Raw genomic sequence first — 71,740 nt, 5'->3', positions numbered from 1 at the left:
TGAAGGGAGCCTGGGTAAAGGCTCCGCCCCGCCTCGAACTCTACCTCTCTCCCACTTCTTCCTGCCAGAGCGCTCTGCGCGCGCGCAGGCGCACTTCCTGAGTCTGAAGGTCAAACTAAAGAGGGCAGCCCTTATATCCGCGCAGGCGCAAATGTTCGCCGGGAGCCAAGATGTCTTCCAAGTATAAGCCTGCACCCCTGGCCGCTCTCCCCAGTACCCTCGACCCTGCCGAGTATGACGTGTCTCCGGAGACCCGAAAGGCGCAGGTCGAGCGCATGAGCATAAGGGCCCGGCTTAAACGGGAGTATCTGCTTCAGTACAACGACCCCAAACGCCAAACGCACATCGTGAGTGGGGCCGGGCGGGACTGTGGGCCGGGGCAGCCGCATCTCGCGCGGGCACACGCGGGGTCACCCAGCTCCAATCCGTGTGCTGGACACCGGCCCCTAGCTGCACAGCCCTTGGTCCTTCAACTTTAGCCTTATGCTCAGTGGTCAAAGGGATTGGGCTCCGGCTGCAGACCCAGCTGGCCTTGCGTCCTGGCTAGACCGTTCCCCCCATTTGGAGAAAGTTGTTAAACTCTGCGTAGTCTCGGCTTTCTTGTCTGAAACATGGCCATGATATTGTCCTTCATATCTTCTGAGGCAGATTACACGTGACTAACCTAGCCCAGTATCTTCCTTGAAAGGGCGTGTTCAGGCCCGGTACTCCCAAGTGTACCGCATAAAAAGCGGTTTTGTGCCTTTCAGCTCTTAACTCTGAAGGACACTTCTTTCTCTTGAGAATAGGGGTTGTTCAAATTAAGTGTATTACAGAACCAGAAGCTTGATGCATCCGGCTTTGCAATCAGACCTCCTGGCCTCATATACTAACAAACTATGATCCCTGGGCAATTTACATAATCTCTCTCAAACCATACCTTTTTTTTTTAATGTTCTCCTGGAAAATGGTGTGCATTCGTCATAGAGTTGTGAAATCAAACAATCAAACGAGAAAGTATGCAGCACCACTAACATATGTCCGTATATGATGTGTTAACAAGTAGTATGCTTTAAGACAGTTTCCTCTGTAAAAGCTGTCTAAATATCAAAAATGGGATTTTTTCAAACATTGCTTACACTTTCTCAATAATTTTTGAAAGTTATTGAGAACAGCCAAGGGAAAGTTACACTAAGTGGCCAGATACAGTACGAGAGCCTCCAAGTGGCTCAGATCTCCAAGTCCCCCAGCCGCAGCCTCACATCCTGGGGTTACTGCCACTTGGAACCCATGCCTGGCCTGAAAAACGTTTGAAAAATTATATGTCATAACCGTTCACAGAAGTGAACTGTGTTACTCTCTTGGCTTTCTGGATGAGACTGTATGGACAGTTACACCCAGAAACAAGTCACACCCGTCAGTCTGTGTGACACATATTGCCCTCTTCCGCTCAGATATACTATCCTCGACCAGGCCTTTGTTTACAGGGTGAAAGAGATAACCTGTTCTGTACTATACACATAGTTGCTCTTGATGTGCTAGACAGTATGGTATTATTATTAATAATTTATTATTTTTCAGACAGGGTCTCTATATACAGCCCTGGCTGGCTTGGAAATCAGTATGTAGAACAGGCTGGCCTTGAACTCACATTAAAGGCATGGACCATAACACCGGGCCCATTTGTTTATTTAATTTTTTTTTTTAAGTAACTAGAATAAGGATCCAGTCAGGTGTGAAGTTCAAACCCCAATCGTCTCCTTTTTTAATCTCTGTAACCCAGGGCAGTTTCTATCTCTTGTCTCTTAGTAGAGATAAAGATACTTGCCCTTTTAGCTGTTCCAGTAACTATTTACCAGCCAGAAGATGTGACTCCCTTTGTCTAGTCCTTAGGGATAACTAACTGCTCAGGACCTGTTATGACTGAGATACTGGGGTAAGGGTACGACGCCAGCTGGAAGTCCCTGTCCTTGTAGAGCTACCTGTCCTTGTAATGGGGATGACAAATACCAAGTGCGTTAGAAATCTAAGTCATGTGGTGAATGGGACAGAAAGTAAGGATGGGGTCAGCCATGTTGCAAACAGGGAAGGAAGCACCTGTTTGCAACACGGCCATGGGTGTCTTGTTTTCACTTGTTTGTTTTGTAGTGTTAGGGATCAAACCCATGGTCTCCCACAGCAGGGAAGTGCTCTACCACTGAGCCACAATCCCATGCTTGGAGTAAGATCTGAAAGAAGTGAACCAGAGCTGAGGTGCCAAGAAGAGACCGAGTACGAGGGCAGCAGGATGTTTGACCGCTCTAGTATTTAGTATTTTTCAAAATATACCAGAGAGCTCATTCAAAATACGTTAGCAGTCCTGCTCCTGTGGAGACTCAGCCAAGTTTATTTTATGTCCTTTTAACACCATGCCTTTTAGAAATAACATCTTTATTAATTATTTTATTGTATATTAGATGCATTGGTGAGAATTGCAGACAATGTATTTCAATGCTGAACTTCGTTGTTGATGAGACCGTTATGGATAAAATAGTGAGGGAGGTGGTGGCACAGGGAAAAACCAAAGTTAAAGAGGTCCCTGGGACTTGGTCACAACAGACCTTGTATGACATTGTAAAGATCTCTGCTGAGAAGGGAGTCACATAATGGAGACTTATATCTTAACAAAATCTCTCTGTTTCCTTAAGAATTGTCTGTGTGGGAGTGAGGGCAGAGGGACATGAGCTAGGAGGCTTTACAGCAGTTAAAAGATCCCGCTGGGTGCTTTGTTAGGTGGATGAGACAAATGGAGGATGGCTCCAAGGTCAACAAAGGTCCTTTTACTAGAAGTATGTGACAGGAACATATTTGGTGGTGGGTTCACAGGAATATTGATAGATCCGTTTACGGTACTTTGGGGATGCCCGGGTAGATGCAGAGTTTAACACGGAGGTCTAGGGCTAGAGATAGGCTGTTGGTAACCATGCCTACAAGGGCTTAAAGTCATGTGACCAGATGACCTCTTTCGTGGAGTGAATGTCAGGAAGAGACCCAGCAAAAGGTAAGACTCGATGTTAAAAGGCTGAAGAGCAACGGAAGGAGAAGAACAAAAGAGAGGAAGGGAGGATGGGCAGAGAGGAAGGAAACCAAGCAGAGGCGGACTCAGGAAGTAGACCGGAGGCTGGGCACTTCACCGAGTGGTGTCCAGGAAAGCTGTCTGCCCCATTTACTCAGTTCATTTGTATGAGTGTTTTGCCTGCATTTCTGTGTGTGCCACATATGTGCCTGATGGCAGAAGAGGCTAGAGTAGACACTGGGTCGTCTGGAACTGGATTTAGGGCTGGCTGTGAGCCACCGTGCGGGCTTTTCCAGAGCAACAGCCAACCACTCTTAACCACCGAGCCATCTCCTCAGCTGCTTTCCCCTGGTTTTGATCGTGAAGTTACGGGTATTGTGTGAAATGAAATGTCTATTTCCAGAAGACAGCTCTGGAAGCTATGAACGTGCGGAGCAGTGAGTGCCCAGCGAGCTGAGAAGTCTCGTTGTGTGGCGTTCAGACGCATTCTTTAGCAGAAAAGCAGGCGCCGCTCATCTTCTGGCCTTGCGCTGCTGGCTCCATTACTGTCATGGAGCCCTGCCCCTTAGTGTGAGGCGCTGATACTGTCCCCTTCCAGAGTGGCAGGAGGTTAGTTAGACCCTCCGACTGGCAGTGAGCTGACCACCCACACAGTTGAGGAGTTTCGACCTGATTGAAAGGCTGGAAGCCTCTTCACTCAAGGCTTCCTTACCTGGAGCTGGAGCTGGTCACCGCGGGGTCAAATGGCTGCATTCAGTTTAGTTTGAAATGTAAATGTTGAAGTTATTTCAGTCTCGCCTCTCATGGCTGCCTGGTGTTGGTAAGACCTTAGATGTTCATGCCGCATACTGAAGACTGAAGCTGATTTTATTTGCTTATTTTAATCTGCCAGTTAATTGGAGAGAATAATTTTGTAAAATCACTTGGGGATTTAGCTAATTAAGTTTAATTATGTGTTTGGGGTAGATTTGCTATTCTTAGGAGATTATTTTAGTATAAATATATTAAATTATTTTTTCTTAGCCAAGATAAACTGATTATTTTTTGACAATTTTGACCTTTTGAGATCTCTCTCTCTCTCTTTCTCTCTCTCTCTCTCCCCCTCTCTCTCTCTCTCTCTCTCTCTCTCTCTCTCTCTCTCTCTCTCTCTCTCTCTCTCTCTTTCTCTCGCAAGACTTAGTAGTGTGGAAGGTAATAGTTTGTTTTTCAAACATCAGCCATCATGTTCATGGTGAGGTATAGCTCAGTGTTAGAGCTCTTACCTTGTTTACACAATGCCCTTGGTATGATCTTCTGGACCAAAGAAAGCAAAAAACCTATAATTCAGAGTTGGAGTAAGCCTGCTTTCATCATCCTGCAATTGATTAGCAGGGAAGACTGATTGTGACGACATTAGAAAGGGTGCTAGAAGCAAAATAGGAAGCTTGATAGAGCAGCTCAGGTCTCTCCTCATCAGGGCTGTGGGTGGTTCTGATGGCCACTTCCAACAAGATAAGGATTTGGTTAAGCCTGAGGGACACGTGAAAGTGATGAAGGAGAGAGGCGGCGTCCCTGCGTTTAAAGTTAGGAATCTTAAATCGTCAATAGAAAGCTAGAGGGGGTTAGAGGAATCTTTCAGTCGTGCAGGATTTGAACAGTTTCATCAGAAAGTTGTCTTGACCATAGGAGGTGCACACCTATGATCCCAGCACTTGGGAAGCTGAGACACAGGAGGATTGTCATGAGTTTGAGGCCAGCTTGGGCTACAGATCAGCCAGAGCTGCAGAGCAAGACTGAGTTTAATCAAAACCAAAACCAAAAAAGAAAAGGAGAAAATAGGGGGTGGGGGTCAAAGTAAAGTTTCTGAATACGAGAAAGCAGTCGGGAGAGTCATGGCACAGTCCCATGGCAAGTTCAGACTTGGGAGGGAGAGGTCAGGCAGCCAGAGTTCAAGGTCGGTGTGCTCCCTCGTAACAGCCCCGTGAGTTTCCTCCTCAGCATGTCCTCCTCAAGGCTGATGTAAGTCTTTGTTTTATTCGTTTCAGGAGGATCCTGCCTTGATTCGTTGGACCTATGCAAGATCAGCAAATGTTTATCCTAATTTCAGACCCACTCCCAAGAACTCACTTTTAGGAGCGGTGGCAGGTTTAGGGCCTCTCATCTTCTGGTATTACGTTATCAAAACAGACAGGGTAAGTAATAGGGCTGATGTTTAGCTGGTTTGAGAGGTCCTTCCTGGGTGCCCCAGCAGTTCCTTGTGGTGATCTCTCCCTGTGCCTCCCCCAGAACAGTCCTTTCCCTCTCTGTCTTGTCTCTATTCCTTTCTGGAAAGAGCTGGAGTTTTCATCTGATTTGATACTTTGTTTAAAAACACAAAACAACAACAACAACAAAACATGGCAGCCTATGGGTTTTTGAGGTTTGATTTAATGGCTACTTTGCAGTATTAAAAAGGTAATATTAGGGTTAGTTTAAATTTATGAGAGCAGAATTCAATTCATGAAACTTTTCCTGTTTCCCAAATAATATAAGAAAATTTTAATGTGATTATTAAGCAAGTAAATACCGTAACAACTTTTTAAAAATTAATCTTCTCATTAGAGGGTGTATAGAAACTTGATTTTACTAAGACAGAATTGAGAAGATCTCCTTATGTCGCCCAGGCCAGTCTCCAATTTTAAGCCTCCTGAGCACTGGGATTCCAGGACTGAGTGACCCTGTCTGTTTTAAAACCTTGTTTGAGACTGACTTTCAGATGCGGGAGAAGTCCTTCACCTTTGCTGGTGCGTTTGTTAGAGATGGTGTATTGGTTGAGTGTTAGCAGAACATAGGGCTCACTTAGCCTGCGCTCTGTGGCTGAGCTCTGCATGTGAGTTGCTCTGCAAACACACTAAACCCCAACAACGGAAGCAGAGGTAGCATGCCAGTTGCTGTCTTCAGAGGCCTGGCTGCGTGGTCACAGAGAAGACTGTTCCATGCCAGTTCTCGGTTCCTGACACAGTCCAGGGCTTGAGCAGCCTTGTAGACGAGGCCAGCCACCTCCTCTGAGAGTTCTTTTCTTTTGATTGGTAGATCAGCACACGTTTCCAGAAGTTGTCTACAGATATGGTAGCTCATACTTGTAATCCTAGTCCTCAGGAGGCTGAGGCTGGAGGATCACCATGAGTTTGAGGCCAGCTGAGTTCCAGGCTAGCCTAGGCTGTAGGGTGGGATTCTGCCTCAACACAGAACAAATGACAGCTGCTTATGAGTGGGGACGTTCCTTCTGCTCACTAAGGATTAGCTAAGGGACTTGTGAATGAAGTGATTTCTTACTGTCCTAACTTTAGCTTCCTGTTACTTCCTCAGAGTCCTTGACTGACATTTTATTCCTGATTTGCCGTTATCCCATGTCCTTGTAAGAATGACTCGCTCTTTAATATTTTGTCTGTTTTTGTTTTAATCTGTACAGGACAAAAAGGAAAGACTTATCCAGGAAGGAAAACTGGACAGAAAATTTAGCATCTCCTACTAAGTTCGGCAAGGATGCCTCTGTTCTTGCATCAATAAATCTCCTATTAATCAGTCACTGAACAGTTTCTTTATTCTTGTATTGATTGTTGAAGCATGTTGATAACATGCTTAAAACACAGAAGCAAAGGTGGCTTGTGCTGGGAACCCGTGTGTGCGAATAACTGCTAAAGTTTGATGACCGTCGTAGAATCTCCATTTTGAAAGCGCAGTGAGAGCCCATTACCAGCTCGATGAAGACACATTGTCCATCCATTTAATCTGTTAGTCAGCAACTGAGTATTAACCGAGGCCAGTTGGGGTGCACACTGAGGGTGCAGTGCTCAGAGGCAGAAAGCAGAGCTCAGAGAACACCGAGCGGCCGAGTGCGACTTTAATACCTGCGACCTCGCGGGGCCCCAGACTTCCGTGTAAGCACAGCAGAAGGTGACAGCACTGTGAAGCACATTACAGATCCTTGGGAAAGTGAAGTTCTGATAAGGAGGTAGCTCTCTTTGAGAAGTTCAGGGAGCTGACATTCAGTTTGGTCTCTGAAGTCCCCGAGGCTGACAGGCCAAACTGGAACAGGAAAGAGCACGGCCTGCTGTGTTTGTCTGACCCTGCCGCCTCTGGAGTAGGAAAGTGAGGATGGAGATCATGCTGGGGAACAGAAGGATAACAGCTAAGGGCACAGGCTGGAAATCCGGCCTGCAATAAAAGCTAGCTGGGATTTAGCGGCTAGAATTCTGGTCTCCGTTTTCTTTTTATAGCATGGAGATAGCAATGCCTTTCACCTCATAAAGCCATGAGGATAAAAATGAAATAGTATCAACCAATAAAAACAACCACTGCTCTTGTCCTTCAGTTTGGAACTGGTGACAGTTTCCTCCACAACAGTGAAATTGAGCTCCGGTTGAGCGGGATGCTCTCTGGACTGATTTACACACAGCTTAGCTCTGAAAGTATATGCAACGCTCATCTGGTCCCAGCATCAGCCTTCATCACCACAGACAGCAAAGTCCGACAGGCGCGTCCGGGGAGAAGGAGAGGGGCCCCATAGCATTCCGAAGACCTCTGTATACAGAATTTCCCCTTCAAACATGGGGAAAAGCAAATGTCCTATCTCCAGTGGGCAGGAGTTAACCAGGCAATACCTGCGCACATCCCCGGGGCCTCAGAATGCCTGGCTGGTCCATCATACACGGCATAGGAAGGCATTAGGGCATAAAGCAAGGGGAGAAATCACACTAGTGATGCTAAGCCAAGTATTAGCAGCAAGGGGACTAAGGATGTGGGGGTGGCACAGGAAGTATGCCATTTCTTCATCAGCACTGTGCAGATCTTTAACCCGCACACATTAAATAGCATAAATCTACAGAGCAGTACAGGAGGGGTAGCAGAACAAGCATGGTCCCCACTACTCCAACTGGCTGTGGCGCTATAGCTGTGGTCCTCTTAGTCATGCTTTCTAGATGTCCCTTCATCAGCCATCACTTTAAATGGAGATGACTGATGGAGTCACCGGCACCTTCTTTTCTAAAGACAGTTCTTAGTTACTTAGTCATAGGGATCAAATAGTTACAGTTTGGGATGGAAGTACCAAGATATTCTAGTGAGTGCCCTGGGCTCCAACAGCCCGTCGTGCCCTCAGTGGTGTAGCAACGATGCTGCTGTCGTTTGTGGTCAGATATCAGCGTTGCCAGTTACGCATCGGTGCTGCCAGAGTGCAGCTTTTTGGTTGACTGACTCCCAGGTACAAAAACCCTAATGACCTGAATATAGTTGAAGTATCTATCAGATTCCAATTTCCCTGGCGGAATGCTTCTCCCTGTCCCCCACAGTGAATCAGGGTATCTTGTTCATCAAAACCTACATTGGGCCAGTGGGATGGCTCAGGGGATAAAAGCACTTGCTATCAAGACTGGAATGCACACGGTGGAAGAAGAGAACTGAGTGTTACAAATTTCACCACACGTGAGATGCAGCACACTAGCCTATAAGCACACAGATGAGTGTAAAAGAAAAACCTAAATTTGGGGATCAGGGGTGTAGCTCAGCGGTGGACAGTTTGCCCAGCATGTGTAAGGCTCAGGGTTCGATGCCAAAGGAGAAAAGTAAGCCCACAATTTATAGGGGGGAAAAAGCACATGTTCCATCCCATCGCTAGGAGGGCAGAAAGGACCAGTCCTACGGCTGGTACCTCCACCCAGGAAGGCTCGCTGTGGCAGTATTTATGACCTCTGCTTCACTGCGTTTACAACAGAATTGATCCTGTGCTTCGACCCTTTGGGATGCTGTCAGCAAGCTGACACGGTGGCTAACCTTTAAGAGGCCTTGCTGCTGTTCGCCTGCATCCTAGAGCTGCGAATGCTCGCCTCACCACGCACCTCAGTCCTCCTAACTCGGCAGATCACAACGGGCAACTCTGTTTGAATAGAGTTGGTTTTACAGTGACACCAGGCTGCTTTTGGAGCAGCGCTGTTCTCTGTCGTAGAAGTTACTGCCATGCTTGCGAGCCTGGGGAGTTCATTGCAGATATTGCTGGGGGCCTGCAGAAGAACCCACGCTTCACTCGTCCGTACCGTATATATACATACTGGCATATTGATACTGGCTCATGTGCATTAGAGATATAACTGACAGCTGTTTGCCCTGTAGCCTGAATCTGTTGTAGAGCTCTCTCTAGGCTCCGTTACAAAGCATTCCATCATGGTGGGTGAGAATAGCTTGCCCAAGTACAGTCCTGAATCCAAAACAGGAAAGGGTGTTCAATGAAACAACTTGATCTTTTTGGGGGTGGGGGTGGCTACCCTGGCATGCTGTGTCTCACTGGGGCCCACAATCATTGACAACGAAAGGCGCCTCTCAGATGGAGATGATCTTTGCCTTCAGCTGTCTCATTTCTCACAGCATAGAATACCTGACAGCGTAAGGAAGATTTATTTTAGCTCATGTTTCACTCCACCGGGGAGGGGTGCGCAGAAGAGCCTAGAGCAGTTTATGCTGCGGCTGCCAGGACACAGACCAAGATGACCCACCTAGTAGGGCTTTGCTTCTGTTCCTCTTTTACTCCATCTGGACCCCAGCCTGAGAGACGGCTGTCATTCATGCTCAGGTCTTCCCACCTTATTAGTCCGGAAACATCCTCACAGGTACACCCAGCGGTATGCGTTACCAATGTGCTAGGCGCTTCTCAGTGCAATCAAGATGACACGATCAAAATTAATCATTACAAGGCTGGGGAGTGAGTTTGGTCAATAAAAAGCCTACCCTGTAGGCATGAGGACCTGGGTTCAATCCCCGAACCCACTTAGAAAGCCAGATGTGGTGGAATGTTTGTAATCCCAGCTCTGGGGAGGCAGAGACAGCTCCTTGGAGTTCACCACCCAGCCACCCTGACCTACTAATCAGAACCTCCAGGCTGGTGAGAGACCGTGACTCAAAAGCCAAGGTGGTTAGCACCTGAAGAACAACATCCAAGGTTTTCTGTACACTCTTTTGTGTGTGCATCTGTGCACAAACATGTGTGCATGTGGACGCATACCTACACACAGGGATATTAGGGGAACTGGAATAAAAAAGAGCCCAACCAATAAGCCAACAGTTTGGGGTCAGAAGACACAGAAGATGTGAGAAAGGATTCAGAGGACCAAGTCTGGCAGACATAAGAAGTAGCCGTGTGTAAGGGCAGAAAACTCGCATGAAGAATGCATTTCTGCAAACTTGGGCTCACAAGCTGCTTTAGACCTACAGGCGCAAGTAGGGATTACTCATGTGATACTCATCTTCAATTTCCATGTCATTCCTAATTTGTCCCTGCCCCCCAACCCCTGAAACAACTCTCTGTCCATACCCCCTTTAGTGTTCCTCCATTTTCCTTCAGTGCTGGGAACTGAACCCTAGGGTCTTGGTACTTGCTAAGCAAGGGATCTAACATTATCTTCTATCTACAGCCCCACTGCCTTTTTACTTCTTATTATGAGACAGGGGCTCTCATTAGATTGCTCAGGTTAGCCTTGAATTTGCAATCATCCAGCTCAGCCTCCTCAGTAGTCTGGATTACAGGCCTGAGCTATAGCAGATCAGTCTACTACTCTTGATTTTTGTTTCGGTTGTTCTGAACTTGAACCCAGAGCCCAAGCATGCTAGGAAAACAGAGCTACATTACCAGCCTGAAAGTATTCCCTTCTTTATGCCCTCCTTCCTCTTCGACAGAGTCTAGACTCAAACTTGAAATCTTCCTGCCTATGACTTCCACGTGACGGGCTTAACACCACGCCCACAGCCACTAAAGGCTATTGTAATTTTTCTCCAGATTATAATGGACTATGAGGTCTTGTTCTCGTCTTATTAGAAATTCTACTACTGAGTTGATTGGACTGAGAAGTGCCAGCACTTTAGTAAAGCATACCTCTGGGTGTACCTGTGAGGATGTTTCCAGATTAATAAGGTGGGAAGACCTGCCCTTTACTTCTTAGTTCCATTGCTGTGAAGAGACACCATGACTAAGGCAACTCTTATAAAGAGAAGCATTTAACTGGGGCTGGTTTACAACTTCAGAGGTTCGGTCCATTATTATCATGGTAGGAAGTATGGCTGAGTGTAGGCAGACACAGTGCTGGAGGAGCTGAGAGTTCTACATCTTGATCCAAAGGCAGCCAGAAAGAGTCTCTCTTCCCCAGATAGCCAGGAAGAGGGTCTTCTCCACACTGGGCAGAGCTTGAGCATAGGACCTCAAAGCCCACCCCCACAGTGACATACTTCCTCCAGCAAAGCCACACCTACTTCAACAAGGACACACCTCTCAATAGTGCCACTGCCCATGGGTCAAGCATATTCAAACCACCACGTCTACTTTGACCCTTGGTATTCTTTCATAGATAACTTCAGTGTGTTATTTAAGGATGCAAATGTACAAGCCTATCATAAGATAATTAGAAATTACTTAAGTAAAAGAATAGAATGAAAATGACCCATGCATTCCATGTGATGATTTTGGGTGTGTATCTTACAGTAGTGTTTCCCCCCTCTCTCTGCTTATGCAACTTTTATTTTCAAGGAAACTAGATCCACTGTGCATATAATGATTTGAAAACATGGGCCCAGTGATTTGTCATGGACATCTTTCCATGTTAAAAAATGTAGTAGTTATTTTCCTGTTGCTGTAATAAAAGACCATGACCAATGCACTTGTGGAAGAAAGGTTTTTGTCTTGGTTTCAAGTTCCAGCGGGTAAAAGTCTATTATGGCTGGGAGACATGGCAGCAAGCAGACATTGTAGCAAGAGCAGGAAGCTGAGAGATAACACCTTTAGCTGCAAGCTTGAAGCAGAGAGAGAGAACTGGAAGTGGGTGGTGCTATGCACTCTCAGCGCTCCACCCCATCACCCATTGACGTGCTTCCCTCAACAATATACCCCACCTCCCCAGGCAGTGGTACCAACTGGGCGATAAATGTTCAGACACAGAGCCAATGGGAAAAGTTTCTCACCACGGACTTCCTGCCACATTGCTTGAGTGACTGCTGATAGCATTCTGAAATGTGTGTCTATCACAACCCATGTAATCCTTCTTATAAATGAACGTTCCATTTGTCTTTCCGTTTTCTCCTTTTCCGATCAATGTGATGGACACTTGTTGGAGAATTTTTCTGTTGGTCCTTAACTCTTTTCATGGGACCCATATCTAAGAGTGCTGTGCATGGTGCTACACACCTTTAAATTCATAGACATAAGATAATAATTAAGGAAAACCAGCATCTAAATGAATGTTTGATACAATTATTTTTAAATTCAACAAATATAAACTATCTTAAATCTACATTTCATTTATTACTGAGATTCAACATTTTCATATATTTTTGTCCATTTGTCTGTCATTTACCTGCTCAAATTCACTTACTGCCCCTTCATGTAGAGGCTTTTTCTTAATGATCTTAATGCTTAAACGAAATAAATTAAAGACTGATCTTGATCAAACCAATCAGGATTTATTCTAGCAACCCTTCACACTGGAAAAACACCACGTACTCTTGGTGTCTAAATGTTAAAAGAAGACAGTACCCAGAGGAATTTTTGCATCATTTCTTAGCATTGAGAATTATTGAGCAATGTGTTCTTGAGACTTTAATCATTCCACAGATTTTTTTTTTTAAAACCAGTCAGGAACAATGTCCTAAATCAAACCAAGAAGCAGTCTGATGAGGACACCAATTGCCACTTCCTCTGAGTTCCAAATGTGCCATCTGTCTGATGATGCCAGCTCTGGGCATCGGAGCCCACACTGTGCTACTGCTGAGCATTACAGAAGAAAGAGAAAGAAAGAAGGAAAGAAAGAAAGAAAGAAAGAAAGAAAGAAAGAAAGAAAGAAAGAAAGAGAACACGTGTGTGACTAGGATTTGGATCTTAAGGCTTTGTCACATGAGGTGTTAAGCAAGACCAGCCTGATTATGTTTGCATTCCGGAAGTCCATGTCGGTTCCTAGGTGGAGCGTGATCTTAGGGCAAGAGAGGCTGCGGAAGGACGAGTAGTCAGCCTGCTGATTTTCAGGTGTGGTTTTCAGTTCTTGGGGCAGCTCTCAGTGCAGAATAAAGCATCCCCCGCCAATCGCAGGATGACTCGTATGGATAGGGCCCTGTCAAAGCTGCCATTAGTTCCCTTCTACACGCACAGGCAGTGCCGTCTCAACAATGCCTTAGTACTGTATGGCATCCGTTCCCCTTCTCTGGAACTTGCCCCCACAGGTTGTTACTGTTTTACTGCATGGTATATCCTCTTACCTTTTTGGTTTGGCTCTTGCTGCAAGAAAAGGACCATACCTATGCTCTCTGATTGAGATCCCATTGGGTCTAATCTTTGACCATGTTTTCTGGTTCCTGGTGTTCCCCAACGATCTTCTCCTATCTTGGGGTCAGGTAGAGTGTTCGTTACCCATCTCTATGTTCTGCTCGTCAGGGTAGTTCATAGATTATTTGAAGAAATTCGAATTGTGTATGAGAAACTGTTTTGGTTAAATTTGCATGGTGGCAGAATATGAACAGGACTTTTAAAAAGTCTAGAAACACACGCCCCCCACCCCTACCCGGAGACAGGGTTTCTCTGTGTAACCCTGGCTGCCCTGTGTATGAAAAGATGGTGTTTTTTCAAGCTCCCGTCTGTACATTCTGCTTCTGTGGGAAGTTGATGATGTTCTCGCTTCTCTTTCAGAGCATCTATTTGTTTCTCTAAGCATGATAGTGATACTTCCACTCCCTTCCCTCTTGGTTTTCTGGCCGAGTCAGATGTCTCACGTTGGTGGTACCATAGCCAAGAGAAACACCCACCAAGCCACATCATCTACTTGGAGACCATGAGCAGACAACACAGAAGTGCTCTGTGAACCTTGAGCTCATAATCAAGCTTCAGACCCAGAGCGTTCAAAAGGGCTCATCTGACTTTTGACTTCTGGGGTTTTTGGGGCTTGGATGAGTCATACAGCGGCAGAGATCATCTCGAGCAAACCTCACACTGGATGTCAAGTTCAAGTTTCCACATTGAGACAAGGAGTATCTATCAATTTAGCTCTGAATCGTTCCTTCTCATCCTCCTTGCTGTGTGTGGGCTCTTGTGAGTGTGTGGGTGGATGTGGGTGAGAGTATGTATGTATGTGTGGATGCATGTGAGACCAGGGCAACCTTGGTGTTCCTCCTTAGGGAACGTCTGCCTTGCATTTTGAGACAGAGTCTCTCCCTGAGACCTAGTGCTTGCTCACTGATTAGGCTAGGCTGGCTGGCCAGCGAGTCCCAGGCTCCTTCCTACTTGTCTGTGCTGGGTGATCATTTCAGGCTTTATTTATGTTGAGGCTGGGCATTAACCCCAACATCTCATGCTTGCACAGTATGTACATTACCAACAGAGCCATCTCCCCAGCCTTCAGCAACCCCTTCTTTTCTTCTTTCTTTCTTTTCTTTTTTTTTTTTCTTTTCTTTTTTTTTTTTTTTTTTTTTTTTTTTTTGAGACAGGATTTTGTTATGCATTCTAGCTTGGCTCTGAATTCATGGGCCTCCTACTTCTGTCATTCCCAAGGACTAGGATCAGAGGTATGCTGTCTCACTTGGCTAATTTTGAGTACCTTTTTGCTTTTTCTCTTATTAGGTTCTAGAAGGCTCTTGGACCTTGGAGAAGCTGGAAACAGTCAAGGCCATTTGAGGAGTCAGTCAAGGCAGGTCTTGAGGGCTGCCATCTGGTATGGAATTATTGAGGTGAGGCTGAGAAAGAGAGAAGGCAATAAGCAACTCTTGAAAATTTGCACAAAGTCTTAAAAATCATATATAGATCTTTTCAAAAATTAAAAAACACAGAGTTTTCTAAGGAGGGTCTTATCGACATTTCCCATAAAGTGTTGAAAGCAGCAAGGAGTGTGGTATTGCATATAGAGTGATTTGAGTGTTTGCTTTTACATCATCATTCTACAGGAAATGTTTGGGCTGTGGAAATTACTTCTCCAATTCTTCAGCACACCCTGCTAATCTGTAGATGAGGATTCTAGATTCTTATTAGGAATGGTGGCTGCTCCATTTCCTTTGTCATCTACTTGTGATCACAGGGGACACTGTCAGGGCTATGAGAATGAAGGTATTCAAACCCTACTTCTTATTGTCTTGCTGCCTTATCAAATGAAGGTACCCATGGTAGGTTCTAACTGTTGCCTGCCAGTATTCCCACCCACTTTCTTCTCTTCGAATAGAAGCCTCATTTCTCGGGAAGCTGTTGGATAACTCTTCACATCAGGGAAGAGGAGATAACCCTTGTCTCACTCAGATCAAGATTGACAGACATGTGTCTGTCTTCCAGAAAACCAAAGGAGACATCTGCAGAAGAAGGCTCCCATTCCTGAATAGAAAGACAATACTTCCTGAGGTAAGAGACTTATGTCCACACGCCCTTCTGCCTTCTCTTTGCAGATGCAGAGCTCAAAAGCAAAAATGTCTTAGTTAGGGTTTTATCGATGTGGATAGATGCTATGATCACAGCAACTCTTATAAAGGGAAACTTTTAATTGAAGCTGGTTCACATTTCAGAAGTTTAATCCATCATTGTCATGTCAGGAAGCATGGTGGCACACAGGCAGACATGGTGCTGGAGAGGTAGCTCATCCAAGGGCAGCAGGCAGAAGACTGAGCCGCTAGGCCTGGCTTGAGCTTCTGAAACCTCAAAGCACCCAACTCTGGTGACACACTTCCTCCAGAAAGGCCACACCTACTCCAACAAGGCCACACCTCCTAATAGTGCCACTCCCTACAGGCCTATGGGGACCATTTTCATTCAAACCACCATAGAAAATAACAATACAACAAGCCAAGAGCAGGGAGCAGAAAATCAGGAAGGATGTAAGTCCAGGACTCCTCTGTGCTGCCATTTTCCCCATCCTGAACTGCTAACTTGAGACATCTTAATAAGAGAAGACAGTAGCTGCTAAACTAATGTTCGATTTTCTGATACTTAGAGTTGAATGAACTCTTAATCGGATCGTGATCTTTTATTAAGAGAAATAGAGCACCCTTCAGACCTTAATTTTATTCACAGACTCTAAAATAAATGTTAATGAATGAACAAGATGCCCCCACTTGTCAAATTTCCATTGCTGGGTGCTATGGAATTACACAAGGTGGCCCTCGCTCGATAAGGCATTACTGTTAATCATGCTGTCTCGGTTTGTACGGAAACGGTGATGTGGCTTTAGATTTTATAAATCTGGATTAGCCTAATGAAACTCCCAAGGGCCTCATGATTAGGCAAGAGTCCTCTGGGAAAAGCTCTCAGACACTCACGTGGAAACTGCTTCTTTCAAAATCACTTTAAGTCCTGTCTTCCCTTTGCTTGCTCTATTAATATACCCATTGGGTTCCTAAATTAAACCATAGGATTTCTTTGCTCTTAGACCTAAAGACAGCAAGGCTTCAACACTCCCATACTCTGTACATCTGTTTCTCACGGCATCAGAAGCACACACCTTCCTCTTCAGCCAGATGCTAGTTTATTTAGTCACAAGGACCTCCGCTTAGTCATTCCGGCAGCTCCTACAGCAGGGGGCACCAGAGCCTCCTGGAGGCAGGAGCTGAGTACTGGCTGAGTCATCGGGGTAACACTAAACTGTGCATCATGTGGGCGTCCTCACAGCACCACCTCATTTAACCCTCACAAAACCCTGGGGGAAATAAATCACCCCTTCCTTTTAAATAAGAGCACAAGGCTTAGAGAGGTTTGACATGCTCCGGCTCTTTTGGCTGTCAAAGCACAAACCGGACTGCAGAACTGGACTGCTGTATTCTTCGTGGCCTTTCTGAAACCGAAATTCACATATAATGGTTACTCATAACTACCTAGTAATTATATCAAAAGCTAATATATTAAAATCAACAATGCCCACACACCCCACCAGAAAGAATTGCTACTCGTTATAGCATGCTTGTAATGTGATAGGTTGGTTCAGTCTGCTGTTACAGGCTGTTATGCGTCTCCCACATGGATGCTGGGAACTGAACTTGGGTCCTCTGGTAGAGCAGTCAGTTCTCTTACCGCTGAGTCTTTTCTCCAGTTCTTAAGTAATTTCCTGATCCTGACTTATTTACCTGCTCTGGCTAGTGCCAAGAGGTAGATGCTGTCTAAACATTAAAGTGTCTCTTACTTGCCAAGTACTCCTTCACCTCGTGCGTGCCACTGCCTTTGCACCCATTATATTTACTGGAAAATGGAGTGTTTTGTTTTGTTTTCTAAACCTTTTCTTCAGTTGACCCTGGAAACCTGGTACCAGGATCTCCAGAAACAGAGCTATCTTTTTTTTTTTTTTTTTTTTCGAGCTGGGGACTGAACTCAGGGCCTTGCGCTTTGTAGGCAAGCGCCTACCGCTGAGCTAAATCCCCAACCCCGAAACAGAGCTATCTTCATTGCTGATTTTAACTTTCTAAATCAGTGGTCTTCAGCCTGAGGCTAAAGTTCACGCAGTCTTATTTTATCCCTGGTGTTTCTAATTGGTTGGTCTGAAGCATATCCTGGGTATTGGGAGTTAAAAAGATCACCTACACACTTGATGCTGACAACCTGAGTTTGTTAACGTTCAGCGCAGGAGAGCTCTTTGTTGCGTGGAACCGTCTTGTGCGCTACAGGGCGCTTATCAGTGAACCGGAAGTCTCTTAATTTTCATTGAGTTGTACTGGGGGTAAAGGAACAAGGTGGCCTCTGTTGAAAATCACAGGTCTAGGAACACTTCTGGTAACCTAGACTGTAAGACGTCTTTTAGGAAGAAAAATGTCAAGGGTGACTGGTATCACACACACTTTTAAATGGCAAAATATACAGAGATGCCAAGAAGGTCTTGCTGGGAATCCTCCTGTCACCGGAAGGAATTTAATCGGGGTTCTTTCTGTTCTTTGGAGTTTTTCATTTAAAGCCAAAAAAAAAAAAAAAAAAAAAAAAGGAAAAAAGACTTCTTTTTTTGAGAATTAAGGAAATGACACAGATTTTCCTAATCGATCTGAGGCACCCCAGAAGGAAACTAAATCTTTTTTTGCTTTTTAAATTAGTGTGAACAGTCTGGCCTGGGTGAGGTCTTGTCTCAGGATGGGGAGTTGCTGCTGTACACGGGGAGATAAAGTACAGAGTCCTGGGCGCTAAGTGTATGGAAACGGACGCCATGTGTCTGACCTCAGGAGGAGCTCGGTGCCCAAGCGATACCAGAGCAACCAGAGTGAGTCAGAGCTGAGGAGCCGGGGTACAGCGTGGGGTTAACCACGTGGGGTTCATAACTCCGTGGAGGAAAGGCTGAGGCTTGTCAGTAGACGACTTTAGTGGTGGACTTTGTTTGGGATTGGAAGCACCATGAAAATTGGAGAGTGAAGAGGAAAGGGGGATGGGTGCGGTAGTCCTACCTTTGTGCCTCTGAGCGGACCTTAATCCTTTCAAGAGTTGCTGGGAACCGAACGCAAACTTCAGCGGAACGCAAACCTCAGCGGTACGGAGCAAGAGAGCCTCCATCTTTAATCACAAGTTCCCATTCGTCCTTGCTTGAGGGCTACGCCCACACAGCCATTCTTTTGCTGTGTTCTGATTTGACACCAGCGGTGGGTAGTTGAGAGCAGCTGGAGAGTGATTGGCGATGGGACACAGCTTCAGTCACAATGGTTGTTTTCTATCATATTTAAATGTGGCTCTGCTAGGTAACGGTGCTTAAGTTTTAATAAGGGTTCTACTGTATTAAGGAACATTGTGTTACCCTCAAAGATACCTGCACCTTGTTTATTCATTTGCTTATTTATTGGAGACTGCAAAATACAACTGCCACGAACTGAGCAGCCCTCCCAACCCTGCTCTCAACTCCACTCTCCACAAGACCTCTCTGGTCCACTCAAAAACAAATGTTCTCCTTTTTTGGCTACTACCTCATTAGTTCAGGACGGTGTCAGGATTTTCGGTATCGGATGCTGGTTTTTGCTTCTCTTCTTCTATGGACAGCTCATTCCAATTCCGCTTTCAGCTCTTTGAACCCAGAAGGCCTTTTTGTTGGCAAGTTTTCCTTCTCATGCCACCCCAGCCTGCCCCTACCCACAATGGCTTCCTTCTTCCTCTTTAGGTCTGGCTAACTGCCACTTCCCCACTGAAGACCTCACATTCTAGAGAAAGTCTTCCTCCAACAGGGGAAAGGATCTCGAGCCAGGAAGGAGATAGGAACTCCAACAGAGATAGGAAGACCAACAGAGTCAACGAACCTGGATCCTTGGGGCCCTCAGAGACTGAACCACCAATCAAAGCACATACCTGGGCTAGACCTAGGCTCCCTGCACATGGGTTCTTGGTCCTTAACTACTGTAGCAGGGGCTATCTCAAAAGTTGTTGTCTATATGTGGGATATGTTCTTCTAGCTGGGCTGCCCTATCTGGCCTCAGTGGGAGAGGAAGCGCCTAGCCTCACAGAGACTGTAAGAGCCAAGGTGGGAGGAATACCCAGGGGGGCACATCTGCTCAGAGGAGAAGGGGGGAGGGGATGGAGGGAAGGATTGTAGAAGGGGGTGACTGGGAGGGGGGCAGTGAGTAGGATGTAAAGTGAATAAGTGAAAAGGGGGGGAAGAGAGAAGAGAGAGAGAGAGAGAGAGAGAGAGAGAGAGAGAGAGGTTTCTGCAATCCAACTTCGCTGTTGCTATATTTCAATCCCTTGGTTTTTGTCTGGCATGCTTATGATTACTGCCTTTAGATGTTGCACGTCTACATTGTTTCCTTCACTAGAATACAATCTTTCTACAGGCCAGAATTATGTCCATGTCCTTGACATCTCTAGTAAGGTCGCCATATTTAAGTAAAGGGAGCTATTAGTTTCCTAGTTAATTTTAAAGACAAGATGAACCCTGAGTAACGTTTTAGTATAAGGCTGTTAGAGAGTTGGCTACAAGGTGGTTACCACTAAAATTATTTATGGTTTCTCAGAAATTCAAATTTGACTGGGCATCTTGTAATTCATCTGGTGGCAGTCTAACCCCCTGGGACCTAACATATGACTCTCACCAAGTATTACTAGAAGAAAACTTGGTGGCAGCAAATTTAAGCTATCATCATGGCAAGAAACCAGCGAGGGTAGGCTAATCCGAGAAAAGTCATGACAGCTATCACTTTCCATATTTCTGTTCTGGTTTGTGTATCTTTTCACCCCAGGAGAACACAGTCATCGACTTCCAAAGTCTTGGGCATCCCCATACCTGGAATGACATAGGCCTTATAAAGGAAGTTGTTGGGTTCAGCCTTCCATACAATTGCCCATCGTGTTTTTAGGTGACCTCCTCCTCGGGTATCAATTTCTACTGCCTCTGTCTTTCAAGCCCAAGAGCTCCCTGAGGAGGAGTCTGAGTCTTCCATTTCAAGCATTCATTCACGGCCCTCTGCTCTCAGGCTGGTAGTAGGGATTTCACACAGGATTACCAAGTGGATGGATAAATGGATGACTAGAAGCGTGAGCAACTGTCCCAGCTCAAGGAGGCTGACGGGTTTCCTAGGATACAGGACCTTTTCTGTAAGGACCAGAGCAACCCAGATCTGGGCACCGGGAACCCAGACAGCTGCTCCCTTGAGGTAGGTGGATTTCTGCTTGTCCTTGGTTGCTGGAGTTCTTGTCTCATATCATTGGGCACGTCTACCAGAATTAGATGCCTGGCGTTCTGGGTAGCCACAGTTTACACTAATGGTTGGTTGTTTGGAACTCTGCTGACCTCCTCAACTTCCCCCTGTCCCTTGAGTGACGCTAAGGCCTGGCTGCAGATTCCACTTCAGCTCCTAGTTCTAACAGACCCTTCCTTGTCCATAGTCTCTGGCAGATACCTGGACTTGCACTCTTTGAGTTAAGCCCCCAGGCCAAGCTCATGGGACATAAGCTCCCAGCCATGGGCCTATCTGACCCACCAGTTCTGGACACCAAGACCTGGAAATGACCACTTACAACTTCCACAGAAACACAAATTTATTGATGGATTAGAGAGCCATAGGCATTTCTGAATTCATGTCCACAGTCATTGTGAGTTTCTTGAATATGACGAGTAAGTCTCGTTCTAATCGCTGTCCCCGATAGCGCCAGAGGTGTGAGGCTCTCGAGGAAGCCATGCGAGCCTGTTCTCAATTACAGTAGAGGGCTCTGGTCTCACTTAGGCTCTGTCGGGCTCCTGGAAGTGGGGGTGAAGTGGGCCTGGAGAGGCTCCCAGCATTTGTAGTAGTCCTCATCCAAACAACTACAGGTCTTGAGTCCCCATTTGGTGACTGCCAAACTCAAGGAAGATTCAAACATAAATGCCTATAGGAAATAAGATGGAGACGAGAAGAAAGAGGTAAGGGGACCAAAACAGCATGTTTAATGAGATGCCGAGAGAAGGAGTGGGTAGACAAAACATGGGACTTATGCTTATCCATACTGCCATGATGAAGAAAGGGAACCCAAGCCCTGGAGTCTGGATCTGGCCTCACCGTGCATAAGCAGATGAAGCTGTATGCAAGGCTTCTATCGACTTAGGGCCTTGAGTTTCATTCTGTGGGGTGAATTAGGCAGGTCAGGCTAGCATTGCTCAGAGCATTCTGGGAGAATCCTGGGATCTTAAGGACCATCACTTATGTTCTTATATGAGTTGAGAGGACGGGACTTAGCACGAGACACCCCAGGACCAAATTCTCAGCACAAAGGAGATTTACAGAGGGTGAGGGTCAGGGGAGGGAACAAAGGAGAAGAGAAGGGAGGGATATTTGTCCTAGAGGGACAAAGGACTGCCTCTGGATAGATGAGACAGATGTCGGCCGTAGGCAAATGGCAGTTTATAGTGGGAAAAGGGGAAACTCCGAGTTAGGAAGAGTTGGTTAATTTTTATTGGGCATGTTAATTATGGGAGCCAAAATGGGGGGAGGGGCTTTTGACTGTTAGACTTTAATAATTTGATAGCTGGACCTCAGCTTGAGGAGGAGGAAGTGGCCAGATAAGGAAACAGAGCTTGGCTGGTTTTAGGAAGGTAATCTAATGGCTTTTAGAAAGGAGGAGAAGAGTAAAGGGCCAAATCTGTCAATGCCACGTTTGCCACCCTCGGGCCTGTTAGAGCTCTTTATGTGTGACACATGGTGGTCAGTGGTGGCAGATCTGAGTTCTTAGCTTCTTCAGGAGCCCGACCAAGAGTTCAGCTCAGAAAAGGGTAAGGAAGAGAGAAGAGGAGACAGTCTCACTGTGATCTGAATGTTTCTGGTACAGTTGAAAGAAGCCGAAAAATACTCTGTATATCTTAGCCATTTCAATGTCCTGTCAGTTGTTGATGGTTTCTATCTATAGTGTCTCTTATGAAATAATAGCAAACAACCCAGACCGTACGGTTCTTTTTGCTCTCATTAGGAAATCAAAACCACAACAGACAGACAGACAGACAGACAGACCAAAGGAAAATTATGTAATTCTCCCGTGATACCACATGGAACACCTGAATTAATGTTGGGGGTGGGTCTCACATGCACTAATTTCTCTTTGTATCAGGGAGTCAAGTGTCTCTGCCTGACTTCTCTGACAGGCTTTAAGGTAGGGCTTTGGATGAGATGTGCAGTATAAAACACTCTTCACACACACAAGGGCAAGTGTCACAGCCATTATCGTCGCTGTCTTCTGCTGACAGCTTAAGACTTCTTCGCTGTGAGGCTGAGCTGTGAAGGGTCACATGACATTAACCACTTCCCACTGGGATAAGGATAGGACAGACTGATCTGTGTCTAAATTACATGATGGGTAAAGGAGACGCAAACTTAGGTCTAGGCAGTTTCTCTTTATGTATATGTGTGTGTCTGTTTGTGACCATGCATACAGGTGTGCAAGTGCCTGTGGAAGGTGCCCCCTAGATACTCTGGGCCTCCAGAAACCCAGTCTCCTACCATCCCAATCCTCTTCCCAGGACAGCTCCATCTTGGACATTAGTCAAATTCTTACTGTGTGTAAAAACACCCTACGCCTCACTTTTGTGGAATACGGCTTCACGGTAGCACAGCTTTCAAAACCCTGTTTGGAGGCCCAAGGGTAATTCAGGAACAACTCAATGGCCGTTTGAAGACTTTCAAGGGCTGTCAGAGGCAGTAGCTGAGATTGGCAAACTGTGCGTGACAGAGATATAGGTTTCTATAGATACCCTGGGCATATCACTGAAGGGAGTAATGGAGCCAGGGCTAAGGATATAGGAAGGACTCCATGTCCCTTTCTCCACACAAGCAGTTCTGGCTCTGGGCTTGTACTGAAAGCAAACCCCAGTGGACAGATGGGGCCACTAATGCTAGGGGGTGGACAAGCTAGGCTTTGAGTTAAGCAGGTCTGCGTTATGAGCTTTAAATTATGTAGCAGTGAAGGCATTTGTTTTTAAAATGTGAAGTAGGTTTGCTTGATGGCTTAGCATAAAATTTTTTCTTGTGGTCCATTGAGTCTATTTCCAAGAATGCAAAAGTAAATAAATAAATAAATACAATAAAATCAAGTACCACAGCCAGCCAACTGCAATTGTGTTCCACCTCAGTGTTTACAGCCTGGCACAAGAGGAATACAAACCAGGGCCTAAATCAGCTTCCCCCATGCCAAAGGAGAACAAAGAAAATGAAAAACAGTGAGAATAGCTGTTTCCTACTCCCAACCATGGTGAAGCAAAGGCTGCTTGGCCCTCCTTGGCTTTAGAAACATTCTGCCTTCTTTTGGTCATCAGGATTACTTCCCACACAGAATACTCTGAGATAGAACATGAACACACACACACACACACACACACACACACACACACACACCACACACATACACACACACACAGACACACATACACATACTCATACACCACACCACACACACACACACATACACACACCATACACCACACACACACACACACACACAGACACACATACACACACAGATACACCACACACACACACCACACACACATCACACAGACACACATACACACACATCCACCACACACACACACACACACACACACACACACATACATACACAGATACACACACACACAGATACACACACAAACACAGATACACCACACACACACACACCACAAACACAGATACACCACACACACACACAAACACACACACACACACATAAACACACAGATACACCACACACACACCACACAGACACAAACATACACACACAGAGAGACATAGACACACACACAGACACACACACAGACACACAGACAGACACACAGACAGACAGACACACACACAGACACACACACACATACCACACAGACACACACCACACAGACACACACACACACACAGACACACACACACAGACACACAGACACACACACACACCACACAGACACACACACACACAGACACACACACACACACACACACACACACACACACAGACACACCACACACACACACACACACACACACATATACACACACACACACACACACACATAGACACACAGACACACATACATACCACACACACACCACACAGACACACACACACACACACCACACACAGACACACACACCACACAGACACACACACACACACACACACACACACACAGACACACACACAACACACACACAGACACACATACACACAGGCACACACCACACCCACAGACACACACAGACACACACACACACACCACACCACACAGACACACACACACACCACACAGACACACAAACACACACAAACACAACACACACACACACACACACACACACACACACACACACGGCTGCATTTACATACAGCAAGACCCTTCAAAGTGTATCAATAATGTCTCCTTGTCTCCTTGCATTTGAAGTTATCGAACACTCCATAAGGAGCTATAACTCACAGATGTCCTCTGCACTCTGATAGTGCACCCATTCTACAGATGGGAAAACAAAACATGGAGATACTGCAAAGGAGCCAAGCTAGGATTTGTACTGGTCTTACTCTCAGTTCAAACTCTTTCTACACTGTCGTGGCACAAGTGTAGCATATACATAATGCTGTATGTATTCACACTTGTAACATGCACACGCAGACACAAAATTCTCCTCATTCCACCTCTGTGACTTTGGAGAATAAAAAAAATAACTGCTTTTCTCTACAGACGTCTGGGGCACCCGGGGGCAGCCCCTGAAGTATTATTGCTTACCATGGTGCCGTCTGCTATCCTCTCAGGTTCCAGTTTGGCCTTGCTGGCCTTCTCAAAGCAGTCTGCGTCGGGGCCATGAGGGGTCATGGCACTGTGCAGGCTGCCTCCCCCTGGCAGGAATCCACCTTGCTTTGCCTCATAGTGACCTTTGATGAGTCCCATGAACTCACTCATGCAGTTCCCTGGGGAGGTAGAATCAGCATTGTTTTCATTATCCAAGGCAAGACCTGTGAAAACATCAGTACCTCCCAAACAGTACCTCTTCTAGGCTTTCACATTCCAAATCCATCAAATATTCCACACTGGCACATGATTCATCACAGTTCTGGTTCCCAGTCTAGAAAGTGAAGCAGTATGTGCGTGTGCGTGCGTGTGCGTGCGTGCGTGTGTGTCTGTACATAATGATACAGGATAAAACTCTAGACTTACAGTGCATTATCATGTGATAATCAACAGATAGTTGGTCTCTATGAAACACAGTTCATAAATACTCTCTATTATAGAAGATAACTGAGTCTGAACATGTTAGAATCTTATTCTTCTGTTCTCCCAGAACCCTAAATCTGAACACTGGAAGCGATCTTACCTCTGCTTCATACGTAAGGCTTTTCTACCTCGTGTCCTATTCCTACTCCCCGGGGCCTGCTTGTCATACCTTCAGTGGATGAACGTGCTCTACAGAGCAAGCTAGCATGCTACTGAATATCTCTCAGTGTTAGTTATTTTTTTTTTTTTATATTAAACGGACATGTTCACATAGCTTTCAAGAGTCATACCAAGGGCTGGAGAGATGGCTCAGTGGCTAAGAGCACCGACTGCTCTTCCAGAGTTCCTGAGTTCAACTTCCAGAAACCATATGGTGGCTCATAATAATCTGTAATGGGGTCTGATGCCCTCTTATGGTGTGCATGAAAGCAGTGACAGCGTACACATGTATGTAAAATAAATACATCTTTAAAAAAAAAAAGTCACATCAAATCTGACAAAGTCCACCATGCTTCCATTCTTTTGGTATTTTGTTTCTATTGAAATAAAGCTCTTTATCAACACAGTAACACCTGGAGAGCAAGGAATAAAGAAATCTGACACATGGGTGATTCAGGGTACCTTTCCAGCTCTGTCTACCCATTCATCTGTCTGTTTTCCGTTCCTCACTTTCCCCTCCATCCATCTATCTACCCATATTCAAAAAATATAATTAGATGCTATTCTAACTCCTATGGTATAGACAGGAATAAGAAGTAGCCTATTAAAGCTGCTTGTTGCTTCTCCTGTGGGAAGACGGAGCGGGTAGAACACAGGACAGTACAGTGACAGCCCTGGCAAAGTCAGACTCTTGACAGGCAAGGGCTATGCCCTGCTTCCCTCCATGTAGACTGTAAGCAGGACCGTACCCTAATGTCTATAACCAACCGGACAGCCACCCCTCCCTTCCCCCAGCACAACACACTGCTCCAGGCCTGGGGGTGAAGGTGCAGAAGCCCTGAGAAGTAAGTGAGGTACGGATCGTAGTCCCATGTGCATCTCATGAAGCAGATAAAGGAAAAGTCAGCCAACGGGAGCCCTGGGAATCTGTATTTTAAGAACAGTTCCGCATGTAGCTTCAATCGACAGTCACATTTCTCGCTGCAGTGCATGTCACCAGGGTCACCTTCACAGCTTAATTTTAAGAGGAGAGCAAGGTGGAATTTGGTTTTGATCTGAATGTGAATTTAGTTAGCAACGGGTTTGGTGAAGATACTCTATATCACTTTCGATATTTCAAAGGACAGTGGGAAGGTAGACTTTGCCTTTCTGATTAAACCTGGATCTTGTTGACTAGGGGGCATTAAAATGACTAGAGGCAATATTTCTACAGAAATAATTCTCCAATTCCCCTTAAAGTCACATCAAAGTAGCAAAGATTTTGAGTATCACTGAAGCAATATTTTTATATCTCCAATAAAACTAATTTCTAACTTAGGTTTCTGTGTTTTTTCCAAATCAACTCAGGGTACCATTTCTTTCTAGGAGGTTATAAACGCGTCAGCGGAGGCATTTCACAAGGCCCACTGTACAGGCAGTCTGCAATACAAACAGAGATGAAGGACTGGGTTGAGAGCTGGGAGCACAGTGGTGCTCTTATTGTCTGTCTTCCCAGGAGGGGAGAGAAACCCTCCACCGCTGCTCTCAACATAGATCTGCAGACCTTCTAGGTCAGAAGCCTTTGGCTCCCTAGTTCAAAGTGCAGGCGCTCTGAGTTTCTACTTTAAAGCCAATGAATTAAACTCTGGGAGAGGGAAGCTCGAGAACAAACTTAAAAGAGAAAGGGTACTCTTGATGGTGACCTCAAAGGGGCAGGCTGGCTGTCACCTGACTGTGAAGTGGCCTTCTTTCATCCTGACAGCCTGAAGTTCCCACCCTCACAGATGCTTACAGTGCCTGTTCAGTGCGGCCATACAGCATCGAGCTCTGGTACCTGGGAACTGTTACAGAGAGGAATCTCACAGAAACAGAAGGTTCTGTAGTTAACTATGGGAAATGATTTGTTTGCTAATGCGTTCCAGCTGAAAATGCATGATAGAATCATCCCAGAATTCTTTGCTCCAAATTGTAAAATTCTCCTGGAAGCAGTGTTGTAGCTTGACCTTTAATTTGCACAATTAAAAAATGTCAAACTCATTAAATACAGCTGCCGTATACCTTATTCATTCCTGGCAATGGATTCTCCGACTGAATCAATATTTCCAGATGTGTATCATGCTCAGGCCCTGGCACTAGCCATGTCAATTAGCAGTCAGTGTCTGCTTTGGCATCAGACAATCCACAATTAAACCCTGACCCTGCACTGAACTGACTGTGAGGCCTGGAGACTGGCTTACTCCCAGGGCCAGTCTGGTCTTCTGGAAAACAGAAAGGGAGACGACTGATATGTGCTTGCTCTTGCTGCCATTCTAAGACCTGAGAAAGGTAATACTTAAAAAAAGAAGAGAGAGAGAAACTTATAATAGGGCCTTAGAAACTAGCCAACAATCACTAGCCATATTAACACAAGTAAAATAAAACTTGATTTATTCCAACTACCTTCTGTGCTATGCTGGTGGTTAGGAGAGAAAAGCCATCGAATGGTCTTACCCATAAGTGAATTCCACCAATTCTACCAACTCTGCCATATCAACCTGTCAGCATGAGATGTGTACGTGTGCAGTAGTGGCGTGACTATCATAGGGTAACCAACTTCTCTTTAGACTTGAGGCCTCTGACAGGTAAGAGATCTATCTTATGCTTGGTTTTTGAAAATCTAATCCTTGGGAGGTCATAGGCCCAATGGGGTAAATCACTACTGATAATCAGCTACATATACATGATGTCAAATTTTCTTCTAAACACCCATCATCCTCATTTCTTAGACAGAAGCTACTCTCAACCTCACTCAAAGAAGCTTCCATTTGCAGTGGACACTGGTGAATTCAGAGTCTCATGGCTGCCCAAAATGAATTATGTATAACATCCCCTCTAAGGGGATGTTGTGGAAAGACAGAATGAAATAACAAAGAAGCTGGAAGACAGGAAGAAGGGCAGCAAACACCATCCTTTGGGTATATCGCAGCCAATGTAGTTATGAACTCACAGAAGCTTTGATTACTGGTGCAGGGACTGCACATGACAGACCCTCCCCATGGCCAGTTATGGCTGGGGGAGGGACTAAGAAGAACTTTCCCTTTGCTGTTGAATTATAGGCCACGTATAGGGGATGCAAGGAAAGGGAGCCATCTATGATGGGCAGCTGTGACCTTCAGTGTGTACGAACTGGTATACCTTCTAGACTCCAGTGGATGGTTTCGATCACAAGGACATAGAGAAGGTCTTGGTCAAACTCAGAGGGACACAAACTAAACAAAAGGAAAGGGATGTGGGAAGGGGCTCCAAAGAGACAAAGAAGGATGATGTACAGGGGACAGGTGAATATGAGAAAGGGTAGGGGCGAGAACAATCAGAATGCATTATATATCTTTGTGTATGCATTTGTAAAACATTGTCAAAGAACAAATTTAATTAATAACGCCTCCATCTTCCAGAATAGTCTGTCTCCCAAATTGTAATTTGCTTTGCCAAAATAATCAAAGAAAGGACATTTTACTTGTACCTGAAACAGATTTTTGTTTCTCCAAACAAACCAAAATGCCTCTACTCCCACTACTCCCCACCCTTAAGAAAAAAAAAAAGATCTGAAATGTACTCTTCCTTCGCAGTCTACCAACCTGTCTGTCTCTCTTTAGGCCCAGAGGAACAGGAGCAGGGTTCACTCACTGCACCGCCCCCTCCAGACTCTCAAAGCCCAGGAGCAGCCTGAGAGGCAGGACTTCGAACTCAAGGCAAGGCAGGAGGTCCAAGAACAGCCTGGCCTTTGTCCTCAGTGCCTAGCTGCTTTGCTGTTTCTCAGGCGTGTTCTGGTGAAAGAGAGACTTACTGTGGTAATAAGGAGGTCTGAAGGTTTTATCTGCAACCCCCCACCGAGGTGGGAAGATCACAAAGTCAGCAATGGCCACTCCAGGTCGGAGAGACTTGGCAGTCAGCACTGTGAAAATGGAAGGATCCTGTGAATACACAAGGGGAGACTGAATGTAGGACGACATGGGAGGTGTCTGAAGAATGACAGTGCATCACCTGAGCAGGAGGGCGTTTTCAAGTGACAGTTTCTGATTAAGTGACCCAGGTCAGGCTTAGATATTTGGGCTCTGGTAGAGAGGTGTGGTAATCACTCCTGTGACTGTCCTCTTGCTGTGATTGAAGCACAATGCATTCACAGCAGATAAGAGGACTGACAGCTGCATCTTTGGCCTGCCTGAAGCTACATCATGGCGTCCTTATTACCCTATGGCCCTGAGAGCCTGAGTCCTACTTGTACTCCCAGGCTGAATGTCAGGGAGCTTGGTGATGCTCAGAGGATGCTGGAAAACAAACAGCATCTGCAGCCTAGTGTAGAGGAAGGCCTGCTTCAAGCAGGAAACATCCGAGAGCTGGTTAACTAATTCTGACTCTTGATTGACTCCTAGATTCTGAGTATTGCACTTACATAGTAGTGGTGCAGAGAGGGATATTCTGCGGGACGAGATTACACATTTTCAAAAACTTTAATTGATTTAATTGATATCCGTGTTCCCTTTCAGACCTGGTGCTAACATCTGGAGAGTCAAAGATTGGGAATCTATTCTCCACGCCTTTAACTTTAATGGGAGAGGGGAGGAGTGGCTATTTCTTTTTCAAAATAACTCTGTTGAATTTGTTCTTTGACAGTCTCCTACGTTTATACAGTGCATTCGGCCCTGAGTAACCCTTCTCTCTGCCTCCACCAGCTCTCATCTCCTCTGACAGGATCTGGGAAAGCGAACAAAAGAAAGGGAGAGGGGGAGGGTAGAAGAGAAAAGAGGAAGACGGGGCGGGGATTTTTATCAGAGCAAATAGAAGAGATTTGGGGGCACACAGAGACTTTGTAAAGCCAGGAGAGGGTTAAAGGCAGTGCGATGAAGGACGAAGGAGGGGCAAGGAGTACTGGAGAAAGGAACCCGGGGCCAGATGGAGAAGAGTATCAAATGCCACGCTTCAGAGCTCAGACCTAATCCTAAACCATGGGGAGCCTGCAAAGGTTTTCTAAAGCAATGGTGGGATAATCAGATCTGAATTTGGAGGGGAAACAGCTACTGCTGGCAGTAAGGAGGAGATCTGATGTCTGTACAATCAAATAAAACAACAAAGTAAAACAAAACAAAAAAAATCAGCCCAACCCTTCTTGCTGGGAGAGCTTCCTTCCTTTTCATCCGTCATGGGAAACAATCTGAGACCATTAAAAGAAAGGAAAGGTGGGGAGGCTCAAATAGAGCTTTACCAAGGTCTCAGGGTGCTTCTTCGTGATGCTTTGGGCTTGGCATCTTGATTTTCTTTTTTCCCCTCTGGTTTTATTAAGATTTGAGGTTGTTCAGAAAGGTAGTTTTGTCCCCCTAGAGATAAGCTGAATTGGCTCAGAGTAATCCTTCTATCTCTGATTCTCTGGCTTCTGCCCCAATTATCCCTCAGCTTGTGGGTTAAGTTAATCTATTATGAAGTATACTGCAAAATGAACTTACCCTCGAGGTCTCAGAGCTAGCACTCTATCAAGCATGTGGGCTCGTGGGAGCCTGTACCAGAGACCAGGGACCTATTTGTGGCACCCTAATTGACTGAAAAATATGACCAAGTTCAAACATTAGGCTTTAAAAAAAAACCTCAAGCAGTCAACCTTTGAGTAACTTTAGAAGAGGGCTTCCCTGCCTTTCACTGCCAACCATGGCCACAAGCTGAGGCTGGTAAACAGGTAGGCAGCCAGGGCAAGCAGAGTCATGCCGGGGCTGCAAGGTGCCCAGACCTCCTCCGGACCTGTAAATGACTTTTCCTCCAGTCTTCATTATTACCATTAGTGGCTTTCCCTTTGCCCATGCATGAGAGTTGTGATTACTCTGAAGGAAAGTAAATTGGGTTGAGTATTTCTAGGCTTCCTCATTTGCCAAGGGAATGTGTTCCTTCATCAAAGGACACATGATCTGGTGGAGGCTTTGCATGGATGACCTTGAAAACTTTAGATGTGTGAACGCCACAGGTAAATGCTAGATCCCTTCCATCCACGGGTTATCCCGTCCCCAGGGTCCCTGCATGGCCCAGACTTACTGCATGGTCAAAGGCCACCGCATTGATGACCATGAAGTTCTCGAGGTTGTACTTGTAGGGTGTATAGTTTCCATGCCAGGCCACGACATTGAAGGGGGAGACATCCTAATCACAGAATCCAGGAAAGCACAGTCTTAGATTGCAATGCTCTTGTAGCTGTAAAGTTACAACACTTACTGACATGACCCCCTTTTATATGGTATTGTTCTAAATTTAAACAGAGCATCCTTTGGGAGAATCATAGCTAACTTGATCTGGGGTTGCTTCACACACCCTCTCCCAGGTTGCTTTGCCACTAAACCCTCTTTTCCAGTTCATAAGCTGCAGCTGCCTGTCTCATCCCACATAGAGAAGAAGCCTAGCACACCCACCAACCAGTCCTTTTTCAATGTTTAACATAACCGTGGGAATCTGTAGAGGCCAGCAATCCTCAAACAATCTGTTTCCTGGTGTAGCAGGCACTTGCTGTGATATTTCTCCAGGGCTTTGCAGCCTAGAGGAACTTCTCGTAGAAGTGTCTGCTCTGAAGCTTAGAAAAGAAGACACCTCGAAGAGATCCAGCCTAAATGTCTGAGATTTGAGAATGACATCAACATCTTCCCTGGTTTTGTCTTGGGGAGGAGATCACTTTTATGGCTTTACAGGGTTATTATCTTCCTCACTGGTACCGTGCATCTAGTCAAGATAAAGGATCCAGCGCGGAATGTTCTAAAGTTCGAGGTGCATAGTTGGTCCAAGTGCTAAGAACAAGAGAGTCGAGTGCTCAGCTCTAAATGGGGTATCTATGTCAGTCCCCAGCCAGCTAGTCTAAGGCTCAAAGACCATCCTGAAAGAAGAGGCAGAAAGAATATGGGAAGGAATTCAGAGAAATGTTGGGAGCTGAAATATGGGAAGGAATTCAGAGAAATGTTGTCTTCTGCATATGACATGGCTATCAAACTAACAGACTCATAGAAGCTGAGGTTCCTAGCATGCAATGTGGACAAGATCAAGCAAGCCAAAATTCTGGTATAAAGAGCACAGACGTTCTCTAGGCCTCCAGGAACTGAAGGTGCACAACTGGTAGGAGTTCCATGTCCCTGAGGATGGTCCTACACCTCTGCACATGTAGGTAGCATTAACTATCGAAGAGGATATGAGAAGAGGGACATGGGGAAATGGGGATGGATATTATCCTAGGTCAGTGTATTTATGATATTCTCAAGAGTAAACGGAAAAGACTTGAGGGGAACCATTACCCACCATGGCGCTGTTTGTCAGAGCCAAGAGGAATGCCTAGAAGGGTTGAGGTATCTGAGCCCTGTGATGATGGGAAAGCATTGGCATTCCTGGGCCTGAGAATTTAGAAGGAAAATGGTTCTATAGGACCCCAGCAAGATCTAGAACCATGAGAAAGGGTGCATTTGTAAATATTTATAGCCAGTTCTTTGGAGAAACAAAGTTCTGATTTACAGTGGTTGCTGATATCTGGGGTATGAATACTCTCAACTATATTATATCTTTCTCTCCAACAATAATTTTTTTTTCTGGTAAAAGGTAGGTTGAGTGCTTTCTCTTAGGTGATCTGGTTTTGAGGCTATTCAGCAGGAGCTAGATCAGGTCAGAAGCACTGAATAGAGAGGGAGAGAAATGTCCCACTCTCCTCCCTCCTCCCATCAATTTCCTTCAGGTTGAACCCAACCAAAGATAATAGACTGGGGAGCCAAGCCACTTTGTGGATAAATGCTCGCCTCCCAGGGCACAGACTAAGGCCGAGGAAATGGACCAGTGCAACCGTCACAGGGCCCCGTGGGAAGTCGAAAGCTGCTGCCTACAGCCAAAATGGAGGTTCAATGTCAATTGTATGCAGAATAATAATAATCTGGAACATACTTAAAATTCATGTAAATATCTACTTCTAATACCCCAGAGCTTATCTTTTTTTTTTTTTTTTTTTTGCCAAGTGAGAGTATTAATGCTGGTATGAGCATTTTTTAAAAAATTTATTTAATATATATTGAGTACACTGAAGCTATCTTTGGACACACCAGAAGAGGGCATCGGATCCCATTAGAGATGGTGTGAGCCACCACATGATTACTAGGGGTTGAACTCAGGACTTCTGGAAGAACGCTTAGTGCTCTTAACCACTAAGCTATCTCTCCAGAGCAGGTGTGAGCACTTTAAACAAGGCTGTCCAAAGGTTTCTAATACTAATGGTCCCTGAACAACTGTTGAGAAATACCGACCCAGTGAATATGAGGACGGCACACTGATGTTTGTTCCAGGGCTTAAGCAGAAGTTTCAGACTGGTTTGCCTTTGCAGGCTGGCATGGCCTTTTGATGCTATGCAAGGAAAATAATGAGTGCTAGGCTAATACAGACAGTAAATCAAACAAATAAAAAAAATTAAACACATAATAGTAACAGAAGGGCCATCAGATACCATTTATTACATGATTAATCTGTCCTGACGTTATACTCTCAATATGTTAAGTAATGATACATAGTAGTAACCTGGCGTGAGGGTATACACCTATAATCCTTTCTCTTGGGAGATAGAAGTAGAAAGATCAGGAATTCAAGGCCACTCTATCTACAACACAAGTTCAAGGTCAGCCTGTGCTACATGACACCTTGTCTCAAAAATGAACAAAATAAACATATAGTATTATAGCTTAGATCGTATGTCATATTATTATTTTTCATGTGACAGCCTTACCGAAGGGACAGAATGTTGTCACGTCTAAAAAGTAATTTTATATTATTGCCCGTGATTCCACGTCCTCAGTTTACTAGGCCTCTGGGTATAATTGAAGCTAATCTACTAAGTTCTTTTTGTTTAGTGTCAACAATCAACCATTTGTATTTGAAATTAGATGGCCGTTGAGGAATATTAATCTTGGCTTCTCCTTGTGGTCATCTTCTTTTTCAGATCATATTAGGAGGTCTCTATGTTACATTTCCCACGTCATTCTTAGAGACCCGTACGATGTTGAATTTCCACTGCTAGATGAGGAGGTGCACAGTCTCTAGAGTCAAGCAGTTGGGGTTTTAACCCTGGTTCCGCCCCCTTAGCACCATGAAGTAATTATCGCCCTGTGACCTGTTCCCATGACAACGTAATTTGCAGTGCCTTGGTGTGTAATAAAGACAAAAGGATGTATATAATGTATATAATGTACCTACGGGGCTGGCCTTGGCTATCAACTGGTGCTTCTTAACTCCACACTCACTCCCTGGCTACCAACCATTTTACAGTACCTGTTTGGAAGCGAACAGCTTTCCCTGGTATTTATTAATCACGGTGTAACCACCCGGCACTTGACGATCTTCATACCAAGCAACAGGGATCAAGAAATCTCGAGGATTGGCCAAGCCATTTGCTCCTAGAAAACACAGAAACCCAAACCCCATTTAGACATTTCCAAGTCAAAGGAAAGATGCCCACGGAAGAAATCTTCTTCTGTATCATGAGCCATTCCACAGATTACTTTCTTCACCAAAACCCTTGCTTGGATCCCAGTCAGGGCTATGGCTCAGTGCCTGTGCAGCCTATGTGAGGCCCTAGGTTGACCTGTCCAGTGGATCCAGTTATTCAGGGTCCCGAAGAGGCGTTCTACCTGTAGGTCAAGGGGGTGGAGAGAAGAAGGAGACCAAGCAAAGTACTGTTGTCAAGGTCTCATTATTGAGAGGAATGTACAGCATTTAAAGCTCTGAGGCAGGAATTGAAGCTTAGGGTGGGGGAGTATTGGGAAGTGCCCAAGGATATAAGGTGAATCACTAAACTGCAATATATCCTCCTTAAACAAAGAGGCAGCAGTCTTCCGGGGACATGTTCTTTGAAAAGGTCAAACCCTTCTCAGGAATCTGCTCAGGGACATTTGGTGTTTGCTCAGGCTGAAGCATCCTGTGATTGCTCCCAGGGTCTTCCTGGGAGAGGCTTTTGTCCAACAATCTCATAATCTTACAGCAGCCACCTAGGGGTGAGCATCTGTGGCCATACAACCCAGAGTCACGTAGCCACCTTGAGCTGTACCGTCACAAAGCGGCCAGGCCCAAATCCAATATGGCCCCCTACACTAGGTTGAACTCCAAGCACTCCAGAATCTGTTGGATCTTAGTTTGGTAGATGTGTAGGAAGATCCAAGAGATCTGGTTGAAAAAAGAAACTTTCAAAAGTCCTCCGAGGTGGTGTCATCTCCTGGAGTTGTAGGGTGATTATGGTTCATATGGTTTTTGTGTACATTACCTCATCACTGATCATGTGCTCCAGGTGAGGAAGAAGAAGAGGAAGAGAGGGGAGGATCTGAGGAAAACAGCAGATGTCTGTCCAAGGAAGTGCTGGGGACTTTCCTACATCTCCTCAGACCTTGATCTCACATAAAAAGGTTATTAGCTACTGTCCCAGGCTAGCCAGAACTCAAAAGCCAGAGCTATAAAGCTGCTGCTTTCCAGCCTAAAAAAATATGTCTGCCTGCCAATCAGAAGAACTGAGGACCTGCCTGCTTAGCTTTGTTCAGGAGTGAGTGTTCCCTCTGGAGAAAGGAAATAAATCAAAAGACAAAAATATGAAAAAGCGTAAGTGCAAAAACATAGTTTAACTCAGAGAGGAGAGGCCTGGGGAGTGTTTTATCATTTCCAGCTCCTGGGGTTAAAAAAAAAACATAAACCCCCAGCTGGTTAGTAAATTATATATATTTTCCAGAGGGTACATGCTCTGTGGAACCTGGAGGCCCTGCTGCCTGCAGAGCAGCAGGAAACTCGACCAAAGTGGGAAGAGTGGGTGGCAAGCAGGCTGACAGACGGCCCACCGCGGTTCCAGCTGCCTCTCTGCTGCCTCCCACTTCCCTCTGAATATTTGGATCCCCAGGGGAGTGACCAGAAGGCACATGTTGGCCTGTCCTTGTTGCTCTGAAAAGCTGTTGACAGGGAAAGAACGAATTGGAAGGTACAGCCCGGGCTGTAACCAGGGGCCGATTTCTCCAGCTCTCTCCTAGAGAGGCTTTGAGAAAAAGTGCTCCTAAGATCTTCCTTTCCCTCCTGCATTCCTGCCTTCAGCTGTTGGAAGACTAGGGGCTGGGAGAGCTTGTCTGGAAGTTTGAATCTATCTCACGGGGTGAGGGGGTTGTCCTTTCCAGCTCCTTCACAGAATGGAGCAATACGCTTGTTACTTACTGTTAAGGGTATGGGTTTTGTGATGTGTGCTCAGAAGGAATGTGATGTACAAAGGTCATGTGTCTAGTTCATATTTGCACGGCAGGCAAGGGACTCCAGGCCATTTTTATGGCTGGAAACACAGAGCTCATTGACTTAAGAAAATATCATTCACAAATGTATTCTGCATACATTTGCTTAAGCTGTTCCCTTTCTTCTTTACTTCTCTTTAATACGCCATCAACAATTAACAGAATCTCAGGGCCCTGGAATATAGCTCAGTTGGTAAAGTGCTTGGCTAGCAGGAAGCCCTGGGCTCAGTACGCTACACTGCATGGGGCTGGGCATGGTAGTGAACACCTATAACCCCAGCGCCCAGGAAAGAGTTCAAGGCTGTTCTTATCTATGTAGAGAGTTAGAGGCCAGCCTGGGCTATAAGAGACTCTGACTTGAAAAAAAGATGAATTTAATCAAATCTCAAATCTCATCATTGGTAAAGCTATTTTTTTGTGACCCCCCTTTTGTATCCCTGGTAATATAAACATCTAACCAGAAACCCATGAAGTGCCTTGATTGCCATTGTTCTGTGGTTTTGTTTTAGAGAAAGTTATAATAGCTTGGTTTGGGTCATTTTCTGTCGTTCATATATTTTGTAGGCGGGGACTTGGTCTAAGGAAGTCGTCTGGAGAGGGGAGTTGAGGGTTGAGCGTGAGAGCCAGGAAGGGATGGAAGGAAGCCTTGGTATCTCGAGCAAGCCTTAGGGTGAACATTTACCGATGGGTCCTAGGTCAGGTAGCTCGAAGTGGACACCGTAGACTTCCAGGATGTAGCCCCTGGTCTCTTCGAAGACATCAACGCTGAATCTCATTCCTCTCTGGAGGACAAGGGCACAGCATACCCTCCTAAGTCATATATTGCAGCCATATGCAGAAATAAAGCGCTTGGGTTTCTGGGTATGCTGTTCCAGGCGAGCAGATTAAAGAAGAGTCACAAAGAAAAAAAAAACTAATTCCTGCTCGCACCAACAATTAATGTCTTATTAGATCCAGGGATAACAGCAGCCCCCAGTTAGCCAAAAATCGATGTATTTGTGAATAGCTTCACCATCTCCTGTCTCTGACACAGCCTTCAGCAGACTACAAACATTTAGGGAAAGGAAGTGGTAAACACTCTCTGCTTTGTGATCCTGTGCTGCATTAAACAAAGGAGGCAGATTTAAACGAAGCAGGCACTAAGCCCGCTTACCCTGAAGCCTTCTGTATAACTCCAGCTCCTCCCTGTTGCCCAGACGTGACAGAGACATTTTAGTGTTAGAAATAGCAGCAGCCGAAACATCTGATTGCTCCCAAATTAGGGAGAGGCAGTGGGGAGAGGGGGCTCATTACCAACCTGAATGACGCAGATCTCATTGGGCTGCAGGAACATCTTGCCAAACTCTGTGTAAATGAGAAGCTTCCCTTTCTGGGGAACTGGAGAGGGGTGGGGAAAGACCGTGGGATAGTAAGAAATCCTGTTCAAAGGAGAACCTGAAAGCTTAAGGCTTGTATGTGCTTGTGATTGCCAGTGAGGAGACCGTCATTGGGTCTCTTGGGGGTAAATGATATTCTAACAATGTTAGCTGTTTTACTGCCTAGATTTAGAAAATCCTTCACAATCTCTATCTTCTCTTCTCCCCCACTTTGAGGAACATATATATATATATATATATATATATATATATATATATATATATATATATATATACACACACACACACACACACACACACACACACATTTGTGAAGTGACTCAAAAGGGCCATAGAACTAGCACAGAAAACCACTCTTTTCTGACATTTCAGCCAGAATGCTACCATTAGCATGTCAGCTGACTCCGTGGAAATAGTCACTCCTGGATGCTAGCACTAATACCACAATGGGCCTTACATTTTAGACGGTCTCATAAAATGTGTACCCGAATCGTGGTCACTGATGACAAACGGGCTTTCCTTCAGTGAGTTTAGAAGCAAATAGAATTTTCCTAATAAGTTAGTCACAAGTTAGGAACATCACTTCGTTCAGCTGCCAAGATCTCCTACACAGAGAGAGGCCCAGCAGAGGCAGCCCCAGGCAGAAAGCCCGGAACATACATTGGGCACTTTGAGGTATCCCAGGAATCCTTTCCAGACCACCAGTGGCGTCTGGACCTCAGTCTTGTAGATGGTGCTTCGTTTAATGAAACAGATGGGAGAATGCAGGCAAATAAAATAAAATACAAAAACAAAACAAAACGAAACAAAAACACCAACTGTAATATAGCTTGGGGCTAGGGATCAGTCAATCTTACCAATCAGGAACTTACCAATCAGGAAATCCCCATCTGAATTGTAAAAACATCTGAAATTTACAGAGTACGTTCTGTGATTTTTCAGCTTTAACACATTCTGCACGAGTTTCTTCATTTTACAAATTATTATTTAGTGCCTACCACGAACCAGGTGCTGGGTATAAAGTGATCAGCAGAAGCCTCCCTGTGGAGCTCGGAGTCTGGCTGACTCCGACAGAAAGCACACAGTTGTGGAACGCCATCACTGCAAAGTGCAATGGGGCTGCGGAAGTCAAGTTCAAGGGCATGAAGGAATAGAGTCCTGCACTGGCCTAGGGAGACAACAAAGGGTCCTGCATACTGATGAGACTTTGGACAAGAGAGGAGAAACTCCAGGCAAAAGAAGCAGCACGCTCTGGTGCTTTAGAGCAAGGAGGCAGATGGGGGGCAGAGGGGAAGGGGGACGACATAGAAATGAAAGGAGACCAATGTGGCGTAAGCGGAGTGCGTGCGTGCGTGCGTGCGTGCGTGATGACCTCATACAAGGCTGGACACAAAGGGAGATCTCCAAGGCTTCTTATAGGGTTGTGATCTTGGCCTTGATTCATGACTCAAAAAGTGGAACAGCTAAGGCAGGAGAGATGACTCTTCAGTTAAGAGCACTTATTTGTTGTCTAAAGCAGTCAAGTTCTATTCCTAGCACTCCCATGGTTGCTCACAACTGTCCCTATCTCCAGTGCCAGAGGATTCAACACCCTCTTTTGGCCTCTACTGGCACCAGTCACACATGGTGCACAGATATATATGCAGGCAAAGTATCAATACACGGAAAGTAAAATACAAATAAAAACAATCTTTTAAAAGTCGAGTCGCCCGCATAAGTTCATTAAAGTCAGCAAGATCAGATTTTGACTCGAGGAACAACGGTGTAGTTCAAGGGCAGCGGTTCTCAACCTTCCTGACCTTGCGACTCTTCAGTACAGTTCCTCATGTCGTGGGGAACCCCCCCAACCATAAAATTATTTTGATGCTACTTTATAACTGTAACTTTGCTACTGTTATGAATCGTAATGTAATGTATATCTGATATACAGGATATCTGATATGTGACCCTCCCCAAAGGGGTCTCGACTCATAGGTTCATAACCTCTGTTCTAGAGGTCGTGTGCAAAGCTGCCATGACGGTCTTTCCAAAGAAAGGGTGGTGATATCATTTACATTTTTAAATGAAAAAAACAAAACAGAATATAGGGCCAGTAGCACAGCCCGCCCTGTAAAGGCATCTGCCACGGAGGCTGAGACTCTGCTTCTGATGCCTGGGATCCACTTGGTAGAAGGAGAGAAGAGATTCTCAAGCTGTCCTGGTTTGTACACACAGGTGCTGTGACACGCACCCCCCTTAAACACCTCGGTATATAAACTAATTGGTGTGCAGTGGCATTAGGCTTACACAGAGCTGCTAGCTGTTAGCAAAAGTCAAGTCTGTAACTTTACTTCTCATAACTACTCTTGCAGCACGAATTGGACTTGACCCCTCGGGATGATCCTTAGCAATTAATTCTATGTGTCCCCAACCCACCTGCTTGAACTTCTCCTTCCTCACAAGGCCCTGACCTCTCCTTTCTGTCTACCCTGTTACATGGTGTTCTTGTCTATGTCACAAGAGTCTGTCAAGATAGAAATTCTTATTCATTATCATCTCTCTGAGAGGGGAACCAACTATAAAAGGACAGTGTTTGCACACGTGGGGCTTCATTAGGTCTTCACTCTCTGGCCAACAGGCACTAGGGGATGGGTATATTACGCCCCAACAATAGAGCCTCTTACCTGTTCTCCATGGAGGAGTTACACAGGAAGATATGCACAGCGAGCCCATTGTTAGACCTGATGTCTCCTGCTCCACATAAGGTGTGCAAGCCCTTGAGGAGGGGAGACAGAATGGTAGTGCTTAAGAGACTCAGTGCTGCCCCTGGCCCCTGAGAGCCGTGAAGCATGGTTTTGTATTCTTTCCTTTGAGAAGGCCCTAGGGTCCATTTGGATCAGGGCTGCCTGGAATGTATTGACTTACACTTGGTAGGCTGTCCCATCCTAGACGATAGCCGTGACCTTGTCTGAACTCCCTTAATGGCCACACCAGATGAACTTAGAGAGCATGAAGTCATTTCTTTAAATGAATTCAAGACTGACATTTCATTATGATTAAGACAAACCTTCAAGAAGGTGGGGATATCTGGTAGAAGGATTTTGTGGGGAGAGAGCCTGAAGCTTCCCTTGACATTTAGTGCCCCCCCCAAATCTAGACTTCCCTGGGAGCAGCCCTCTCTCATGAGGGAGGGCAGGCTACTTTCCCCAGAACATGGCAGAGGAAGACTTTGTGACTGACTGCAAGTCCTTCTGCTATGGACCAGATGACACACTGCACAGGGAGCCCTGACATGGGAGTCGGGGTGGGTGAGGGGCGCAGAGACTTTTTACAGCATCACTCTGCTCCAAACCTGCAGGCGGGATGCAAACACAGGGAGGGCTCTGTTCCTCAGCTCTCCATAGCTCTCACAGGAAGTAATTCTTCTGTCCCTTAATGGATGAGTTTGAGGTTTACTGAAGTGAACCTCCCAAGGTATGGGGACGCTTATAAGGTTAAAGGCTTCGAGATGATTTAAACGGTTCGGGCTATACCTGGACACCTGGAGTGCCCCTGAGTAAACCGTGAGCCAAGCTGGCCTGCAGAACTCTCCTCTGTCCTCTCGAGCACGAGTCCCTGACAGTTCCAGCCCTTCACCCACACATGTCTTGCTGTGGGCACAGGTGTCCCAGTACTGCCAGCGTTTGCGGCTATGGAGAAGGCCTGCCGGTTAGCTCTGTGCAGATCCGTCTGCCATCCGAGGTGACGCATCTGAACCCTGGTCTCCCTTCCAGGGGCTTCCAGTTCTTGGATGGGAACATTTATCTTTGTATTTATTTTTACTAATCTGTGTGAAGTTTATCATCTCCTTTGAGTATTAGGAATGCAGGTGGCAAGGCACGGCAGCAGCAGAAGTGCCTGTCACCCTGTAGAGACTGGGACATTTTATACTGTACATCACGGGTATCTCGAAATGACATTTGGGCTCATACTATATAGTGATTGGATTTTCACATAGGTCTTATAATCTAGTATAACAACGAGGAGGCATGTTTATAACTACAAAACAAATACTGTCATTCTTTTGGAAATATTTTTATCATTACATTTCAATGTGATTGTCTGTGTAATTTGATGTAATTTATTTTACCCAGGCAAAACCACAAGCATAGTGGCTTATAGTAGTAGTTCCAGTGCCTAGGATCGAGGCAAAGGGACTCTCAGGAGTTCCAGGTCAACCTGAGCTGCAGGGGAGAATCCTCTCTCAACCAAACCAAACCAAACCAAACCAAACCAAATCAAACCAACTAACCAACCAACCAAACAAACACCCACCCCACACACCAAGTAGTAAAAAATCCAACAAAATAAATGGATACATTAAAAAAAAAAAAAAACCAAAAAAACAGGTTTCACCAAACCATCAACAGCATCATGGGTCAAAATGGTTAAGACCCATTCTCACCCAGAGAAGAGGTGCTTGAGGGAAGGAAAATTTAAACCTCATTGGCCTTTCTGTGAGGTAAAAAGCTCCTGGGTGCCCTTTGGTGTCAGGAGCCATATGGTGTCTGTATGTAAGGCATCCCTCAGCCAGCCCCCATGCTACACACAGGTGGCTTTGTCTCTGCAGCCTCCGGTTTAGGAAGCTGCATGGCATTCAGATTGCAGACGGCTAGATCACTCACCACAGGAGAGGAGGGCAGTGGGAAGGCGTGGAGAGAATATTGACTTACACTCACAAAGTCCACTTTCTTCTGACATGCTTTTGGAATCTCAAACGGTTTCCATCGAAGCTGGAAAAAAAAAGAATACCCATACAGGAACATGACTTCATAGGGGGAAACCATAGGTTTGTTAAATAGATTCAATTACACAGGAGAAAAAGGACAATTCCCTCTGTGAGGTTCTGGCCATTTGTGATTTTGTTATGTTAGAACTAATGAGTATCTATCAATTCTTTAACATGGTTCTCTCTCTCTCTCTCTCTCTCTCTCTCTCTCTCTCTCTCTCTCTCTCCCTCTCTCTGTACTTTGTAGGAGTGTATGTCTCTGTGTATATGTGCTATAGGTGTGTGTCTGTTCACTGTAGGGATGTGTATGTGTGTATGCTATGGGGGTATGTATGTATCTCTCCCTTCCTCTTTTCCCCTCTCTCTCTCCGTCTCTGTCTCTGTCTCTCTGTGTGTATGGGTGATATGCACATGCATGCTGTAGGGGTGTGTGTTTAATATGAATACAAAGTGTCTTTGTTCCTAGTCCTTCCAATTATAAAAATAAAGCCACGCCATGGCTCCCGCTCTCAGGAGGTGTTTCTTTTAACATTCTGCTCAGGCACATCTGTGAGTTTTGACTGATGCCGCTTTCATGCTATTTATAATCAGCTCCCTTTCCCGGCAAGCCGGCTTCACTGTGTGGGCTCCTGACACTGCAGGGGAAGGTTCTACTTCTACTTCCAGCCCTTGGAGTTTTGAATTATCTCCTTACGAGAAAGAAAAATGCATCCAGCTGAGACTGGATTTGGTAAATGCAGCGCCCGCTTCAATTTCTTCCCCCAAACCTTGAGTTTGTCCCCAGGCTGCCCAAGGGTTCACTTTAAATCGCAATGATCTTTAATTCAATAATGAACTGATCTAGGGAGTGGGGAGAAAAATCAGCAGGCACAGGCCCTGCTCAAAGCACCAGTGCAGTGCGTATTAATCAACGTAGCACAGAACCCGATGTAGCCAGTCTGAGAGCTCATCTGCCCAGAAGCCCAGAGCACATCTTCTGGAGCGACCTGCATCCTGGAGCTAGCTCCACTGGCTGTTACGCCTGGCGAAGGCTGGATGGGCAGGGGCTCCACACAGGTGCTGCACTCCACTCGCTAGGTCTGTATTTTGGGAAGGCAGCCAGACGGGAAAAGAGGAGCAAACAGAAAGTGTGCTGCTGGGCATATTGCACAGTCGGGCAGCATCCATCTTTCTCAAAGGCAAAGGGGATGAGGACATTCTGAGACCGCTACAAAACGATGCCAAATGTGGGTCCGAAGAAGGCCACTGAACTTGTGCTTCAGAATGCAGCAAGGACGTCAGGACGGATCCTATTCACGATGATAACTTCTTGGGTCACAAGGGGCAAGGATTTAGAAAGGGCTTCCAACCCTTGACATACACGTGGGACATTTTGTGCTGGGTAATTCTATGTTGTAGGGCTGTCCCATGCATAGAGAGATGCTTAGCACTGCCCCTGGCTTCTGCCTGAGAGATACCGTTACGTTCCTTCAAGCTGTAGCAATCTAAAATACATCCCGCACTGTCAAAATATTCCCCTGTCTCTTTAATTCAATATCCTGCTGAGACTATAGACCTAGCAGGAAACTCACTGGACAGCAGGAAGTGCCATAGCCCAGCACTGAGCATGTAGGTTAGTATGTGTGTTAGCGACCACATTCAGAACTGTGTGTGTGCACAACGCATGCTCTACCACAGAGCAACATCCCCATCCAAGTACTGCTGCGGCTTTAAGGGGTGGCCATGGTCTATTACTAACCATTACCTACTTCCCCCCAACCCCCGGCCCTGTAACAGTGGAGAAAAATCACCTGAAAAAGAGTCATCATTGTAGATTTCCCAGAGGAAGATATTTAAGTATCAGATCAATAGTTGCCCTGGCAACCATTCAGCGCTAACCAGAGATTCTCAACCCTGGATACCCATGAGAATCAACTGGGCGGCCTTTGAAACCAAGGCCAAATTAAATCAGAAGCTCTGGAAATGGGACCTAGGCAGCAGCATTTTATAAGCACTCAGCACTCAGAGATTCAGTGACTACTGCATTGCCGAACTGAGCAAGTGTCGTGCTTAGAAAAGTCTATCCAGTCAATCAAGCAATAAACCACCCAGTCAAACCAAACCAATTGTGGCATCGCAAGCTAGACATGGTGGTTGCAATGCCAACTTCCAGAGAGGATTGATGTTTAAATTATACAAGCGTAAGAGTTAGTAACTCTAAGGAAAAAAGAGAAAAGGCAAGGAGCTCTCTCTCTCTCTCTCTCTGTCTCTCTGTCTCTCTGTCTCTCTCACACATTCACACACACACACACACACAGACAGAGACAGACAGACACAGAGACAGAGACAGAGAAAGAGAGAGACAGAGACAGAGAGACAGAGACAGAGAGAGATACAGAGACAGAGAGAGAAAGAGAGACAGAGACAGGGACACACAGAGAGACAGAGAGAGACAGAGAGACAGAGACAGAGAAAGAGAGACAGAGACAGAGAGAGATACAGAGACAGAGAGAGAAAGAGAGACAGAGACAGGGACACACAGAGAGACAGAGAGAGACAGAGAGACAGAGACAGAGAGACAGAGAGAGCACACTGGGGCAGGGAGACAGCACAGTTGCAAGTGAATTGTGGCTGGCTACCTAGCTGTTGCTCTAGGACACCCCTGCAATCTGCCTAAAGGTCAGCTATCTGTTAGAGATGAAGCCCTGACATGCAGAAAAGAGGCTCCTCTGTGAGGTAAAAACTGAACCAGAGGCCTGGTGGGCTGTCAGGGTCTGCTGTTCAGTTTTCTTTATCCAAAGTCTTCTGTAGTACTCCAGCTCTCAAGCCCTACGTATAGACAGGCTGAGGTGGTAGGCGAAAATACAGCTACATGCCGATGTAGGAAGCCTGCCATCAATGGGGCCCACATTCCAGGTGAAGCTATGGCCCTGGGGAGCCTTCCTTCACCATTGTAAAAATGACTGCCTTCAAATGACAGGTGATCTGGGGAGGAGAATGATGTATCAGTGGGGTCTGACAGCACTGGATTGTACAGGGTTCATGTTCAGACTGTAAAGTGCCTGTCTCAATAGGAAGTATAGAGATGCTGAGATCATGCTGATAAGCCCTGCATCCCCAAGGGGAATTTAACTTTGGATCCTCAGGCCAGAGATTTTGGTCAGGAGCCCCCGATGTGATGTTCTGGTGAATGTGAAGGGGGAGACAGAAATTGCCCTTAGAGTGCAGTACAGAACATTCCCTGCTAAGGCCAGAATCTCAGCCTGTGAGACCAAATCTTTTAGGCTCAGGCTCTGTCTTAGAGAACCTGACCTAAGGTTGAACTCGAGTTAACTAACAAACTGGCACCTAGCACCAGTCTCCAGGCTACCCCCAACCAGACCTGTGTCTAGCACCAGTCTCCAGGCTACCCCCAACAAGGCCTGCATCTAGCACCAGTTTCCAAGTTATCCCCCAACAAATGTGCACCTCCAGGTTATAAGCCTGCCTGCCCCTGAGACCTCGATTCCTGACAACCACCAATCAGGAGGAAAACAGAAGTTAAGTTTATGGTTTGACTCCCAACACCAGACAATTATGTCAAAGGCCATAATGGCCACCCCAATCAGATGTGTACCAGGCTAGATACCACCTTCTGGCCTCTATAAGTGCTTGCCTAAAACTGGGCTCGGGGCCTCTCCCGTTCTGCTGTGTCAGAGATGGTGGTGTGGCCCAAACTCAAGCTTAACTAAAGAGACCTTATTGGCTCGTTAGTGTTCTTTTGGGGTTCATGAACGTTTCCTGGCACAACAAGCCTAGGACATTTGCTGCAGAAAAGTCACTGTGGTAAGCCCTGGCTACCACGTGTGCAAATTAAAAGACTTGGCTTTTGTGGGCAAATCATTTCCCCTGTTGGGTTGCTTTTCTTATATGTAAAGTGGGGTCAAGGGATGGGGGGCATGTGGGAGAAGGACTGAAATCCCATACTCTTCTTAGGGAAGAGCATCTGACAGTGAAAGAATACTTTGTGACTGAAAAAAAAATCTCTTTGATATGGACTGACACCCCCCCCCCATCACACACACACATCAGTTCACAGATTGAAGCTCTAAGCTCCAGTGAAAATGCCTGGGAGATTTCAGTGGTAAATAAGGTTAAATTAAATAATAAAATTGATGTTTTAGGGGTGGTGGCCTAAGAAGAGTTGGAATCTAGGCACTTGGGAGACTGAGGCCGGAGGACTGAAGGTTTTACAGCCCTGGGATATATATATATATATATATATATATATATATATATATAAAGGTCTTTTGAAAGAAAAAAAAAAGAATTGAAACCAGAGTACCAAGACAACAAGTCAAACAATTACCTCATTTCCAACAAATAGTCAGAGGAAAGGCTGTGTGACAAGAGGGAAGGTGGCCCAGATATAGATCAAAGGGAAAGCCATTATCAGACATCATCGCCCTTCTCACACCTTGATACTGGACTCTCAGTCTCCAGACTTTGAAGTCACTCTTCTTGTTGTTTAGGTGGTTCAGCGATGGCACAGTATAATGCTAATTTCATAACCACTTATTTTATTCATATTATATACAGTCACTGAGTAGCTCCTCCCATGTGGAATTTAACTAAGACTTCCAATGATGACATAGATTGTAGGGTCTATTACCATATCTAGACCATCTCATTTATTGAATGCTTGAAGAGATGAATAAATTAAGCCTGGAGGACATTGCTTATAAAAGTCCAAATGTTATTTCCAAAGTGTAAACCAATCGCTTTTTATTTTCGCAAATTCCACTGGAGAATAAACTTTTATGCACTAAAAGCGAGGAGGTAAAAGAGTTCGAAGAGTGTTTCTAAAGGATGCTCGACGTTTAAATTAAAAATTCTTTAACATTTCCAAAGGAGGGAGACAGAGAATCCCGGTTAACATTTAATGAAAGAGATTCGAAATTCATGCCCGGAGATGAAAGGAAACAGAAAGAAGAAACCTCAATATGTCTAAAGTTAGAAGACTCAAGATTGGCTGGATGCTGTGAAGATCCCTTTCAATACGGAGATGCCTTGATTCATTGACACCATCCAAATCTGCCATGAACTCAGCTACTCTGGGTGGCCTGGATACTCTTCACGCTGACTGGCTATAGGTGAACATATTATTACATGTTGGTAACATCATTTAAGAACATTGAAGTCACTTGTGGGCAAAACCGTGACCATACTGCTTAAGCCAGTGCCAGCCACAGTTCTGGTTGGAGCAGGTTCAGGATGACCAGTAGCATTGACTTGTAGACCAAGGAAGGAAGAGGGGGTGGATAAACTAAAGAGTGACTCACACAAGTCCCCAGCAAATCTGGCAATCTCAGGAGAAAAGGGACTGTAGTTTATGTGGAGAGAAATTAGGCTTAGATGGATCCACTGGAGATCCTTGGAGTAATGGGGCAAGAGTGCTGGTGAGAGGATCCAAGACACAATATGTTTAGATTTTCTAAAGTCTTTCATGGGACTTCTCAAAAAAAAAAATCACTGTGGATGGAAACCTAGATTCTCAACGTGACTTCGCCCCTGGATACAAGGCTGAGGACTTTATATTCATTATCCAGAGTTCTGTTTTGAATGTCTTAGTCAGCCTTCCATTGTGAAGTCATCCAACGTATAGAGAGAAAAGTTTTATTTTAGCTCATAGTTTTGGAGGTCCCTATACAAGATTGAGAAGCCTCAGGGTTTGGGCCTCTGCCATGGGTGGAATATCAAGATGGATTTGAGACTAGACACCCCCTCTCACTGACCTAAAGGCCCCACTGCCTAAAAGTTCACCACTGAGTATCAGTGCCTCTCTGGGAACTAAGCCATTTCATATGGTCCTTATCCAAACCATAGAAAGTGTGTACCTTAAAAGTTCCTATGTGTAGAAAACAACCTCATGATTCACATGTCAATGGAGTAGAGCTTTGGGTAAATAATTAAGAGGAAATGAAGTCATACAAGTGGGGGTTTCCATGATGACAGAGCCAGGAACACACTGCATAGCCTCTCCATGAAATACCCTTCACATTATGGTCCAACAAGAAGGACCTCACCAAATACACTCACCATGCTGAGACTTCCCAGCCCCTAGACTTCATATTAAGTAATCCTCCTTCTTTATAAATTAGCTCATCTCTGTTCCTCTGTCACAGTAATAGAAAATGAACTAAGTGGCTTAACAGTTATTTAATAGTAGGGCATTTGAATAGCATACGTAAGGTCCTGGGCCCAATTCTTAGCACTGGAAAGACGGAATACGATATTTAGCGTCTTGATATAAACCGTAGAACACAGTAACCTCCCAATAAATGTTAGTGGGTGACTTAATTCTCACACCTCTCTGGAACACTTATAATTATTGTCTTACTTTTTATTTCCATTAGGGTAGCATACAAAAAATGGGATCCCTTGTGATGTCTGCATACATACTTACTATATTCGCACCCTCCAAGGCCACCCTTTACAGCTCTCATGCCCATCTGCAGGTGCTCCTTGCTTATTTGGCTTCCTCCATAGTCATGAGAACATGGGTGGCTTAACGCAGTTCAACTTCCCCCACTAAAAATGGCACTAACATGTTTTACTCCTTAACTTATACCGTTAGTACTTTCTCATCAGCCCCTGTTTTGACTTGCTTTCCTTATCTCCTTGCTCCTAAACCCAAAGTTTTTTCCATTTAATGGTCTTTCAAGTTGACCCTTATTTTCTGCTCTTCCGTTGCTGGGACATCGTGTCTCAGTCTGACTCCTAGGACAATAGCCCTGCTGTAGATCCTCAGTCTCGCCATCCCTGTATCCCCAGTCCCCTGTATAAGTTAATTCACTACAATACAATATCTATCCAACGTGATTTTACGCTAGGTTTGGAGGTGACACTCTCTGTACTCAGGGGATGCATTACAGAAGACCCCCAAGCATGACGATTCCCCAAGCAGAAAAGTAAACAGAGAGTGGAAATGACTTTGAAAGAGATGTACAGACAGAAGCATTCCTTCAGGAATACATCCTGGCACAAGGCCCGCTTGACATCCGTATTCACGGAAATAAGAGATACAAGCAGTGAAATCACTCGGTTTACAGACGGCTCCGGTATCTTTCCAAGGAGTGAAGTGGAAGCTGATAGAGATGAACTGTACAAAAGATCAAGCAAGCTGTCCGAAAAGGGGCCGCGCGAGGCAACGTGCGCTGCAGTGCTGGCCGTTGCCAGCAGATGCATTTAGGGAAATGCATCCCTGTCTATTTATAGGATGGTGAGATCTGAGCTGCCAGACCTCAACAAATATTTGCAATTTTTGGAAATAGGTATGTGCTAGGTGCTGCAGACCAGAGAGAGAGACCCTGGAGACAGAAGATCCTCTCAGACACCCTAAGAAATGCTCGAGAGTTCAATGGAAGAAAACACTATTTATATTTCAAACCAGCTTTAAATTATTCGTGGGATTTTGGTAAATCGATGTTTATAAGAGAAGTGAAAATTCCAGGAAGACAAAAACATAAAATATCAAAGCAAAACAACTTAGCACATTTTCCCCGGACTGATGACGGTCCAAATGTTACACACAGGAGATGTAGCAGGAAATAGGGACAGTGGTTCTCAACCTGTGGGACGGGACCCCATTGACAAACCATTATTTTGAGAAAATATCTATGTTACGATTCATAACAATAGTAAACTTGGAAAATATCTAAATTATGATTCATAACAGTAGCAAATTACAGTTATGAAGTAGCGACAAAAATAATGCTATTTTTTTCTGGGGGGGGGCGATCACCACAACAGAGGAACTGCATTAAATGGTTAAGGATAAGAAGGAGAATATCTCAGAAGATAGTTCTAGAGGATTTCCTAAAGTGTGATCCATTATTTACTTTTAAAAATATTTATTTATTTATTATATACACTGTACACTGTAGCTGTCTTCAGACACACCAGAAGAGGGCATCAGATCTCATTACAGATGGTTGTGAACCATTGTGTGATTGCTGGGATTTGAACTCAGGACCTCTGGAAGAGCAGTCAGTGCTCTTAACCACTGAGCCATCTCTCCAGCCCCATCCTTCAATTTTTAAAAGTGAGCTAGAAAATTCCTCTGTTGTTCAAGGAATTCTTCCTATCACTTCATCTGACTCGGGCATTTTTCATTCCTTATATATGTGTAGCAAAGAGAATCCAGCAAAAGGTCAATTCACTAGTTGGTATTTGGAAGGTAAGGATGAGGAAGAGCATTATGGTCTGGATTGCCCTCCCTCATTCATAGATCCTTATCCCCAGAAAGTGCTAGAAACATTTATTTATCCGTCATTTACTTGTTTGTTTATGAGACAGAGTCTCATAAGGTTGGCTTCAAACTCACGAACCTCCCGCCTCTGTCTCCTGAATGCTGGGGTTGTGGGCACGTCCCACCATAACCAGCTTGGGTAGAATCTTGACAGGGATGCATAAATTACAGTGAGGTCCTTGGGGAGTGGGGTTGGTAACTGAATATGATTTGAGCTCTTACAAGAACAGGCACAAAGCAGAGAAGACCAAGGAGTAAGCTGGCCTCTGGAAGCACTGAAGAAGAAACTCGCCTCAGTCTCTGGAAGCAGAGCTCTGAGAAAGTAACGCCACAAGATCTGTTTTGGTTTTGGTATGGCATCCTGAGCAAGCTAATGCAGAGAGGAAGGGGAAGACAAAGAGAAGTGAAAGGGAAGAAGAGAGGTGGATACAGAAGGCAGGGAAAGAGGACTATCCGACCTCCAGGAGGTGCTCCAGGAGGTGCTCCAGGAGGTGGGAGGTGATAGTCTAGTTCAGGACCTGGATAGCATTGATTTTGTGAGGTTTGAGTCACTGTAATGTCATGGTACCCAGGAAAGATCAGAGATTCAGAAATAAAAAGGGCAGACCAGCATCCATGCTTTGAAGTGCTGGGAAGACGCGCTGCGTGTGCACCCATTCGGCGCATGTGTGTACACACACACACACACACACACACAGACACACACACACACAGACACACACATACACAGACACACACACACACACACACCACACGCACACACGCAGACACACATACACAGACATGCACTAGGTAAATTTTATTTTTTAAAAACCATGTCTACTAACAAAATACAATATGGAAAAGGGCACAAAATACAGTTTTAAAAGGCTAAATATGAAACTACTATACCATGAGCTAATTATAGTAGCTATAAGCATATAATGTTTCAAAGTTATGAATATTCACAGTTTCTTTCCCTGCTCTACCCTACTCCATGAAGAGTAATCCAGGCTTGGATAGTCTCACTGGATATCCCTGAACTTCAGTCTCACCGTCAGGGCAGGCGTCCTTACATAAGATGAACACATTACCCGGGTAAATTGGATGTGAGGGATAAATTATTTTCTTAAAATGTCTGTCAGGACCAGGGATACAGCACCCATTTAGAATGAATGAGACTCAGGTTCATTCTTCAAAGAGGAGGAGAAGATAAGGAGGAAGAAAAGGAAGAGGAAGAGGGTGGGGGAGATGATGGCACCTGGTTGTAAAGAAAGAGTTGGGTAAAAGAAGGAGGAAGGCCTAAGGTATTCTTGGAGGAAAGAGACTGTCACTATGGCAAGATCTAGAGAGTTGGACAAGTTTGACAGCAAAGGTTCCTGGAGGATTTACCGTTTGACAGCATTTCTGATGATTTGCATGTTCGGGGACAGAAGGAATTCTATGATAGGACCTTTAATTAATTTGGAAATAATTTCCACACGGTCCAAATCACAGTAGTTGGAAACCAAGTGGTAATTCCTTTGGCCCAAGTTTTAACTGTGCCAAGCATCTGACTGTCCAACAATCAAAAGTTAGAGATCATAATAAGAACAACAAATGCTGAAGGGCTGACTTCTAAAAAAGGACTGCTGACTCGGAATGTGAGTTGGAATCTGGAAACTTGAATTGGATTTAGATTTGCTCATAAAATGCCGAGATTTCGCACTTTAGGGGAAAAGACACCATAAACAGAATTAGGCATACTTTTTCATCTGAGATATCCACGGACTGAACTAACATCCAAAGACTGAACTGAAGAACACCCAAGAGGTCCCATTAATTCTGAGACGCAGGATCAAATATAAACTAGAGAAGGTGAGGCTGTGTGGGATAGTCCCCAGTCTTCTGTGAAGTATCAAGGATGAGTGTCACGATTGCCTATCCCATGATGCTCTCTGTAGGACTGGGGTTAGATTAGAGGCGGTATTAAATACTTCTTGAATCTTCAAAGTCTCAAAGATCTTTAATGTGGGAAGTTGGTGAAGCTACTGAAGTATTAAATTTGGGCTTTGACAGGTAAAGACACACCTATCATAGAGGCCTCAGCCAGCAAGGGCTGTCAGATAGAAACCTAAATATAATTTTCTCAGACTTCCTTCAAGGGAGCCTGGAGTACATATTTGGAAAAGGTTATGAAGGGGAAGTGATGAATGCAGAATGCTGTGGTTAATTAATGAAGCGTAAAATTGGAAAGAGATATTAACTTGTCAAGGAGTAAATGAAGACAAAAGGCTAGATATGTACAAGAATAGCCGGAGTGTATATCAGGCAAGGGAAGCAGATGGCAGGTGACACAGGTCAAGACAATGGTTAGCTGCTATTTCTCTGACTCTGGTGTCACAACTCTACTGTGGAGTTTTGAGGCACATCTCTCCCAGCGTGTGAGCAGAGGACACACTAGTGGAGAAGGCTGTTTGGTCACTCGCTGCCACATACAAAATGTTCAAAGAATGCAAAGCAAGGACAAGGTAACAAGTTCAAGAAGGAAAAAAAACAAAAAACAAAAAACCACAATGTCAAGCCAGGTGTGATGCTGGCACACGCCTCTAATCCCAGCACTGGGGAGGCAGAAGGAGGAGGATCTCTGAGTTCGAAGCCAGCCTGGTCTACAGAGTGAGTTCCAAGATAGTCAGGGCTACACAGAGAAACTCTGTCTCAGAAAAACAGAGACAGAAAAGCCACATTGTGGTGTTAGAATGGAAAACACAGGAAAGGGAGGAGTAAGTGAGTTGGGGGTCTACTAGGAAGTGACTGTCAAGTTCCAACACAACTGTTCTGGCTTCTCACCGCTGACTCAAAATTTTAAACATAGAGCAAGGAACTTTTTTATAAAAGATATGCTAACTAGTTATGAAATAATGCTTTAGCATATGCAGCTGAAATCCACGTGATTCTTGCCTAGGACAAGAGGCATACACTTTCTATTTTATTAATTCCTACATGAGTTGAGGTTTTAGAATTAAAATACTTGTAAAGGAAGACGAGGAGAGGTGTGGTGGCACCTGCCTATACACTTAGCATTTGAGAGGCAGGGGCTGTAGGATCATGAGTTTGAAGCCATCCTGAGAGAAACACACAACACACACACACACACACACACACACACACACACACACACACAGAGAGAGAGAGAGAGAGAGAGAGACACAGAGAGACAGAGAGACAGAGAGACAGAGAAACAGAGAAACAGAGAAACAGAAAAACAGAAAGACAGAGACAGAGAGAGACAGACAGAGAAGGGAGGAGAGGAGGTGGGGGGGGAAGAGAGAGAGAGGGAGAGAGAGAGAGAATCAAATTAGAAGAATTCTATTGACATAAAGGTTAATTTTAAAATTCTGGTATGTCTCAATTTTAATGACAGAGGCCAAAATGGTAAAAGATAGAAGTTAACAGAACTTAATTCAGAACCAATAAAGTAACCAATAAAAACCACAACTTAAATCCAGTCACCGTGATGACCAGGACCACAGAAGCCCATTTTACACATCAATTTTTGTAGCCTCAATCAATCCAAACATGACCACAATTCTCATGGACTGTCCTGTCTCCAGACTTCCTCATTCGGTGTCATATTTGACCCCTCCCCATCTATAGCCAGTGAAATGCATTTCTTCCCCGATGTTTATTAAGGAATATCTCAGCTCTCCTCTGCAGGCTGCAGGTGATTGTGGGAACTTATCCCAGAACCTCGTCTCTTGTTTTTATGACCAGCACCTGCTATGGATCGGTAGGCATTTTATGACAGAGATCTGTTAGAGTCTACAGTTGTGGTTTCACAGATTCTATGGCATGTGACCCATGCTTCAAAACGACCTTAAGAAGGGATGTAATCACACGAAGCAGAATGCAGTACCGTAGTCATGGAAACAACAGGTAGTAAGTACCTTATACCTCATACCTGCAGAAGAGTTGCACTATATATTTTCCTTAAAGGTCAGATTAAACCTACTCTGCCCCGATAAAAGAAAGAGGTAACGGCCCCACTGATGCCCACACAACTGCAGACCAGGCTATGACGATGCGCTGAGGTTTGCATGGTTTTTTTTTTTTTTTTTTTTTGAGGTTTGCATGTTGAAGCAGCTCCTGGGTAATGTGCGCCTGCGAGGACGCTGGAGCTCCCAGTCCACCCCATTTACCACACGTTATGTGGCTTTGATCTTCTCACTGTTCCAGTCTTCCCAGAAAACATACGTAACCTGTAGCGCCTTCATTTAGCCTAGCTCAGCGGTTCTCAAATTTAGTTTACATAGGAATTTCGTGTTGTGGGTAGCATACACAGGACCACATATCCTATACTTTATAGGCGATTAAAGAGATTTTCAGAGATAACTTCATTTGCGTTTATTTTCTTCATATTTGGTCATTTCATAGCCACTTTGCTCCTCTGTGTGATAGGAGATTTGGCTCTATTAGAGAAAACTGTCGGGAATATAATTGAGGATTTCCTGTGCCATCTGAATAAAGAATTGGAGAACTCTCTGTGGGCCAAATGCCCTCTCAATCCTCCCACGCTGGCGTATAATAAGCACCACGTTGGCATTTATAAAACCCATAGGTGCCATGCTTCCTATTTTCCTGGAGAAAATAGAGTCCTGTTGCTAAGCAGACCGGCAACTTGAGGAGAGAACTAGAGATTCTGAGATTTAACTCTAGGGGCTCAGGAAGAGAAACCCCCGAAGTGCTTGGACAGGCTGAGATAAGCGACTGTCTCAGAATCAAGGCCAGACTCGGCCCTGCTTCTTTCTTTCACAGGGAGGGGCTGAAATGCTCTTTTCTGACTGGGAAACTATCTTGCCCAAGCAATGCCTCCCAGTGTCATCAAAGGAAAGGTTAACTGTGAAGAGAGGGAAGAACTAGGAGTCATTGTCCTGAGAGTAGCACCGTGAGGTTACGTGGGAGAGTTTATGTACACGCTAGAATCTCTGCCTGCAAAGAAGTTCCTCATGACGCTTCCGCTTCCGGTAACCTGCGATGATGACTTCTAAGTAACCTGTTGGTTCTTAAGTCACTCTGCCCCGACTCCTCCCTCCACACCAAGGCTAACCTTGCTTCCCTTTCTCCTGACCTCCGTCTCCTGCTGGCTCACCCATTCACTTTGACCACCTCACCCATTCAGAGGTCAAACAGGATCTCAGAGAATGAGCGCAGATTTTACGGCCCTTGCCAGATAAGTGGGAAGATGAAAACGTGAGGATGTTCTGCCGTGTTAATTCTCAAGTTTCAGAGACAAAGGGGAAAGCGTGACCCACGTAAGGCGGATCAGGTAAAGGCAGGATGCTGTGTGCGTGTGCGTGTGTGTGTGTGTGTGTGTGTGTGTGTGCGCGCGCGCGCGCACGTGCTTCACGAGTCTGTTCTACTTAAGGATGAAGCAGGGACAAGCCAAAAGTTCTTATTTATGTGGGGCCTGAATCTGCAGGGTTTGGGTTAGAGAGCTGGAGCAGGGCTGACTTTTTCTCCAGTTATCTGAGAGGAGATGCACAGTCGGGTTGGGGTGGGAGGAGCGAGGAGCGAGGGGGGAGGGGGAAGGAAGGGCATTTGCTAGACCACAAAAAGGCCCCCAGTTCTAGCTACCCAGAAGGCTGATGCGGGAAGTTCCCAAGTTCAAGATATGCCCTGGCTACAGAGTGAGTCTGAGGCCACCCTAGGCAACTTAGTGAGACTGTCTCAAAATGAAAAATAAGAAGGGGGATAAAAAGATAGCTTAGTGTTAGAGCCCTTGCCTCGCACATGTGGAATCCTAAGTTCAATCCTCAGTACCAGAAAAAAGAAAGTCACACAAGGTTAAAGGTCAATTATTTTGTGGGGGGAAAAAATCCCAGTTTAAAAATGACTGAAGTAGATAATATTTTCAGATGCGTTTTGACCACCTGAATGCTTCCATTTCTGGCCTTGGTGGACAGGGGGTAGCCTTGAAACCGTATTCCTAGGCCTTTCCTTGGAAAGGTATTTAATCTCTGGTTCAACCTGAGTAAGCGATATATATCCTCATCAGCCATGAATAAACAGTTTGGAAATGCAGGGACTGTCTCCTTCATCGAGGACCTGAGGGGGTACGGGGGTGCCTTTCATCCTACCCAGCCTAGACTAAGTCTCTGTCAGAAGTTCCCTCCACACTCTTGACATTCACCCTGCGCTAAGCCTGATTCCCTGCCCCTGGCTGGACTGCAGCTCCTCCTGCCTTGTTTCCAACTCTTTGAGGTTCCCAGGAGGCGCCTGGGTGCCCAGGAGGATGGGAGCCCATATTCTTAACTCTTCTCGGTTCTCGGTGGTGTCTGGGTGCCTTGGAGTTTGAGAACCACAGCCTCTATCCCAGCCCTGCCTTTTCTCACCTGGAGAAACATGGGCTGGGACCCCTATCTTAGACTGCGTTTCACCTCCCCTGAACGGTGTGTTGGTGTCCTATGAGCCTAACACCCCAGCAGTGAAGAAGGACTGCAGACCCACTGGGATGGTTTGTATATGCTTGGCCCAGGGAGTAGCACTATTAGGAGGTGTGGCCTTGTTGGAGTAGGTGTGGCCTTGGAGTGGGTGTGGCCTTGGTGGAGTAGGTGTGGCCTTGTTGGAGTAGGTATGCCACGTGAGCCTAAGATCCTCACCCTAGCTGCCTGGAAGTCAGTATTCTGATCCTGGCTTCCTTTGGATGAAGATGTAAAACTCTCAGCTCTTCCTGCCCCATGCTTGCCTGGATGCTGCCATGCTCCTACCTTGATGAAAATGGACTGAATCTCTGAACCAGTAAGCCAGCCCCAATTAAACATTGTCTTTTATAAGACTTGCCTTGGTCATGGTGTCTGTTCACAGCAGTCAAACCCTAAGACACTCACACTTGAGGCAGCAAAGAATGTGACAGAAGTTTGTCACCATAAGACTTTACAGACAAATCTTTCATTCCTATACCAGACATCAGCAATCTCTCTTTAAAGATGTCAGTATTAAAGGTGTTTTCTATATTCTGTGATAAGTGAAGGTTAACAATAAAAACCTATGTGCATACAAGTAGTTTGACCAGCCCATAACTAAGTCTGAACCACATCCCTGCCTATCTACATGGCATTAAACAAAACAAACAAACAACAAGAATATGCTTTGCTTTCCTTGTTCTATACACACACACACACAGACAGACACACACAAACACATATACACACACACAAACACATATACACACACAGACACACACAAATATACACATACAGAGACACACACACAGACATACACACAGACATACACACAGACACACACAAACACATCATACACACAGAGAGACACAAACACAGAGACACACATACACAGAGACACACACAGAGAGACACACACACATACACACAGACACACACACACAAACATATACACACAAACACATACACACAGATACACAAACACAGAGACACACACACACACACACACACACACACACACGCACACACACACAATCAATGCATTTGAAGATCCCTACTCAAATATGAGTCACAAACAGATATTTCAGCACTTACTTTAAAAAGGCTTCTAAGTTTTCAATAACGTTGGCCCCAGTCTAAGCACTTCTGTTGAAGGCTTTGAATACATTGGGTGTTTCAGTGTAGGGGGGCAGGTTACCTGGTTAGGATCAGGGCCAACTTCATCCCAGTTGTGGTTGATGTGGCCTTGGTCGATGGACGCAAAGGGCTTGTGAGAAACTGAAGGGAGAATCCTGTATAGCCAGCTAGGGAGAACGAGAAAAACAGAAAGACACAGCTTTAGGCAATATTCTGAGGGACACAGGCTGGCTTTAGAGGTGCCATCAAGAAGTCACTCAACAGCCATCTGTGGACTTCCCAGTAGCCATCTCCTGGCCATAACTGGTCTTGGTCCTTCCGTGATAGCCCTCGCTCTTCAGGCTGAGGCTCTGGCTCCTACCTATTTGTATAGTTCCCACAAATGAAGACTTGCCTTTCCTAACACTGGGAGGGAAAAGGAAGCACCATGAGGAATAGGTACATGGAGATCCACAGAAAAGCATCATGGGATGCTAATTCTTGCTTTCCACGTCACGACAGCACATTGTAGAGAGCCTGAGAGAATAATCCGGAGTGCCTTTGTTATTTGTTAAAAATACAAATCGACTTTGTCCTATAAAATGACAAAGTGATTTATGACAATGGAGAAATAATTCCATAAATTCAGACCCTCCTGGAGGTGATCAGTTCTTCCACAACTTTTCCTATGGTTATTCCTTAGAGTCTGGCACTTAACACTTCTCATACATTTCCTCAGATACCTCCAACTCACATATAAGCATAATTGGCCAACTGTTGGCCTACTGTCTTTTCCCATTAGTGATGGAGGACAGAACACATCTCACATCTTCCCCAATGAGGGGCAGTATTATAATTTCACTTTGTAGAAATACATTTTTTAAAAATTTTTCTGCATGCGTATGGTATATATGTGATGTGTGGGCATGTATGTATGCACAGGCACACATGTCTGTATGCATATGGAGGCCAGAGAACGACATTGTTGTCCTGCTCTGTCTCCTTTTGTGCCCTTGAGACAGGGTCTCTCACTGAACCTGGAGCTAGGCTGGCAGCCTAAAAGCTGGGTCAGTCCTCCTGGTCTGTGCTCCATAGGTGCATGCAGCCAAACTGGCTTTTCATGTAGATGATGGGGATTTGACCTCAGGCCCTCATGCTTGCACTGCAAATGCTTATGCTCTCTAAGCCATCTCTCAAACTCCAATTACGTTACGGTTAGAAGTGAAAGATAGAATCTAATTTTTAAATACGTCCTTTATCTTGAATAAGACTGAATAAGCTTCTGCTTACTCATTAGTCATCTGTAAATTTTCTATACATTAGAAAATGTAGTCTTGGGGCTGGGGATTTAGCTCAGTGGTAGAGCGCTTACCTAGGAAGCGCAAGGCCCTGGGTTCGGTCCCCAGCTCCGGAAAAAAGAACCAAAAAAAAAAAAAAAAAAAAGAAAATGTAGTCTCTAGGTATAAAGCATATGCCCATGCTTTAATGTAGTATATTTATGGTTTACTTCCGCTGTTCTTTTCTTCGTTAAGTTTTGCTGACTGTGTACGTCAAGGACTCAGCCAAAGGTCTCTTTTCCGGGATGAAGGGGAAAAGAGTCTGCTGAGGGAATCTTGAAGATGAGAGGGACACAGTGTGCCTCGTAAGTCCTTCCAGGGGTGGAGAGGGTGAGGAGGGATAAGGACCCTTCTGTGATCATGGAAGACCTGTTGTGCTCAACAAACTCCTAGGGCTGTTAAGACTACAAGTTCACCTACCTAAGACCCAGTAGGCACTCACGTACTGGACAATTAATGAACTTGCTCTCTCTTAATCATCAACTTAAACATTTCCACATCTGCTGTCTCAAGAGATAGGTGGCACCTCTAATAGTTTTAGTATTTATACCTAGTGCTTTGGGGCAGTGAGTAGTGACTAGCTGAGAATTTCAGGCTGACCCTCCCATAAATGGGGCGGGACATACTTTCCTGCTAGAGGTTTGAGTGTTTTTAGAAAACTCTTGTGCCTACCTTTAGGGAGTTGTAAGCAGATGGGTGAGCCATGCCTAGTGTCCCTTATTTTTTCAACTGAGTTTATAAAACTCCCCAGGCTACACTCCATTGCCCTGGACAGAGATTTAATTCTGAGGCAGGGAATGTTGCCAGCCCCTTAATGAAATGCCAGCAGCTCCTTTTCAGCCTCCTGGAACAGAGCTCAGCTCCTGCTGGCTAAGATACTGCTGAATAATGGGGGCAGGCAGCAGGCACCACAGCCCAGGTGGCCTGCGTGTGGATGGACCGGGGAGTCAAGAACATCGTCACGGAGGCCAGTAGAATAGATGGGCACTGTCTGTAGGTTTCCTTATCTTGTCTGGAGGAAGACATTAAATAACAGGTAGAAACAACCTCGGATTGCCCGTCTGATTTTGTTTTGCGTCTGGTTTGCTTGGTTGGTTTGGTGCTTTGAGAACAGGGTACCTAGTCCAGGATGGCCTCAGATTCCTCATTCTCCCCCGCTCAGCCTTCCGAGATCTGGGGTTACAGCTATTGGCCACGGTAACCAGCTTCATTCTTGCTTTTTGGCCAAATATAAGAGATTGTATCCCTCCCCTCGTTTCTTCACCTACATTGTCTCTCAGGATTCGATCGAGGAAGGAAGGGGATCTGAAAGGGTAGACTCTGCGTTCAATCCCATACAACTGTAGCAGGAGCAAGGGCTTAATCCTAGGGGTCCCGCTGCCTGCAGGGCGTAATGGGTTCATTATGAAGGGAAGCAAGGCGCAGCACCTGAGTGGACCCTTGCTCTGTTGTGCTCACTGGCCTATCTGCTTCCCGGGAAGACTCAGTCAGCGGGGATAAACCCACTTCCTCCTCTTAGAAGATCCACTCCAACTCTCCTTCAACTCTCCCGAGCCAGCAACATCATTCTTTATGCGTACCTGACCTGAAACCCCTACAGTTAGATGTGATTCATTCAAATCCCGACCCTGAACTACCTCCTGGCCCTTCAGCGTCTGCCTCCAACCGGCTCCATAGAAGCTGATTAGAGAGCAAGTTCGCTGAGGCGGTTTGCAGGATTAGAGCAAGCACAGGACGTGCCACACTGTGCTGACGACTGCGCTGGTTTCCAGGAAAGGCAAATTCCAAAGAGGGAAAAATCCTTATTAATTCAAACCACAAGGGGCCATACCACGTGATCTTTCGAACACTTCCGCTTGGGTTCTCAGTTTTCTCGCAAAGAACATAATACTTCTAGTCAGCCAGGAAAAATGTCTAAATCTTCTCTGACTATAATTTGAAACTATACAATCCTTAGAGGAAAGTCAGACCGCGGGATACATTTCCTGTCGGCATTCTAGAGAAGCTTGGTAATGGACCCGGACGTGTCTGCTTTTGACCCCTGTATAGCTGTTCCCTGGTTTTCCTCTGCCAATCACTCACTGGGAACAAGCCTGGATGCCCCTGATGTGACTCAGAACGCAGCTCATAAGGAGGAACTCGGGGAGACTGTGGCCTGGGTACAATTCCCACAGACTGCAAGTTGTAACCGATCTCGTCATATACCTTCTCTTATTGGTGTTCCGTGGACAAGTGAAGGCCGATCCCGAGAGCTGCTCAGCGTAGAGATTGTAGGGGCAGACCTGAGGATTATTCTAAAACAAAGGAGGCAACACATGGTATCATCCCAGTGCCCAGAGCATCCTATCTTCCCATTAACCAGTGCAGTAAGCGGAGATTTTGGCCTCAATAGGGAAGGCTCTGGACCACTACACATTAATTCCCATGCATAGTTAGAATACCTTTGGGACTCCCCCAATGAGAGGAGTGATACAGACTTATTGTGGAAAATTCATAATATTTATGATGGCCCATTACCTCGCCTACCAAAGAGACTCAATGTTAATGTCCTGATATTTCTGTTCTTACTTCAAAAAATGGAGGGCCCTGTGAGACGTATAGGCCTATAATAACCAGGGGTTTTTCTCTTGAAAAGGACACACTATGTCATGAACATTTATTTTGTTTTGAGACAGGCCTTAGAGAGCTCAGCCTGCTCTCACATTTGAGATCCCCGTTTCCGCCTCGGGAGTGCTGGGATTACTGGTGTATGCCACTTTGCCCAGTCTATAGGAACTTTGCATACCATGAAATAACCACCAAAAAGTTTTGAAAATAAACCCATTTACTGTAGTTTTTTACTACCACGACTGTGCGTATATTTCTCAAGAAACTTATTTTCTCATCGTAGCTCCTCCTCCCCCCAAAATCCTAGACTTTGGGGTATATCCTGGAAGACTTGTAGTTAATCTCACAAATTTAGGTTGGGCCCTTTGCTGTGGCTAATCGCCAATGTTAATCCAGGTTTAATATTTGTATTGTTACTATGCTGTAACTCCATCGTCCTAATGATCTCAGAAATGGGACAGTTTACCTGCTGAATTCGGAGAGAAGTGTTGGGTGGAGTTATTGGGCCCGTGGTTGTGCCTTCTAGGTTTACGGTTTTGAGCACGCCAAATGTTCCGTTCATTCTTACCTGTCCTTTTGGCAGGGAGCCTGGGCAGCGAGGGTCCTCTGAAGCACACTCATTCCCAAATCCAGAAATGTACTGCATGCGACAGAGACACAAATTTCATTGTTACTGAGCTGTACTTATTTATTTGTGTGGGTGTGTGTGCACGCTTGTGCTCACGAGTGCATACATGTTTATATGTGTGGAGGTGAATATGTCGCCTAAGTGAAAGCCCACAGTGACGTTGAGTATCTTCCTTCTGAGCTGGAGGCTCACCCCTAGGCTGGCTAGCCAGTTTGCTTCAGGACCCACCAACTCTATCTCTCCCAAGCTGGTGCTTTCTGAGGATCCAAACTCTGGTCCTCACACTTGAGCTGTAAGTGGTCGACCTGCTGGGCCTTACCCCCAGCCCCTTATAGGATTTAAAGAGCATTTTTACAACATTGGCATTCTACAGAGGCAAGAATAGCTACAAGGGCATGTATTTGTGTCTGATGCTGTCTGTATGTCTTGGCTGGCGAACCATTTAGGAAATAAATATGTGTTGCATGCATTTTAAATATTTACAGTTAAACCAGAGGATTGCTGGGTATTCCACAGACTTTTCTACCCTTAACTGTTCCTTTCTGGTTTTATAAGCTTGCTTTTTAATGATCCCATTTCAAAAATAAGCTCTTTAATTTCGGTTCTATCTGGAAATTCCTGGGAGGGAGATGACTTGGGCATCATTTTGACTCTAAATCAGAAGTAACTTGCTAGCTGTACATTGCAACCCCTTTCCCTCTGCACACCCTAAAACAAAGAACCAAACAAGAAAGCAAAACCCCAAAACTGGAAGGAGATGGTATGGGGATTTAAAGTGACAGGAACACGTTTGTTAGAAAACTCCTTCCATGGGTGCCAACATCATCTGGGGGTACCTATAGTGTGTGTGTGTGTGTGTGTGAGAGAGAGAGAGAGAGAGAGAGAGAAGAGAGAGAGAGAAAGAGAGAGAGAGAGAGAGAGAGAGAGAGAGAGAGAGAGAGAGAGAGAGAGAGAGAGAGAGAGAGAGAGAGAGAGAGGTGTATTTGCATCTGTGTGGATACAAGAAAAGAAGGGTTAAGGACATAGAGAGGCTTTCTCAGATGTTTCAGCCTAGAATCTTTTCAGAACAATGCAATGGAGCCTACCGTGGTTGCCATCTCTTAGGTTTATAACACAGAGGGGGGAAGATTAAGCTTCTCAACAAGGTAACTTACAGGGATCCCCTGAAAAATTTAAAACTCCTATGGTAAAGACTGCTTTACTGTTGGTGATTGGTAAAGACCTCGGTTATCAGGTTAATGGCCCACAGACCACTGAACTAGGGACCGTGTAACTGCTGGTTTGAATGAAGTCGACCCTATTTCTTGGAAAAGGAGTACACAGCTGACATTTATATGCTGGTCTACAAACTGCGAGAGCCGTGGTGGCTCTGCACTTCAGTCACCCCAAGTCTGCACATCTTAATTCCCTCTCTGGAAATTTATTTACAAAATGCTTATGACCCTTTGGGCAATTTGAGGCTGAACGACAGATTCCACACCATCTTGACCCAGTTACTGCTCATCCGTTGTGACCCAAGACTCATTCCTGAAATGCTTAGCACACCTGACTGTCAGTTGTCTGTTGTTTGTCTGTCTTTGTCTCTCTTCTTTGTCCTTCCATGGTTCCTGAAGGTTGGGTCTGTGCCAGTTTTATCTACCTCCGTGTGCCCTGTGTCTTGGCCCATGGAAGCTATTCAGTGAGAGTTTCTCACCCAGGAGGAGTCCTCAGAGTACACGATTGCCAGGGTGAGTGGGACTCGACCTCCCTTTGCTCTAACTCAGACAGGAGTTGATTTTTAGCCTCGGATAAGAGGGCGCAGCCTTACTGGGTGAGTGAAATACCACCATATGAGCGCAGTTCTTTAAGAGATGTAAGAAGGGTGGGTGTGGGTGGAGGGTAGGCCCTTCAAAGTTCTTGGCAGTGCAGGGAAGAATGAGCTAGATGTGGGGGACTCGGATGTGTGAGCGATGATCAGGCCAGCAGCGTCTATATTTGGAAAGAATATGGAATGTTATGACCTAGAAATCATGGGAGTGAAATTATTCATTTGCCATCAGACAAAGTTTTGGGGGTGGGTGTTGCTGGGGATCGAACTTGAGGCCTCATATGCATATGTGCTTTGCCACTGAGCTATACCCTCTCAACCCACCCCCCCTTTTTTAAATCTCTCTGAAAATTTATCAGAATTCCCCCTCCCCCAACCAAGTTCTATTATAACGAGATTTGTTCCAAGCTGCACGCAGTTTGGAATTATAGCTTTGGGGTAATGGCAGAGACCATCCACTACCCCGAACCTCCACCGAGTACAATTTTCTTCTCTCAAAATGAGCTTCATGCTCGCCACCAACAGGACTTGCATTCGAGCTGCCGAGGATCAGTAATGACCTCAAATTATCTTCAGTTCTGTGAACAGAATTGTAGATCAGCCGGCGACAGAAGCAGCCGCGGAGGATGACAGAGCCCTCTCTTTGTTGGGCCGCGGCTTTGTTCCTATCTGCAGGGAGGAAGGGAGGTTTGAGAGCTGCCGGGGCCAGCTGAGCTTTCTGGCAGGCAGGGGTGGATTTACTGATTAACCTTCCCTGCTCTTTGTAACCGCTGGCCTCTGAACAGAGGTTAGAGGTGCGTTCGAAATGAGGAAAATGAGAGTTAGCGATTCTGAAACATTTCATTAAGGCTGTGCTCTAAGGAAAAAGGGAAAGAATATAGAAAGAACGGCTGTCGGTTGGGAAGGCAACCGTCCAGAGCTCCGAGGGAAAGAGGGGGAAAGGGAGAAAGGGAGGATGGGACTGAGCAGTATTGAATCCATCCTCCCCCTCCCCCATGGAAGTGCACTAGCTTAAAAAGCCGGTGGAAGCTGCTGAGTCACCATTAGCTGGTTGGTCTTCCTAACCCTCCAGGAGTAAAATTAGAGAGGCGTTTTTAAGAGCTTTTTAGATGAGGTTTTTCGCCGCCGGAGGCTTCGCAGTGGAGAGAGAGAGAGAGAGAGAAAGAGCTATGTTTTGCAGCTGCTGTCTCAAGGCTTTGAGTCCAAGGACAGACTCTGAACTCCGCGTTTATCAGCTGTGAAAACCCGAGCGCTGCACTCCAGCTGCCTCTGGGCTTACGTAAAGATGCACCTTCCGCAGGGGGGTGGGGGAGAAAGAAAGAAAGAAAGAAAAACCTGACATTAAGCGGGCGTGTTTATGTTTCCTTCAGCTCAGATTCCTGAATAATTTGACGCTATGTAAAAATACGATCTTCTTCCTTTCCAAGAGAATCATATGCATAACTTGTTAAATGAAAGAATACATTTCAGGGGCCCACGTGACTTGGGTACATTCATTTCTTTAGCAGCTCACCCGCACGCAGCTTTTCGATTCTCACCTGGATCGCAGGGCATGGTTTACTTATTAAAGTCAGGGAACACCTGATGGGGGAGCGCTGGGGCACCTCGCTTCCTTATACTGGGTGTTATGGAAATAGAGACAAGTCTGAGAGAGAGAGAGAGAGAGAGAGAGAGAGAGAGAGAGAGAGAGAGAGAGAGAGAGAGAGAGAGAGAGAGAGAGAGAGAGAGAGAGAGAGAGAGAGAGAGAGAGAGAGAGAGAGACCTAGGGCTCCTCCTCTTCTTTTTTTAAAACTGTGAAAGAGAGAGAGAGAGAGAGAGAGAGAGAGAGAGAGAGAGAGAGAGAGAGAGAGAGAGAGAGAGAGAGACTGAGACCTAGGGCTCCTCCTCTTCTTTTTTTAAAACTGTGAAAGGATCCTGGTCTTCTGCTAACCAGGTTGTTAGGGAAACTTGCAGGTTGCTGTTGGGGGCTGAGTAGTGGTCTGGAATGATCACCGTGTCTTATATTTTAATGCCTGAAACCAAGAGGCAGGCTTTTGAATAGACTTATATCTAAATAAGGCCTAAAACCTTGAAACCCCAACCTCCTGGGAACCAGCCCTCAAAGTTAGTTAACAGTGAACCAGGAGCCAAGTGGGTGACTCAGTCTGTGATCTCTGTACTTGGGAGGTGCAGGAAGAAGAGATCATGGTCATCCCTCTGTATGTAATGAGCGCAAGGTCACCCCTGGGCTACCCAACACCTCCTCTGGAAGAGACTAAAGACAACAATGAGACAAAAGGACCAGAGAAGGGACTTGGGACTCACAGCTGTTAGATAAAGGAAACAAAGCGGAGCTTAAACTGGTCATAAAACTAAGAGGTAAATCAGTGACAGTAAAAACAAGTACCTATTCCTTCCTCCCCCCCAAAGCAAACAAAAGCTAAAAGGTAAATTCACCTTCAGAGACGTAGTTAGTGTCTCATCTCAAATACCTTCCCCAAAGGGGAAGGCGCGGAACAGCCTTTGACTGCAAAGTTTAGAAACTATCCTGTCACAGCTAATTCTGTCTTCCTGGGTTGACCTGAGGGGATAGAGCAGACATTTTTCACTAGAGCCTCAAGTCATGGGGTCCAATGGCAGTTTTCACGCCCATCTCAATAAGGAGCTGACTAGAGGCAGCCAGTTCTTCCCTCTGGCCTCTGTCACCTTGTTACTCTGTCTTCTCAGGTCTTCATTCTTTGGGAAGGAGCCTAAGGAAGGTCTCCCTAACCTCTGGCTGCCTGAGGTAGTTTTCCAGTTGTTCCAACGTAACTTGGAATGGACTTGGACATGTGAGCAGATATATTCCTTTTGTAGATAAGAACACGTAAGCAGCTTTGGGGATGGCGAGATCACAGACTATTTGAGTGTTCTCTAAGTGCAATCTCACATGCTTTGTTAGGACAGAGGTAGAAGGTAATCTACAGAGATCTGAGAAATGCACTTCGAAGATCAAGGAGGGGCTGCAAATGTAGACTCTCTACAAACTGAAGCTAGAGAAATCTTCAGAGCCCCCAGACAAACTCAACCATGCTGACACTTTGAGGTTGGCCTGGTGGGACTGATTTCAGATATCCATTCTCCAAAAGTGCAGGAGAACGAGTGTACTGTATTAACCCAGTAAGTTTATAGCAATTTAGTGTAGGTAGACAGGAAACTATAGGTCAGTGGGTCCTCTCAAGCCAAGAATCATTTCAGACCCAACCTAGTGAGTCAAGTGTGTCTGCTGGTAGGGCCGGGAGTCTGCGTGTGAAACCGGCTGGGCATTTGAGGAATGGTGGAACAGAAGCGACATAGTCCAGACTGTAGCGGATCCACCTTAAACATCATGTGATTGTTTCAGCTTTTGACTTTTCTTTCTCTAGCTGTGATTTTTTTTTTGTTGTTGTTGTTTTGTTTTGTTTTTTGTAAAGGTAATCTCACTAGAGGTTTTGTGTTGATGTAGCCATTGAAATGCTAGAAGAAACGACAAGGACATCTTAAATTAAGTGTTATGTCTATTGACTGGGATGGGTCTGCTTTAATCTGGCTCTCTCTGTGTCTCTAGGTTTCTGACCTCTGAGATAACCTTTCCTTATGGAGATGAGACAGCAGGCCTGGCAAGCCTTTGAAACCAAGAACAAAGGCCAGCGTGCCTTTTGCTTGTGGCGGCGTTTGCATAATAAGTTGCTTAAAAATTGCGGCAGGAGAGGATTTAAGATATGATTTATTTATAAATGCTAAGGATGTCTCCTGCCTTTATGAACTTCCTCATAGGATTTCCGTCGAATTCTCCCTCCACATCTTCAATGGGCATACTGGTCCCCATTAGCTATGCCCTCTCCCGCCACCATTCTGATCTACCTATGGGTCCCCTCTTGGGCACCTGCATCCATGCGGCAGCTCCAATGCAGCTGAAATACTGTGTTCCTGGGACTCGCAGACTTTTCTGTGTATTTTGCATCTTCGCACAAGGTATTTCCTCTGGTGCAATCCTTTGTCACTTCACCAGGGACAGCTAGCTGTTTTTGAGAAGTTTCTCCCTTCCCGGGCTGTGTTGACTGCTAACATGCTAACACTGAGTGAGAGCTAAGGCTAAATCTGGTGTGAAGACAAAGGAGAAAAACTCCTTACTACAGAGTTAAGCACCTTCAAGGTGTCTTAGTTAGGGGCCTGCTAGGTTTACCATCCCAGCTTTAACTGAAAGGTTTCCTGTCAATGGTCAGTCTCTACATTCCTGGAGGGGGTTTAGTGAGCGGTCCTACTCAGCCTGCGCCAATGTGCCAGGGAGCTCTAGTTCTGGTCTTAAGCATTGAGCTAAGCACTAGGCAGAATTTTAGACACTGGGAACACACTCTTTTTCCCTGGCTCAAAAGGCCCAACCTAGCAGGTGCAACGGACCCTCTTTTGGGGGCCTGAAATTCAAACTCTTGACATCTGCTACAGTCTCCACCATTTACTAACAGGGACCTTGGATGAGTCCCTTGGTCTCCATGAACCTTGCTTTTCTTATTGGTTTAAAATAGGAAAAAAGAAATGGCACCCACCCCCTAGGTTCAGAGTGCTAATGCACCGTTATAACACCTGACCTAGCACTTGTAGCACATAGCACATGGCCTACTAATTCTTCTCAACGGCATGCTAAATAAAGAGTACTGTCCAAAGCTGAGTCTGAACTACCTAACGGCTAAGTAGATGGAGCACAGTGAACTGGCTGGCAGGAAGCAGTCCAGGAAGGTGCAGCCACAAGGATGATGGAGAGCAGTGGGCAAGGAGACTGGGGAGAAATGCATGCATGCATGCACTTAGAAGGTGAGCTCTTGCTCACCTCAGATCCACACAACAGTGTTAGGAGTTAACAAAGGCAAGGGTGATAATGCTTCCTGTCACCTCAGTTTGTCAACTCAGTGCAATCACATCTACTAACAATGTGGTGGAGTATCTGAACATGTGTATGTGTGTCTGTCTGTATGGGTGGGTGTTTGAGCCTTTCAACTGTGTGTGTGTGTGTGTGTGTGTGTGTGTGTGTGTGTGTGTGTCTGTCTGTCTGTATGGATGGATGGATGGGGGTGTTTGAGCCTTTCAACTGTGTGTGTGTGTGTGTGTGTGTGTGTGTGTGTGTGTGTGTATACACATGCACATGAGCCAACAGAAGCCACAAGGCTAGAAGAGGGTGCCAGAGGCCCTGGAACTAGAGTGTGAACTACTGAATGGGTTCTGGGAACTGAACCCAGGTCCTCTGGAAGAACAGAGAGTACTTTTAACTACTAAGCCATCTCCGTAGCCCCAACCCTTCAACTCTGACACCAGGAAACACCAGGCATTCTTGTTGAAGAAGGCTAATAAACCTGTTAGACATCTCCAGTCCTTCCACCTGCTCTTACCTTCTCTCCATTCCTTTTCTGTTCTTTTTCTGGCTAAGTGACTCCACAACCCCAGGCATACTCTCCTATCTTAATCCAAATCCAGCCAGATGGTTTCTTACCTTTAACTCTGCCATTTCCCTACTGCTGGAAGGAAACTCAGGCCAAGGAGCTGAGGTACGAATGCTCCTGTGTCTCTTTAAAACTACTCTCTGGATGTTGTTGATTTTTTTACCAGATCTCTCTTTCTTCTTGGTCAGCAGGTCACTCAGGGCAGAGTTGCTTAACTGACACACTAGTCAGAAAGTCCAACACGATTGCATCTAAAATTCTTGCACAACCTTTTTTTTTTTTTTTTTTTTTTTTTTTTTTTAAATTTTTCAACCCCAGGTCATTTCTGAGAGCGTTTACAGAGAACCAGTCTCTTTCACCTGGCATAAATAGACAGTGACCAATTCTTTGTTCCATGTTAAGGAAGTCTTTTTTTCCCCAAAGGCAGAGATTGTAAAGCTATCTAAGAAAGGAACTATGGGAGTTACTTGGCACCTGCCAGATGTTACAGAGAATTCTCTTAGTCCTGACTCAGGCCAGGAAGATGCAAGGCCAGTCTCCAGAGCCCATGGAAAAAAACCAACCACCATATGCTTTGACCTGGTGCAAGAGCTGTGGAAAGAAGGGGATAAGGACTGGATGCTCCCTTCCCTGCCACTGTCTCCTGTGGATGAGCTCAGCTCCCAGATCATGCACTGCTGACAGCCTCGTGTTGCACTTGAAGTAAACTGGGATGTGATGTTTATGTTTATTGTCATTTGTCTTGACTTCTTTTTTTTTTTTAATTTACAAAGTTTTATTTTTTAAATTTTTTTCTCCATCTTTATTAACTTGGGTATTTATTTACATTTCAATTGTTATTCCCTTTCCCGGTTTCCAGGCCTACATCCCCCTAATCCCTCCCCTTCCCCTGCTCTATGGGTGTTCCCTCCCCACCCTCC

General features: G+C 45.4%; 2 protein-coding genes across 2 annotated transcripts; one reads left to right on the top strand and one right to left on the bottom strand.

The window, feature by feature from the left end:
- The first annotated feature begins 93 nt into the window (after window positions 1–93).
- On the top strand, window positions 94–6,586 carry Ndufb4 (NADH:ubiquinone oxidoreductase subunit B4). The gene is made up of 3 exons (XM_032900187.1): window positions 94–347; window positions 5,059–5,205; window positions 6,465–6,586. The coding sequence occupies exons 1-3, from the start codon at window positions 171–173 to the stop codon at window positions 6,525–6,527; spliced, it is 387 nt and encodes a 128-aa protein (XP_032756078.1). The 5' UTR covers window positions 94–170; the 3' UTR covers window positions 6,528–6,586.
- Window positions 6,587–20,960: 14,374 nt separating this feature from the next.
- Window positions 20,961–71,020, bottom strand: Hgd (homogentisate 1,2-dioxygenase). Its single transcript, XM_032899282.1, has 14 exons — window positions 70,871–71,020; window positions 63,522–63,593; window positions 62,552–62,640; window positions 59,092–59,197; window positions 43,150–43,209; window positions 41,122–41,213; window positions 39,331–39,365; window positions 38,380–38,459; window positions 37,765–37,864; window positions 35,098–35,222; window positions 31,855–31,959; window positions 29,624–29,750; window positions 25,174–25,355; window positions 20,961–21,305 (listed from the first exon to the last, which is right to left on the bottom strand). Exons 1-14 carry the CDS (start codon window positions 70,883–70,885, stop codon window positions 21,156–21,158), a joined length of 1,338 nt encoding a protein of 445 aa, XP_032755173.1. The 5' UTR covers window positions 70,886–71,020; the 3' UTR covers window positions 20,961–21,155.
- Window positions 71,021–71,740: the final 720 nt, after the last annotated feature.

Source organism: Rattus rattus, chromosome 4 (assembly GCF_011064425.1).
Source record: "Rattus rattus isolate New Zealand chromosome 4, Rrattus_CSIRO_v1, whole genome shotgun sequence".
Lineage (NCBI taxonomy): Eukaryota > Metazoa > Chordata > Mammalia > Rodentia > Muridae > Rattus > Rattus rattus.
This window is presented reverse-complemented; position numbering and strand designations above follow the sequence as displayed.

What these genes read in the sequence shown, in the direction of transcription:
- Ndufb4 (XM_032900187.1), top strand. Translation starts at nt 171, where the DNA reads ATGTCTTCCAAGTATAAGCCTGCACCCCTGGCCGCTCTCCCCAGTACC. An exon ending in CCAAACGCCAAACGCACATC is followed by an intron (nt 348 to 5,058) that starts GTGAGTGGGGCC and finishes TATTCGTTTCAG; the next exon opens with GAGGATCCTGCCTTGATTCG. An exon ending in ACGTTATCAAAACAGACAGG is followed by an intron (nt 5,206 to 6,464) that starts GTAAGTAATAGG and finishes TAATCTGTACAG; the next exon opens with GACAAAAAGGAAAGACTTAT.
- Hgd (XM_032899282.1), bottom strand. An exon ending in TTGGCCCTGATCCTAACCAG is followed by an intron (nt 43,210 to 59,091) that starts GTAACCTGCCCC and finishes TTTTTTTTCCAG; the next exon opens with CTTCGATGGAAACCGTTTGA. An exon ending in ACCTGACCTAGGACCCATCG is followed by an intron (nt 35,223 to 37,764) that starts GTAAATGTTCAC and finishes TGTGTTTTCTAG; the next exon opens with GAGCAAATGGCTTGGCCAAT.